Genomic DNA, 51248 nt, shown 5'->3' with positions numbered 1-51248 from the left:
GTCAAGGTTCTACCATGAGTAATGTCCTTTGAAATTGACCACAAAAATGGCAAGTTTTTACCATGAGTAATTTCCTGTGAAATTAACCACAAAATAGCAACATTCTACCATGAGTAATGTCCTGTAAAATTGACAACGACCTATCAAGATTCTACCATGAGTAATGGCCAGTGAAAATGAAATTGACCACAAAAATGTCAAGGTTCTACCATGAGTAATGTCCTTTGAAATTGGCCACAAAAATGGCAAGTTTTTACCATGAGTAATGTCCTGTGAAATTAACCACAAAATAGCAACGTTCTACCATGGGTAATATCCTGTAAAATTTACCACAAAAATGGCAAGGTTCTACCACGAGTAATGTCCTGTGAAATTGACCACAAAACGGCAAGGTTCTACCATGAGTAATGTCCTATGAAATTGACCACCGAAATGGCAAGGTTCTACCATGGTTAATGTCCTGTGAAATTGACCAAAAAAGGGCAACGTTCTACCATGAGTTATGTCCTGTGAAATTGACCACAAAACGGCAAGGTTTTACCATGAGTAATATCCTGTGAAATTAACAATAAAATAGCAACGTTCTACCATGAGTAATGTCCTGTAAAATAGGCCACAAAACGGCAAGGTTCTACCATGAGTAATGTCCTGTGAAATTTACCACAAAATGGCGAGGTTCTACCACGAGTAATGTCCTGTAACATAGGCCACAAAACGGCAAGGTTCTACCATGAGTTATGTCCTGTAAAATTGACCACAAAACGGCAAGGTTCTACCATGGATAATGTCCTGTGAAATTGACCACAAAATGGCAAGGTTCTACCACGAGTAATGTCCTGTAAGATAGGCCACAAAACGGCAAGGTTCTACCATGAGTTATGTCCTGTAAAATTGACCACAAAACAGCAAGGTTCTACCATGGATAATGTCCTGTGAAATTGACCACAAAATGGCAAGGTTCTACCATGGGTAATGTCCTGTGAAATTGACCACAAAATGGCAAGGTTCTACCATGGGTAATATCCTGTGAATTTGACCACAAAACGGCAAGGTTCTACCATGGGTTATGTCCTGTGAAATTGACCACAAAATGACAAGGTTCTACCATGAGTAATGTCTTGTAAAACAGGCCACAAAATGGCAAGTTTCTACCATGAGTAATGTCCTGTGAAATTGACAACAAAACGGCAAGGCTCTACCATGAGTAATGTCCTGTGAAATTGACCAAAACGGCAAGGTTCTACCATGAGTAATGTCCCGTGAAATTGACCATAAAATGGCAAGGTTCTACCTTGAGTAATGTCCTGTGAAATTGACCATAAAATGGCAAGGTTCTACCTTGTGTAATGTCCTGTGAAATTGATCACAAAGAGCACATTTTTACAATGATTTGTCTGGTGAAATTAACCTGAACATAACAAGGTTTTACCATGAGTAATGTCTTGTGAAATTGATCGCAAAAGAGCAACGTTTTACAATGAGTTATGTCTGGTGAAATTAACCTGGCCACAACAAGGTTTTACCATGAGTGATGTCCAACGAAATTGAGCGCGACCTGACAAGGTTCTACCATGAGTTAGGCCTGTAAATTTGACCACGACGTGGCAAGGTTCTACCATGAGTCATTTTTCGTGAAAATAACCAAGACTTGGCAAGGTCCTACTATGAGTTATGTCCCGTGAAATTGACCACAAAATGACAAGGTTCTACCATGAGTAATGTTTCCTGAAATTAACCAAGACCGGACAAGGGTCTATCATGATTTCAGTCCGGTGTAACTTACCTGGACATGGAAAGTTTCTACACTGAGATAGTCCCAGGAAATTGACCACGACCTATCAAGGTTCTACCATTAGTGATGTCCTGTGAAAATGACCACAAAATGGCAAGGTTCTACCACGAGTAATATCCTGTGAAATTGACCACAAAATGACAAGGTTCTACTATGACTAATGTCCTGTGAAAATGACCACAAAATTGCAAGATTCTACTATGAGTTATGTTCGGTGAACGACCTTGACATTGTTATTCCTACCATGAATTATGTCCGGTGTAATTGACTACGACATGGCAAGGTTCTGCCATGAAATATGCCCGCTGAACCTGATAATGTTCTACCATGAATTCCGTCCGGTATAATTGATCTGGACATTACAAGGTTCTACCATGAGTAACGTCCAGTAAAATTGACCGCCAAGAGTTTTGCACGTCACTTAGAGAGACAATAACTTCATCTTTCAGGTGTGTTACATGTTGATGACCGTCAGTGAGTCCAGGCTTTCAAGCGGGTCTACTATTCCTACTATACAAACTGTTCCTATCTTTTTTGCAAGGTGCCTAATTTCTCCTCCTTTTTACTTGGAAAAACCTTATATCACTTCTATTTTGAAATAATAGTGTGTTCTTAAATGCTTTTATAATAGCCAAGAATGCAATCAAAATAAGTGTTCAAGTTAAATATTTTCCCACTTGGAGGGAGGGGAGGGGGGAGGGGAGCTGCTTGCACCCGAATCCAACTAGCTGATCTTGATGGTGTCTTTTCCTAAAACGGGATTGGATAACATGCTAGACATCTGTTGGGACTATTCTAGACGGTGGCGGTATTTTTACAACCCAATTAAATGCTCAGTCGTTGTGTGTAATTTCTCAAGCAGCATTACCAGACCACAGCAAACATGTTCACTTGGTCAGATTTTAGTTTCTGCCGTTAGTAAATACATGCACCTGTGTGTTGTATGTGATGAACATCTATCTGCCACACAATCAATGCACGAAGCGTGTATTAAGCTAAGAGGGACTTACTTCAGCATTTGTAGTAGTGGCATTTGTCCTGAAAAGTTCAGAACTATAACATTGAGGACAATATACCAGTGTCAAAACCTTCCAAAAGCGCTATATGGATGTGAAATGTGGAATTAGCACTCGGCAAATGACATGAGAAAGTTAGAACTTGTCCATCGTCATTGTATTAAGCACGTGCAAGGCTTCCGCAAAAGTATGTCATCAAACTTTTCACTGTGTATATGGTTTCTTGTTATATGCAACTGTGGCCCGAAGAGGTTTAAAACATTTTTCTTTGGTTTACCCAAGTGATTTACTATTTGACCGCACATAAACCAAGATCAAATTTGAACTGGAAAAACATACCAAGTCCAAATGGATTGATTTGGGACCAACTGTGGCACCAAGACCGTTAACATGTTTGAGTTGACCTACATATAGTGATCTAAATTTGAACCCCGAATGACCCATAACTCGACAATAACTGTTACAATAGAACTCTTGTTTCTTACCTTTGATGATATTTGATCATTGTAACAAGCATCTTGTTCACATTTCACAATTATAATTATTTCGATGCCTGACCCTAGTAAAAGTATCTTAAATGGAAAAAAGCGTATTTACAATAGCTTTTTAGACTGTTAAATTATGTTTTGTTTATTTGAGCTAGATCTTAGAAGACAATATTCTGATCCAGTTTCTTTCACTTTGGGCAAAAACTGTGGCACCGAGTGTTATCGAGTTTTTTTTATATTTGATTTGACTCCGTGACCTTCTATATGACCCCACACTTTCCAATTTCGAACTAGACTTATTTTTAGAGCGAAACACTCTTACCAAGTTCAGTTGATTTTGAACCAAAGCTATGGCATCTAGAGTTATCAAACCAATTTTGTTGACATCGGGCATTCAACGACCCTAGTACCCAACATCGTTGGGGTATACCTTGTTTCAAACGACAAGTTATATGATTCGACATCAATACCAACCTCAATGTGATATTTCTTTTACACGAGCACATGATTACCTTTTGTAACAGTGTACAGGAAAAAGAATAAAACACGAACTTATTCTTTTAAAGCTACTTTATTACATTCTTAACAAACGTTGATACAATGCAGAAAAGTTTCACTAAGACACAAATCAGCGGAAATTCGTTTATTCATAATTCAGTTGTTTATTCATAGTTCAAAATCAAAGACAACAAAATGCAAAACACAAACAAAAGCAGAGACGCATCGTAATTCATGAACAAACAAGATTAAAAGCAAACAAAAAGAGCAAACAATATTATAGGCGAACAACCAAGCCGGCTCTTATCTTTCATAATATTATTCTTAACAAATGTTTTAATAGGATTTGTCTAGAACACAGTAAGGCTTGAACGATGTTCTTTAATGTGGCCTTTCGCAGTAAACATCAACATATTTCGAAGAAAATGTAAGCCTATTTCGGAGTAGATGTAAATATATTTCGCTTTAAATGTCAACATAGTTGACATAGTACCTATGTATACTTAAAACATTATAGAAATTATATCAAAGCATAATTCATGTAAGCGTTATATGCTGAAACACTACCTTTTAATGAATAAATGCATATTTACAATCAATTGCGCAACAACGACAAGAATTTCAAAATTATAGTTTTCAAAAACAACAACATTTATGTATTTCAAACACAAAGAAGGATAAGAAACACAGGCATATTTTTTAATATTTTTTTCATACATGTTTAATATAGGAAGAGTCTACATATTTACAACACAACTATGCAATAAATTTTATTCAAATTGTTTTCAATCGCTTTAATACACAATACTAAAGCATACATGGTATATAAAATATATAAACAATACAAACCTGTTAACCTTTTCATGAATAGTGTTAACATTATAAATGTTCGACATACATAACAACTCATGCATTCGTCATCAAATAATTTCAGATGATATTTATACAAAAATACCGTTCGAGATAAAATCATTAAAAACCGCAAATGCACAATTCTTCCAATTTTATTTACAATAATACAATGAAAAATACTGGGACAAGCCCAGTAGTTGACAATTCAAAAATAAACCCTCTTTAGAGACACAAGGCAAGGGCCAAATGCCATTACCCTACTATCATATTAGATCTACAACAAGCAATCAAAATAATGATCACATCAAGCTATTATGATCGAAGCTTAACATACCATCATAGTTTAATTATATGATTTATAATGTTTGATATCCTTTAAAATAATTTTAAAAGTCTTTTTCTTGTTTTTTTTTCTCAAAAATTTCAACCAAGAAATAATATACAGCTGATATTTTGATTATTTTATTTATTTTGTTACGATTTCTTTAACAAAAATGATATTATCACAGTTCGTTAACATGATTTTTTTTAAAAATGAAAATCCATTTTTTTCTTAAAAATATTTCATTGTCTGCTATGTCCATATCTGGTCCAGCTTCAACAATAAACCCAGACAACACAGGAATATAATTCAGCCCTTATGCAACCAATGAAATCTACAGTAGCCCACTTTGCCCCGCCCCTCACATTCCATACGATATGTTTAGTAATTGCCATTTCCATTTTTCATCCAAGATAACTAGGCAAACTAAACTTTCCTAGTCAGTTCATCTGTAGTAAGGGTCTCTCTCACCTACCCCATAGTGTTGACTGTACCCAGGATCCCCTCTTCTAGGTGGAGGGGGATAGGGGTCACCCCTGAGGGGAAGAGGTCGAGATGGGGCATATGGGTCATCCCTTAGCGGAAGTGGTCGGGTCGGGGGTGGGGGATTACCTGGACCAAAGGGCGGGGCGATTGGGTTGTATCTGTCAGGGACTGCAGATTCGGGAGGATATCTATCTGCATAATACGGATCGCTTTCAGGATATCTTGAATTATGGTCACGTAATCTTGGTTCTGGACCGAATGTGTCATACTCTCTACTTTGGCCATACGACCTCGGTTCCCCATAGGGCTGAGGTCTATCATACTCTTCAGGACGCCTTGATCTTTCATAAGGGTCTGGCGGATAGTGGGGCCTGTCCCTTCTAATTCCTTCAAAGCGCTCAATTTCTGGTCCATGGTGATATTCTCTCCCAAAATAAGGCTCCCTTCGATCGTATGCCCTATCCTCATAATGAGGATCTCTTTGGTCATACGGCCTGTCGCCATAAGTCTGACTTCTTGGAGTATGCGATTCTCCCTGCTTTACATTTTCTATGAGCTTTTGTACGCTCTGCAACTGATTTATCAACTGCGGCAACGATTCGGTAAGTCCTGAAACATTGATAGCACCTGCAACTGTATGCGCCTCAGTCACTACTGGTGAAACTAGCGGCCCGGTGAAAAGTGTAGACGTTTTTGTGATGTAATTAGACTCCTTCATGTCTTCTACCATGCCTTCCTGACCAGCCTCTAAGGGTCTGAATGAACATTTAAATTTGTTGAATATATTAGTTTTCGCGGCTGGATTGACTTTCTCTGCCTTATTTAATCCCCATGTCTCTTTAGTAAATTTTTCAGAAGTTGCGATTGGTACTGCTGATGCCGCACTTGCTGAACTTGATGCTAATCCAGTTAATGAAAGAATTGTTGCTTTAAGTTTGGAAATGTCAAAATTTGCAGGGGCAGTAATGTTTGAAGATGCGGGGAAAGGACGGTTTTGTTGTTCCGAATACATTCCTTGAGAAACGCTTTCATGATTCGGAAGAGGATTGCCAGAAGGTGGTGGATGCTGCATATAGTATTGAATAGACAATGGACTTTCATTTTGTTGGATATTGTCTTGAGGCGTGGGTCCAAATTGGTGTTGGTTGTAAGTAGACTCGGATGGCCGCTGTGCTCGGTTTTGTTTTGGGGGAAATCTATTCAACCCAGGAGCTGTGTTTGTTTGGTTTTTATTCGTGTTTTGATATTCATAGTCTGATTGAAAAGTTTTACTATATTTTCCATATCTTTGTAAACTTTTATGTTTAGAATTAATCTTATTGATATATAATTTCCGTTTCTTACAGAAATGTCCTCTATATATGCTTGACCAGTTCGGCTTGTCTGAAATATCAGTGCTTGTTCTCTGATATCTTTCTTCGTTTCCACTTCTTGATTGCTTGTTGTATTCTCCTGATTTCGTTTGTTCCCTTCTGCTTCTTCTTGTTCTTGATATTCCCATTTCTGAACTACTTTCAGAGCCCGAACGATCTCTATATCTGTTTCTACTTCTACTTCTAGAGTATCTCCTTCTATACTTTCCTCTACTTCTAGACCTGCTCCGACTATAGCTAGATCTACTTTTAGATCTACTTCTATTTATCTTCTTTTTCCGACTTCTTTCACTTTCGTTTCCTATATCCAAGTCCATTTCAACTACAATCACATCATCATCTTCATCAACATTTCTTTCCCATTGTTCTGCATCTTTTGCTTCCTTGTTACCATTATCATCATCAACAGGGTTATTTTCTTGTGCTGCCATCGCAGCATTTTTCTTCTCGATCTTTTTAAAGTTAAAGAAACTGTCATGAAACTGTTCAATTGCATTACTTTTTTGTGCATTCTTAGAAACCAATGGAGGTAGCTCCTCCATACCAGGTGGGAGTGGCTGTGACGGATCAAAACAAGATTGATCTTCTAAAATCTTGTCAATGCTTGAACATTCCTTTTCAATTATATTTTGCTTTTCTATTTGTTTGACCATCTGTAGACTTGACCATTTCTTTCCAGTTTTACTTTGTTTTTCTTGTTGTTTATCATCACATGCATCCACTTCAACGACGTCTGAGGATTCACGAGCTTCATTGATCTTTGAAACCAAAGGTGATGTTTCTTTTTTATTCTCAATTGTTTCTAATACTGTTTCCTTATCAGTTATATTTTCATCATCTATAACAGCGGCTACATTTTGGTTGTCTTCCTCTGTTACCTTTTCATCAGTTTTGGCCTTATCAATATTAGGAATAAGATTTACTTCGTCACCATGTACTACAGCGTTTTGTGTGTTTTCACTTTCAGACAAGGCATCTTTCCCATTTCTACTTATTTCACCTGTATGTTGAACCAGACTTTCACACAATGAATTATCTTCTACCATGTTCTCAATCTCAATGTTTTCTTGCACAATGTCAGATTCTGGTATATCACCAAATCCTGGTATTGAAACCGTGTTAATTTCTTCAAATTCAGAATGTGCACTTGTGCTTATTTCTTCATTGACATTTTCATCATGAGACTGTTTAAAATCATTCAAAGGAGAAGCAATGGTTTCGTTTTGTATGGTTTCTGCATTATCATTGACAACATTAGTGTCTTCTGGTTGCTTATTTATGTTTTCTTTAAATTGTGTTTTTTCATTAATAGTGCTTTCCATCACACTACTAGCATCATAGCAAGGTTCAATCAAGCCTGCCATCAAAGCAACATCAGTGTCTTGCAAACCCTCATCTACATTTTCTGAAGTATTAGGACTGACTTCTGATACATGAACATTTTCAACATAATTCTCAGAATTTCTTGTCTGATTTCCACCACATCTCTTTGTATTCAACCATCCTCCATCTCCTGAGTTTGTCCCATTGTTTGATCCATGGTCACCTGAGGTACCACTTCTATCTAACCCTGATCTTCCATTTCTTGAATTACTGTTTCCACCAACACCCCCATCTTTTTCACTATCATCCCCACTACTTAGCTCCACATAATCATCATAGAGAGCTTGACTTGGTGGACTTTCTGGATCAGATGATTCTATATCAGATTCACTGTCTGTTTCTAACATAAATCCAACAGCTTGCCTCTCAATCTCTTTCAATTCTTCAATTTCCTTCTGCTTTCTCACCTCTTCTTCAGTTAAAACCTTTGCTGTTTCTTCCATTTGTTCAGATTTCTTGGAGTGTTGTTTCTCTTTGTAATAATGTTTATCCTTTCTTCTTGTTCTTTTTAAACTGGGCTTCTTTGCATCAGTTTCTTTTCCTCTAGAACAAGACAACCATTCAGTATCCGAATCTGAGCTTTCAATGACTTCTTCAACAACGATCTTCTTGTTTGTCTCTTTAGCTTGTTTTGCTTTCATTATTTGATCTTTGCTTTTACCAAATGAAATTTTGATAGGTTTCTTTCCTGAAAGTGGAGTATTAATAGCATGTCTATCAACTCCAAAATCATCACCAGTTAAATCTACGATTTCAATTACAGCATCATCATCTTGTTTTTCTTCCTTAATTTCTTTTTCCTTCAAGTTTTCTTTTATTTCTTTTTCATTTGCAACATCATCTACTTTATGTTTTAAATCATCACTGGTACTTTCTTGTAAACTGACTTCTAATGGAACAGTACTTTCATCTTTTTCCAAATTTACTAATTCAACACCATTGTCTTTACTATTTTCCAAATCAACATTAAGAGCATTTCCTCCATCTTGGTCTGGACGTACGTCTATTGTGACAGTTAATGATTCAGCAGCTTCTTTCACTTCAACAATACCTGTAGGAACATCATTTGATTCAATTTTCTTAGAAATTCTAGCAACTTCTTTCTTGTTTGATGCATCATCTTTCTCTCTACTCTCTGCCTCTGTTACTACATTAACAACAGTGACTTCTTTATTAATATTGTCAGACTCATTTTTGTCAATACCATCTACAGAATCTTGTGAATCACTTTCAATGTTAATAATAATAGCATTATCATCCTCCAACTGACCAGGAGAGTTAATTTTCTGTGACAAAGTGGATACACCGCTAGATATTGTTATAGCACTAGTTTCTGAACAATGTAATGTTAAGTTCGGAGTTAATTCCTGTGTGCTACTTTCTGAACTATTTTGAATTTCAATTTTTCCACTGTTGTTACCCTCATTGGGTTTCATATTACCATTATCATAATCAGAAACTGCAGTTATTACAAGTGTGTCTTTCACCTTATGTTCACTGTTATTTGCAATGGAATGGTTCTCATCTGTAAATAAGTCACAGCTGTATTCATTCATCTGTTCGAGAGTTTCTGCTTTCTTATCTGATAACACATCGTTTGTTTTTGACTTCCCAGAAGCACCCGTCGCGTTAACTTCACTTGGTTTGTCAAGCCCATGCTCAGTAGTCTCTCTATTTTCATAACCATCTTCATTTTTTCCATCACATTTTTTTTTCTGTTTTTGTGTCCTTTCAGTTATTTCTTCATTACTGCTACTAGCAACATGTTCTTTAATATTTTGTTCTATTTCAAGAATTTGATCGTCCTTTACAGTTTCTTCAATCTTTTGCCCTGTAGCATCACTATCAGGTTCTGCTTTGCCTAAATTTACCTTTATAGAATCATCAGTTTCTATTCTTTCAACTGCGATGTTTGGTGATGCCCCATTTGCAGAATCAGAAGATTGTGTCTCAGTAGTCTTTTCAGCTATAGCTTCAGACATGGTATTCTGAAAAACAGTCCAATATTCAAAAGATAAAAAAAAATCCAATACTTAAGTTTAAGCAGATATACTTTTTTAAAGAAAGATCAGTTTTTAACAAGGTATGAATAAATTTAAGCATAAGTCATACCAAGTGATATGCAAAAGTACATGTTATGACATGAAAGGCCATACCTACCGAGTAAACATGATCATAAGTCAGAGCATGTCCTTAGGTATTATTAAATATATAATAAACCTTGAAACCATTCAAACAAATCCCAAACGTATACAGTAACATCCATCACAGGATGATTTAATAAAGGCTCCAAATGATAGAATGTTTAAAACAGAGAACAATTTACAGGATTGATAAAAATCAAGTGGGGTGGCAGTGATTTTTATGACCAATTTGTGGCTTTGTTTTGGCTTGTCCCAGAAAACAATTACCATTTTTAACTTTGATACCTAAATTGCAGAAAAAAAACATAGGAGTATAAAAAAACAAACTGGTTTTAGTGGGGAGCAGACCTATTCCAGTATAGTCACGAAACTAGAAGTGCTGCAATGCGACGGAATCTGCTTTTTAATAAGGGCAATCAGAAATTATAGCCAGTTAATTTCTTGCAAGAGTAGGGAAAAAGAAGCAGCCTTTATCTTCATTTTTATCAAAAAGAGATGAAACTTTAACTTACTGAAGTTAAGTATCTCATATGTTAGTTTCCTTCAATTCTAACTAAAGTTGATGGGCGGAAACCATTTTTCTACTTATAGTAACAGTAACCTTGACATTGACCCTGACCCCCACAAAAGCAACCCCAAGCTCACTTTTTACATAAGCTACCTACAAACCAACTTTCATCACTATCCATCAATGCAAGCTTAAATTATTGGGCAGAAAACATTTTCTTTTTTAAGTAATAGTGACTTTGACCTTGACCCTGACCCCCTCAAAAGCAATCCAAAGCTACCTTTTCACATAAGTTTCCTACACCAACTATAACTGTCCATTAATGATAGCTTAAGTTATTGGGCAGAAAACATTTTTCTGTTTTCAGTAATTGTGACCTTGACCCTGACCCCTGAAAATCAATCCCAAGCTCCCTTTTCACATAAGCTACCTACACACCAACTTCATTACTGATCATCAACAATAGATTAAGTTATTGAGCAGAAACCATTTTGTTTTAACCTGCTCAGTAAAGGTAAGATTATCCAAGCCTAGCCAAAGATCATTTATATAAGCAATGTGGCTACAAATCATCCAATTACCCAAATCTCACAAATCAGATGTATCACTCATGATTTTTCTACTAAAGATCATCACCATTGTGACCTTTGACCTATTAACCTCAAAATAAATACTTACAATAGCCTCCAAGTCCAACTCTTCTTCATCGTCCTCGACCAAACCATCCACCTGGCTGACATCTTCAAAGTCTTCATCCCCTTGTTCATCATCATCAAGCACACACACTCGGTGGGCGGTGGTGTCATCTTCGCTGCTGGAACTCACAGCAGCCAGGAAACTGCCTACAGACCAGCTGGGAACCTCACTGAAACATTGATGTTAAAAATTAGAATTGTTTTAAACCATCATCATCAATTCCAATTTCGAAATACAAATACTCTCTGAAAAACGTACCTAGTCTGTTGTAAGCTTTTTTGACTGGACAGCAGGTCAAGCTCGCTATCACTCCTAAAACTTCCATCATATGAGGAATGCGGTTCACTTATTTCACTGTGTTCACTCTTCATGGGGGTAGGGAACAGGTCAGGGGTCGGTGATCGGTCCACAGTTTTTCCTTTCTTCTTTGGGGTGGTCTACAATAGAAGATATAATGGATAGGTATTGTTGCCAAAAAAATGTAATGCCATATCATGATACTTTGTCAGCCCCTCATGGTATATCAATAGAAATAAAAATAGGTACTAATATATGGTAATTCATTTGCATTATGTGATGTTTATATCATCATTATTGATAAAAATCATATAGCTAAAACAAATTTCACACCAATTTTTTAACCCATTTCCTGTTAATGATATCGGTCCGGCTTGGTCAAAATCGTTCCAGACCGACAACTTGTCAATATTTTTTGAAGCCCTGGCTATAAGATATTAATTATGTTGCTGCATTTGAGTCATGGTAATGTTGTAATAATGACAACCATTACAATGTCAAGCTAGTGCAATAACTCAATAACTATAAATAGAATCATTTATTGATTTCTTGCATTTAGGTGACAATATTATTTAATACTCGTAAAAGGTTTTAGTGTAAGGCCACAATTAAGAAATAACTTGCATAGCTCTACCGACCCACATTTGAGTGGTGGCTAACTAATTTAGTAGGGTGCTATTATTTATTTTTTCTTCCATACCCTTTTATTTCATAATGTACAGAAGAGCAAACTGTCACAAAAAACGCCCTTCCCTAATTTAAGCGTACCTAGTTTGGTGATAATTGGTTGGACGTTTAGACATGTATAGAGCAGACACTGTAAATACAGCTTTTGCCAATTCAAGGGTCATAACTCTTGAGTGAATGAGGCCACATGGATGGTAATCAAACCTGCCACACAAACACATACTGATAAAAATTGATAATGAGTAGACTATAAGTATCTTCCATGGCCGAGAGTGTAAGATAGGTTCATTCCGACCCGAGCATAGGGTGTTTTGCGGAAACGAGGTTTACCGAGTTTCCGCAAAACACCCTGTGCAAGGGTCGGGATGAAACTATCTTACACGAGCGGCTATGGTAGATGCTTTTTCTCCCACCTCAGTTAAACAAAATTAAGTAAAAATGTATTTATTGCTGGAACTCTTTTGTGCTTAGTGAAAATAATTGCGTATGGATATGCGATAGCACGTGGTTGTCATGGATATGCGTGCAGTGATTCGGTTATGTAAACAGTCAATTCGATCTTAAAATAGTTCGGAGGAGAGTGGCGCATAATTTCTTGAAATGTGCGTAAAAACTGTTTCATAGTGACATTTGAAGCGAGAAATAATTAATTAGCGTTCTAAATATTGCCACAACACAAGGTTTCCATGATGCTTCAGACGACAGTCTTCAACAAGGGAGGTAATTATAATGTGATGACCGTTAAAAAGGAGTTCCATACGGGCATTTTATCTTCGCCCGTGGGCAAGATAAGAATATCTAGCATGGTTAAATTATTGGATCTACTTATCTGGGAGAAAAAAGCTTCTAAAGCAACTGATCCAACAAGACCTATTCAATGTATTTTCTATAATTAAAGGGCGATCTCTCTCAAGTGGCTCGAGTAAAATGACTGGGTAACGTCTTTGCCCAAGATAACTAGTTTTCCTTAAAGATTGATTATTTCTGACCAAGGATAAGGTTTTTGCATAATAATGTTATCAACATCACCAAAACTTTGACAATAACTTTACTTTTTTCATCACCAAAATACTAGAAAGGGTTAGTAGGATTTTTGGGGGCAAATATACTATATGTCCAGATTGTGGGACTGTGAATGCTAGCATTTTAAGCCACAAGCCCTTTAAAGCAAATAAATATTAAAACCCTCTGAGATCTTAGAACAAATTTCTAAATTTGAAGAGGAGTATGTTGCATTACAAATCTAGACACTATTGAGGGGAAGATTTGGTCCAGGGTTTGAATGCCAGTCTGGCTAAGTAATCAGAAATAATATCCGAGAACGCTCCGCATTTGATAAATACGAGACAGACTGATAGACAGACGTGGCGACATGCAAGATTCCTATATAGCCCCCACTTCGCTAGCGGGAGTATGAAAAACAAACTAGCCTAAACAAACACGTGTTTTGTTAGGCTCAGGTTCAAATGGGAATTCAAATGAATCATTACCTCAGAAGGGGGGCTAACTTCTTCTGACTCTAACGAAGCTGCAGCTACCGCTGACCTCCTCGTGCTTCTCCTTGTTGCCACTGTACCCTGAGACTCAGCTTTGCCACGACCTCTGCCCCGCCCCTTCCCTCGTCTAGCTGTCACGGAGGGGGAGGGACTTTCTGGCTGACTGAGGGACTGTCTAGTTTGCTTTACCGGAGTACCAAAGTCAAGGCTCTCTGATTCACTGGTTGAAACTGCAAGGAAATAGAAAATTCTCTGTAAATTACCATCCAATAATGCTTCATATGATAAAAGCACAGACTGTTGTACAAATGCTGTTACTTAAAAAGCATAATTTGACAACTATTTGAGCTGAACAGAACAGAAAAGAACATAGTTTTATTTGACGTATACCCACCCACAAGGTACACATACATGTAGTCATAGAATATAAATACATTTATATTACATGAATTCAAAACATATGATGTACAAAATCATTTATTAAATGTGTGGGGTCAATGTCAGAAGATACTTGATGACATTAGAATGTTGAAGATTTGGGTACCTTCTGGAATTAAAGGGACTAGACACCAGATGATACAATTGCAAGAAAAAAAAATTGTCAAAAACTTAAAGCTGCACTCTCACAGATTGACCATTTTAACAACTTTTTTTATTTTTTGTCTTCGAAAGAGCAAATTTTTACCTAAATATTTGCAAACCAATGATATAATATTGCTGACAAAAGATCAGATTGCAGATTTTCATATTTCCGTTCGAAAATTAATGTTTTATGGCTTACACCGTTACTAACGGTTAATGAATTATTACCTCAGATGGGGGGGCTAACTTATTCTGACTCCACTCAAGTAACCAAGTAACCAATTATCCATTCTACAATCGGTTTTTGACAATACCTTAATAACATGGGTGAAAATTGGAAATTTTCCAAAAACTGAAAATGATGCTGGGGGCCAGAGGCCCCCGGAAGCTCCCGGAATTAAGCATTTTAAAACACATTTCAAAACCTTTCCTGACCTTTATTCAATCAAATCTATGTTGTATATTTTTGATATTTCTGGCAGCTTTTGTCACCTCCATTTGTTTTTCGCAGGCTGTTTAAGCTCTTTAGTATTAAACCCTGAGGGTAGAAACTTCATTGTTCAATTTTGACAGCAGTATTTCAATTTATTTCTTTGTTTATTTTTGCCTCCAATTTGCGGTATGTTGTAAAACTCGTACAGGATACTAAATATTCGGCGAAAACCATCTTTTTCCGCCATCCAAGTTTTTGTTGGCGCGGAAACTGCCGAGGTTTTCGGAGAACATCGGAATGATAATGCTTTTTTATGAAAAGAAACGACTATTTTCGGAAACGTTCGGCTCATATCCCGACAGAAATTTATCATTATGGCAACGCGATTTTGAGTAGACCGTGATGTTGATGATGGGGTATGGGGTACATCCCCCCCACCCCTATGGAAAACTTTCACCCATGTAATTATAGTTTTATTCTTGTACAATAACTTGTAATCCGTAATAATGCTTATATAAGATGTTGGAAATTGATAAATGTTGTTAACGCAAATAATAAGATGAAAGAAAAAACTTGCTGATTGGATACAATTTTCAATTATAATCAATCAATGCAAGCAACATTCTTTTTACAACATTGACACCAAGTAAAAAAAATAGCGCCAAAGTTACAACAACCCAACATTTTTTCTTTTCCTTAATAGAGAAAACTTAAAATGGACTAAAGAAGCAATAAAAGAAATAAAAGAACCTCTCGTTTTCCTCTTTTGAGCAGCCTTGCGACCAACGGTCTTTAAGGTCCCTAGTTCTTTAGTTTCCATGGCAACATCAACATCAGCAGATTCTGAGTTCTTACAATCTGACAGCATTTCTGTGAGTCTTTGCTGGGTCTAAAAGTGAAAAGTCAAATTCTATTATTAGAAAGGGTGAGACTGGTATAGCAGTCTAGCAGTATAGCTGTCTGCCTCTCAGCCAAGAAGTTGTAGGTTCAAGCCCCACCAGGGTGAGACTGATATAGCTGTCTAATGGTATAGCTGTCTGCCTCTCAGCCAAGAAGTTGTAGGTTCAAGCCCCACCAGGGTGAGACTGGTATAGCAGTCTAGCGGTATAGCTGTCTGTCTCTCAGCCAAGAAGTTGTAGGTTCAAGCCCCACCAGGGTGAGACTGGTATAGCAGTCTAGCAGTATAGCTGTCTGCCTCTCAGCCAAGAAGTTGTAGGTTCAAGCCCCACCAGGGTGAGACTGGTATAGCAGTCTAGCGGTATAGCTGTCTGCCTCTCAGCCAAGAAGTTGTAGGTTCAAGCCCCACCAGGGTGAGACTTATCAAATGGTAAGGCTAACTGCCTCTCAACCAAAAGGTTGTGGGTTTGAGCCCCACCAGGTGTAGTGGTGTAGCTGTCTGCCTCTGACCTAAGAGTTTGTAAGTTTGAGCCTGGATACAGTTAGACTTGGTTTAATAGTGGTATAAATGGCTGCCTCTCACCCAAGAAGTTGTGGGTTCATGTAAGACTAATCTAATGGCATAGCTGTCTGCCTCTCACCAAAAAGGTTGTGGGTTTGATCCCTACCTGAGAGTACTTTCTCATGGACTCTAAAAAAGGACACTAGTACATGTTTTTAATCAGGAAACAGACTTGATAGGGATTGCTTGTCTAAGCTATCAGCTTTCGTCACAATCGAGCTAAGGTAAAAAAAAAGTTCTACAAATGGATTCAAAAATCAAGATATAGTGCTGGATATTGCTATGCATTTTGATAAACAAAGTGAATACCTGTTTATACAACCAAGAAATGCTTATGACAGAATAGGAACTTAAATTTAGTCAAACAAAATAAATTCAAATAAAATATACATCTTGCTCAAACTATAAAACTACGCTGTTGAAATTTATGAACATCAAGGCTTACCACAAATTAATATTAAAATGAAATCATGATGAAATTAATACCAAGCAAGTTACCACAAACCTCAGCTAAAGTTGCATCAGCCGGTGTTTTAACATTGGAAAAAACTGCATCCGGTTTTAAGTAAGACAATAAATCCTTCACTTCAGTATAAGAGGAATGGAACGAGTAGCAGGCTCTGTAGAAGTTGTCTCCCATTTTCTGAAAAAGATAAATTTTCACTCTAATCGTATCAACAAAAGCAAATCATAAATTCATTTATCAATACTAGATAGTTGTTTTTAGAAACTTATGTCTCCCCCTCATGCTTGTCTCATTCTGTCGATGACATTTGACGTTAGGAGATATGGAGCAGATTGAGGGTGTGATGTCTCTGAGGTGAACATTGGACATCTGCTTCAAGAAAATCTTTCATGGGTTTATGAGATATGGACCCGAAATGAAATCTATTTCTCTAAACTTTGACCTTGACATTGAGCTGGCACACCTGGATAGTAGGTTCTGCATGTCGTCTCGATAAGGTGAACATTTTACCCAAGTTTCATGAAAATCCTTGAATGGATTTTGAAGATACGGAGCAGACAAGAAATCTATGGCTCGAACCTTTGACCTTTGACCTTCACCTTGAGATCAATTATATCTTCATGGAGTAATGGAAGAGCCTGAGTTATAAAGGAATTATTATTCACTTTATTCCTATTTTAATGAATATGTAATTAAAATTATATTACCTTGATCATCTTGTCAAGCGTTATGTGCTGGTACTGAGTGAAATACATCGTCGTGGGAAGAATAACAAGGACCTTGTCCGGGTCATGCTGGTCCTTACAACTGATGATCGAGCCATCAACTTCTACTGTGCACTGTAAACATAAAGGAAATAATTGGTTTTTTGAAAGAAGATTCTAGCATCATAGCAAAATAAGTATGCACTGGTAACGTCAAGAACACATAAAATTATTTCAATTCTTATGTAAATAGGTAGGGTTGATTTTTAACTTTGTAAAAAGGTGTGGCTCAATCCTTTCCTATACATTATGCTACGTTTTATGTATTACACAAAAATCATAGCATAATATTTACAAAAGGAATGTGTTTAAAACATATTAAAAGTATACTTATTTATATGCAGTAAATTCAGGGATTCCAATGCAAAATTGTTAAAGAGGAAACTAGTATGAAATAGAAGTATCTCCGTCACACTATATACATGTATAGATGAGACAAAAGGCAACAATTTTAGTTTTGAAGTTTTGTGGCCAAAAAAGAGGAAATCAGCTGAAAAGAGGAAAATTGGCTTCCCTGTAAAATATGATTAAAATAATTTTTATGCATTTTCCTTTCATTAAGACAAGTATTATCATAAAGCAAACGGTGCATTGTCAAAAAAACTCTTTATTGAATGAAGTTCCTGTTTACAACAGAGAATTGACAAAAGCCTTCAACAATAATGTCTTCATTAGTTTACTTCCTTTTTAAAATAGTTTAGCATCTCACATTTTTGTCACATGCATGGATTTGAGTTCCACGCCCTTTGTTGGTGAAGTTCCCAACAAACTCGATAATATTCTCATACACTTCAAATTTATGGCCACTGACATGAACCTGAAAGCAAAAAGAAAAGGTTAAAACTTATATTCATATCGAAGAAATATTTGCCAAATCCCTTGACAAAGTTTCCCACCATTTTTTTAATTGGCGGACAAGATTCCCCCCAATCAATTTCAATTATGATATTGTACGTATCTTGCAGTATTTTAAGGAATGAATAACATGATTAATGTCATTATCAGGGTATGAATGCAGTTGGGCTGGTTAAAGTGTGTTGAGTCCAAAAGACTCCATGTGCATTTTAACCAGCCCAACTGCATTCATATCCCCTGATACGGTAATGATATCAGTCACACAATTCATTACTAATTTTTATACTAATAACTGATTATTTCATTCAAACAAGAATTGTTAAAAAATACTTCATCTCATTTAATCAAACCTTAAAGTAATTCTTTCTCACTCATTCTGTAAAAAGTATGACCCAGTCAGGAAACAGTCTACCATATTATGTCACAATAACGCGGAAAAAAGGAATCACTTCAAATCACTTTTAAACATAAAATTGAAACACTAATGACAACCATACATTAAACATATCATTAATGAACACTTTCTTACATGTTGACTTCAGTTTTTTGGGGCCTGCTGACACAATACAAACAATAGCAAGATGAACAATTTTCAAATTATATGTATATTGTTGTGACAATTGCAATCCGAACATATCCGAAGAAGTTGCATTTATCAGAAAATATATATGCCAAAATGCTATTAACTATATTTATAGTTTAATCTGTGTATTCTTAAAGCAGATCACCGCTTCATACATGCCATATTTCTGAGAGGCTTCCCAGGGGATTTTGGTCTGAATTCCAGGGGATTTTGATATTACACCAGGGGATTTTTACGCAGCGAAAACTTGCGCAATATCTGCATTTATAATATAAGAATTAATACAGAAATACACTCAAATTACAATAATTTTTGGACTTAGTCATCATGGTCCTTCATGGAATTTCACACTCATAATATTATTGATGCTTTCCACTGTCAACCTTAAGCAAGTTTTGGAAAAAAAAAAAAAAACAAGAGCTGTCACAGTATGTGACGAATGCCCCCGAATGTGACATTGACCTACGAACAAGGTCAGTACATGAAAAGTTGATCTTGCCTTTATGTGTCAAATACATATGGCAAGTTATTTTAAATTTCCTCTGAACATAAAAAATACCACCCATACTTGACAACCTACACTGTTATGTCCTTATATTCAGAATTCCCTTGTGAATAAACACTTAGTGTATCTTACACCTTAGAGGTAGGGACATGGGTCTTGCACAGGACACGTCGTCTTCGTATGTGGAACACATGTAACAAGTTATTTTAAAATCTGTCCTTACAAGGGAAAATTACAGCCCGGACACGACAACCTATACTCTATTTTCTTGTATGCAGCACTCAATTGTGAATAAACACTAAGTGTGACCTTGACCTTTGAGGTAGGGACACGGGTCTTGCACGCGACACGTCGTCTTGGTATGTGGAACACATGTGGCAACTTATTTTAAAATCTGTCCATACAAGAGAAAGTTACAGCCCGGACACGACAACCTATACTCTATGTCCTTATATGCAGCACTCAATTGTGAATAAACACCTTAGTGTGACCTTGACCTTTGAGGAAGGGACACGGGTCTTGCACGCGACACGTCGTCTTGGTATGTGGAACACATGTGGCAAGTTATTTTAAAATCTGTCCATACAAGGGAAAGTTACAGCACGGACACAACAACCTATACTCTATGTCCTTATATGCAGCACTCAATTGTGAATAAACACTATGTGTGACCTTGACCTTTGAGGAAGGGACACGGGTCTTGCACGCGACACGTCGTCTTGGTATGTGGAACACATGTGGCAAGTTATTTTAAAATCTGTCCATACAAGAGAAAGTTACAGCCCGGACACGACAACCTATACTCTATGTCCTTATATGCAGCACTCCATTGTGAATAAACACTAAGTGTGACCTTGACCTTTGAGGTAGGGACACGGGTCTTGCACGCGACACGTCGTCTTGGTATGTGGTACACATGTGGCAAATTATTTTAAAATCTATCCATACAAGGGAAAGTTACAGCCCGGACACGACAACCTATACTCTATGCTTATATGCAGCACTCTATGGTGAATAAACACTAAGTGTGACCTTGACCTTTGAGGTAGGGACACGGGTCTTGCACGCGACACGTCGTCTTGGTATGTGGTACACATGTGGCAAGTTATTTTAAAATCTGTCCATACAAGGGAAAGTTACAGCCCGGACACGACAACCTATACTCTATGTCCTTATATGCAGCACTCCATTGTGAATAAACACTAAGTGTGACCTTGACCTTTGAGGTAGGGACACGAGTCTTGCACGCCACACGTTGTCTTGGTATGTGGAACACATGTGGCAAGTTATTTTAAAATCTGTCCATACAAGGGAAAGTTACAGAGCCGGACGGACAGACGGACGGACGGTGCGATTTTAATATGCCCACCTTCGGGGGCATAAAAATTAATTCCAGGGGATTTGGACCAGGGGATAGGTTGGAATTCCGGGGGATTTTTCCCCCCGCCGGGGGATATGGCATGTATGCCGCTTTACAACGGTGCCAGAATATGAAAACCATACTTTAAAAGCTGCACTCTCACAGATTGTAAGTTTTGACACTTTTAATTTTTCGGTCTCAGATTAAAGATGCACTCTTACTTCCAAATAAGATGTACCACATTAATACAATTGTTTAATTTACAGAAAAGGATGAATAAATATTGAAAAAATGTGTTTTTTTAAGGAAACCGTGTTTAATTTATAAGAAAGGTGCAGAAAACATGGTATTTCTACCTTATGAGATGACAGTTGGTCACTGTAAACCTTTAAGGACCCACCCACCAGTCAATTAATGTTTGTGCATTTTTAGCTATTAAATACAAGGTTACAATCTTGTTATCAGTAATTAATATTTTCCATAAATGCATTATATAGTAAGTAGTTAAATGTTTATCACTCAAAATTTATGTTTGTTATACATATGTATTGATTTTAGATACAAATGTCAATTTAAGTAAATTGCAATTCTCATTATAATGCAACTTGGATCCCGATTTATTCAAAAAGAAAGAATTTTCTTCAAGACTGTTGAGTGCTCCATTGATATTGGTTGCATTACAATACCTTCTTATTCAACCTGGCAGCCACGGCATTCAGCAATGGTTCGTGACCATACTGTGCCCTCAGGTAGATGTACACGACGTGTTGCGGACTCAGTAGCGTCCATTCTCGCACCAGCTCGTACACCGCGTCAATGCAATGATGTCGACTAGGAATGTGTAAAGTATCTGGCGTACAGAATGTTGTGTCTATGTACAAGCTTTTGATTTTCTTCACCCTGGAAAGAAAAGCAATCAAATATTGGTATTATGAAGTTTTACAATAACAGCCATCAAAATTAGACAATTGGATGAACAAGCCTGAATTCTTATACTATTGCTCGGCATTGAGTTTTTGAACAAACCCTGCTGTATAAAATTCAGAATTTAAGCAAGCCCGGACAACAGTTTACCAGTGCAGGGCTTGTGGGCTTGTGTTAATTTCAACCACTGCAATAAACAATGGGCAAAGTATAACACTTATATTTTGTGTTGGATATTTTTTACATGAAGCAAGGTTCTTTGCCAAAGGTAATTTTATCATGAACTAAGTCAGCTTAGTTTAAACATACTTCATTCAACGTATAAATATATTAAACATCAGATTGCAACAATATTTTATATATTATTATATACATGTACATGATACATGTATATTGAAACAGATTAAAACAGAAAGCAGAGCTTTTTAATAAAGTTTTTTACTTGAGTTTTAGTTACACTAATAAACAGTGGAATACAACCTACATATAAAACCAATGAAATTGCAGATAGGCAATCATTAGTACTAAGCTTAATCATTAAAAATTTCAACTTTCTCTTTGTGTTTAAAGGTCCACCCACTGCCACTCATCTGATATACAATGCCTTCATCAGATTTTGCGTTGACAATGTGTCAGCCAATGAGGTTGTAATCTAAGTCAGTTAGATGACCTGAATTAAATCTTAATCATTAAGAAGGGCTTGATCGCTATGCTCACTCTACCCATTCTTAATCATTAAGATTTTAATTTAAGTCATCTAAATATTGGGCAAAATGCTCTCTTTAAAATATTATTATATCTTATATAAAAGTTGTGTTGGCCAAGATTGCTAACTCGGATCATGTATTAAACCATAGGAGATAAATATCCGCCCCTCCCCCACCCCGAAACACTGCGATGAGCAAAAAGGCCCTAATACTAAATGAGTTTTTAATATAACCATTAAAGATAATATTTTTTTAAGGGTTTTAACTTCTAAACCTACAGTAGTAACCCTATACAAACTGGGAATTAACCAACAATTTTAACCTAAATATTTCAGAAAAACTTTAAATAATTGCAGTCTATGACAAAAACAGATAAATTAGTCATTATTTGGACTTGGACAAAATTGCCCCGCCCCACCCCACCCCACCCAACCAACCCAACCCAACCCAACCCAAAATCATTGCATAATTATGTACTACAAATGTTTGCAGTAAAAAGGTGGACTAATGATTAGTGCTGGGGGGTATTGATTTCATAGGTAACCAGCAGCTGTTCGGACCACCCAATAATGATTATCATGTCTTCATACATATACACACAAGTTTCAATAAACATCATGATATGGTTTTAAACATTTGCATTATTTATCAACTTCCGTCAATAGCTTTCTGTACTAAAGAAGACATGTTAACCCAATCAATACACTGTTTATAAAACAAAGTCTCTCAAATTAAAGTCAAATATACACTAATGTTCTGATTTATTTGAACATGACAGAACTTCTGCAATGCAGTTATGTTTTAAGTTCTACTTTATCCAAAGGAAACCGTCAAGAAGCATATAAATAGATACCATTTATGGAATTTACAAAAGTTTTCTATTTTAAGATTTTGGGATTCCAAAAGAAACAGTCTTACAAATAGCATGTTTATGGCCAGCTTGAATAATGTTGATAACAAAGTATGGTTATAGCATTTTTCTGATAAAATGGTCTATAAATCAACTGGTTTTAATCTTTTTTATCAATGTTACATAATGTTTTAACCTTTTAGGCAAAACCATATAAGAAAAAGGCATTCATTTTTACAAATAAAACCAAATTTCATTTACCAATTTTTTTTATTTAACTATAAATGAATATAAACTGCAATATTGTACAATTATTGACAAGTGAACCATTTAATATAATCTGATATTCACCAAGGCGCAGCCAAGGTCAATATGAATGACTTCCTGCCATAAAAAAAAGACTTCCTGCTAGTGAATATAAAAATTATCAAATCATATTCAATAGCCCAGTTTAAAGTCAACAAGTATTATATTGCATTACAATTCATTTTAAAGATGCAAACACTGAACAGCCTTGTGTTTTACCTCTTTATTTAAAATATGTTAAATGCTAATTATTATCTTAATATCATTACATGGTTCTATAATTCACCTTATACCATTCATATACTAAATCTAATCAATAAGCATTAATGAAGAGAAAACTTAAGATAAACCGAATATGATATCAACTTTGCTTCATCGTTGGCTGTCTGAACCGATCAAAGACTATCTGTTCATAGGTCATATAATAAGACATCATAAGTCCACCAATTTACTATTAAAATCATTATTTTTTTTAATCATTTTTTTTTGGAGATGGGGGGGGGGGCATTTCTATCAAGACTCCTAGGAGCAAGTTAAAATCTTAACAGAAGAAATGCAGTATTTGCACTGTGAAAAATATCTCACTGATACGAAACTGCTCTTAGTTTTCTTCATGTAATTGTCCCCCCCCCCACAAAAAAAATGGAGCAAGACAAAATTAAATGATTTTGCAAGAAAAAAAGGTGGAAAAATGATAAGTGCAGTATTTTATAGGTAACAAACTTGATTCAAGGTGACCCCTTTGTGAGGCCTGAACCAACAACCTTTTGGGTGAGAGGCCGACACTTTATATATATATGAATTAACTTAAGGTCATGATTTATGTTTGAAAAACAGAGAAGAAAAGCATATGACAAAATTTGAGTAAAGAGTATTCTCCATATTTTGATGACAAAAGGTGGACTAATGAGTAGTGGTGGGGGGTATAGATTTCATAGGTAACCAGCAGCTGTTCGGACCACACAATAATGCTAATCATACCTTCATACATATACACACATGTTTCAATAAACATCATAGTTTGGTTCTAAACATTTGCATAATTTATCAACTTCCTTCAGTAGCTGTCTGTGCTAAAGTAGAAATGTTAACCCAATCAATACACTGTTTAAAAAACAAAGTTCCTCAAATTAAAGTCAAATATACACTTATGTGATGATTAATTTGAATATGACAGAACTTCTACAATGCAGTTATGTTTTAAGTTCTACTTTATCCAAAGGAAACCATCAAGTAGCATATAAATAGATACCATTTATGGAATTTACATAGGTATTTTATTTTAAGATTTTGGGATTCCATCAGATAAATGTACTACAAATTGTACTTTTATGGCCAGCTTGAATAACGTTGATAACAAAATATGATTATAGCATTTTTTCTGATAAATTGGTCTATAAATCAACTGGTTTTAATCTTTTTTATCAATGTTACATAATGTTTTAACCTTTTAGGCAAAACCATATAAGAAAAAGGCATTCATTTTTACAAATAAAACCAAATTTCATTTACCATTTCTTTTATTTAACTATAAATGAATATAAACTGCAATATTGTACAATTATTGACAAGTGAACCATTTAATATAATCTGATATTCACCAAGGCGCAGCCAAGGTCAGTATGACTTACTGCCATAAAAAAAGACTTCCTGCTATATAAATATTATCAAATCATATTCAATAGCCCAGTTTAAAGTCAACAAGTGTTATATTGCATTACAATTCATTTTAAAGATGCAAACACTGAACAGCCTTGTGTTTTACCTCGTTTATCTAAAATATGTTAAATGCTAATTATTATCTTAATATCATTACACCAGGTTCTATAATTCACCTTAAATCATTCATATACTAAATCTAATTAATAAGCATTAATGAAGAGAAAACTTAAGATAAACCGAATATGATATCAACTTTGCTTCGTCGTCGTTGGCTGTCTGAACCGAATAAAGACTATCTGTTCATAGGTCATAAGTCCACCAATTTACTATTAAAATCATTAATTTTTTTTAATCATTTTTTCTTTTGGAGATGGGGGGCATTTCTATCAAGACTCCTAGGAGCAAGTTAAAATCTTAACAGAAGAAATGCAGTATTTGCACTGGGAAAAATATCTCACCAATAAGAAACTGCTCTTAGTTTTCTTCATGTAATTGTCCCCCCCCCCAAAAAAAAAAAATGGAGCAAGATAAAATTTAATGATTTTGCAAGAAAAAAAGGTGGAAAAACGATAAGTGCAGTATTTTATAGGTAACAAACTTGATTCAAGGTGACCCCTTTGTGAGGCCAGAACCAACAACCTTTTGGGTGAGAGGCCGACACTTTATATATATATGAATTAACTTAAGGTCATGATTTATGTTTGAAAAACAGAGAAGAAAAGCATATGACAAAATTTGAGTAAAGAGTATTCTCCATATTTTGATGACAAAAGGTGGACTAATGAGTAGTGCTGGGGGGTATAGATTTCATAGGTAACCAGCAGCTGTTCGGACCACACAATAATGCTAATCATACCTTCATAAATATACACAAATGTTTCAATAAACATCATAGTTTGGTTCTAAACATTTGCATTATTTATCAACTTCCGTCAATAGCTGTCTGTGCTAAAGAAGACATGTTAAGCCAATCAATACACTGTTTATAAAACAAAGTCCCTCAAATAAAAGTCAAATATACACTAATGTGATGATTAATTTGAATATGACAGAACTTCTACAATGGAGTTATGTTTTAAGTTCTGTTTTATCCATATAAAACCATCAAGAAGCATATAAATAGATACCATTTATGGAATTTACAAAAACGTTCTATTTTAAGATTTTGGGATTCCATAAGAAAAATGTACTACAAATTGTACTTTTATGGCCAGCTTTATTAACATTATGAGCGAAGTATGATTATAGCATTTTTTCTGATAAATTGGTCTATAAATCAACTGGTTTTAATCTTTTTTATCAATGTTACATAATGTTTTAACCTTTTAGGCAAAACCATATAAGAAAAAGGCATTCATTTTTACAAATAATACCAAATTTCATTTACCAATTTTTTTATTTAACTATAACTGAATATAAACTGCAATATTGTACAATTATTGACAAGTGAACAATTTCATATAATCTGATATTAATTCACCAAGGCGCAGCCAAGGTTAATATGACTTCCTGCCATAAAAAAAAGACTTCCTGCTAGTGAATATAAAAATCATCAAATCATATTCAATAGCCCAGTTTAAAGTCAACAAGTGTTATATTGCATTACAATTCATTTTAAAGATGCAAACACTGAACAGCCTTGTGTTTTACCTCTTTATTTAAAATATGTTAAATGCTAATTATTATCTTAATACCATTACATGGTTCTATAATTCACCTTAAATCATCCATATACTAAATCTAATCAATAAGCATTAATGAAGAGAAAACTTAAGATAAACCGAATATGATATCAACTTTGCTTCATCGTTGGCTGTCTGAACCGATCAAAGACTATCTGTTCATAGGTCATATAATAAGACATCATAAGTCCACCAATTTACTATTAAAATCATTATTGTTTTTAATCATTTTTTTTTTTGGAGATGGGGGGGGGGGGATTTCTATCAAGACTCCTAAGAGCAAGTTAAAATCTTAACAGAAGAAATGCAGTATTTGCTCTGTGAAAAATATCTCACTGATACGAAACTGCTCTTAGTTTTCTTCATGTAATTGTCCCCCCCCCCCCACAAAAAAATGGAGCAAGACAAAATTAAATGATTTTGCAAGAAAAAAAGTGGAAAAATGATAAGTGCAGTATTTTATAGGTAGCAAACTTGATTCAAGGTGACCCCTTTGTGAGGCCTGAACCAACAACCTTTTGCCTGAACCAACAACCTTTTGGGTGAGAGGCCAACACTTTATATATATATGGATTAACTTAAGGTCATGATTTATGTTTGAAAAACAGAGAAGAAAAGCATATGACAAAATTTGAGTAGAGAGGAGTATTCTCCATATTTTGATGACAAAAGGTGGACTAATGAGTAGTGCTGGGGGGTATTGAAATAGGTAACCAGCAGCTGTTCGGACCACACAATAATGCTAATCATACCTTCATACATATACACACATGTTTCAATAAACATCATAGTTTGGTTCTAAACATTTGCATTATCTATAAATTTCCGACAATAGCTGTCTGTGCTAAAGAAGACATGTTAACCCAATCAATACACTGTTTATAAAACAAAGTTCCTCAAATTAAAGTCAAATATACACTAATGTGATGATTAATTTGAATATGACAGAAATTCTGCAATGCAGTTATGTTTTAAGTTCTACTTTATCCAAAGGAAACCATCAAGAAGCATATAAATAGATACCATTTATGGAATTTACAAAAGTTTTCTATTTTAAGATTTTGGGATTTCAAAAGAAACAGTCTTACAAATAGCATGTTTATGGCCAGCTTGAATAATGTTGATAACAAATTATGGTTATAGCATTTTTCTGATAAATTGGTCTATAAATCAACTAGTTATAATCATTTTTATCAATATTACATAATGTTTTAGCCTTTTAGGCAAAACCATATAAGAAAAAGGCATTCATTTTTACAAATAATACCAAATTTCAATTACCAATTTTTTTATTTAACTATAAATAATATAAACTGCAATATTGTACAATTATTGACAAGTGAACCATTTAATTTAATCTGATATTCACCTAGGCGCAGCCAAGGTCAATATGAATGACTTCCTGCCATAAAAAAAAGACTTCCTGCTAGTGAATATAAAAATTATCAAATCATATTCAATAGCCCAGTTTAAAGTCAACAAGTGTTAAATTGCATTACAATTCATTTTAAAGATGCAAACACTGAACAGCCTTGTGTTTTACCTCATATATTTAAAATATGTTAAATGCTAATTATTATCTTAATATCATTACATGGTTCTATAATTCACCTTCAATCATTCATATGCAAAATCTAATCAATAAGTATTAATTTAGAGAAAACTTAAGATAAACCGAATATGATATCAACTTTGCTTCGTCGTTGGCTGTCTGAACCGATCAAAGACTATCTGTTCATAGGTCATATAATAAGACATCAAAAAGTCCACCAATTTACTATTAAAATCATTATTTTTTTTAATCATTTTTTTTGGGGGGGATAGGGGGGGGGGGGGGCATTTCTATCAAGACTCCTAGGAGCAAGTTAAAATCTTAACAGAAGAAATGCAGTATTTGCACTGTGAAAAATATCTCACTGATACGAAACTGCTCTTAGTTTTCTTCATGTGATTGTCCCCCCCCCCCCACAAAAAAATGGAGCAAGACAAAATTAAATGATTTTGCAAGAAAAAAAGGTGAATAAATGATAAGTGCAGTATTTTATAGGTAACAAACTTGATTCAACGTGACCCCTTTGTGAGGCCTGAACCAACAACCTTTTGGGTGAGAGGCCGACACTTTATATATATATGAATTAACTTAAGGTCATGATTTATGTTTGAAAAACAGAGAAGAAAAGCATATGACAAAATTTGAGTAAAGAGTATTCTCCATATTTTGATGACAAAAGGTGGACTAATGAATAGTGCTGGGGGGTATAGATTTCATAGGTAACCAGCAGCTGTTCGGACCACACAATAATGCTAATCATATCTTCATACATATACACACATATTTCAATAAACATCGTAGTTTGGTTCTAAACATTTGCATTATCTATAAATTTCCGACAATAGCTGTCTGTGCTAAAGAAGACATGTTAACCCAATCAATACACTGTTTATAAAACAAAGTCCCTCAAATTAAAGTCAAATATACACTAATGTGATGATTAATTTGAATATGACCGAACTTCTACAATGCAGTTATGTTTTAAGTTCTGTTTTATCCATATACAACCATCAAGAAGCATATAAATAGATACCATTTATGGAATTTACAAAAGTGTTCTATTTTAAGATTTTGGGATTCCGTAAGAAAAATGTACTATACAAATTGTACTTTTATGTCCAGCTTTATTAACATTATGAACGAAGTATGATTATAGCATTTTTTTCTGATAAATTAGGCCATAAATCAACTGGTTTTAATCATTTTAATCAATATTACATAATTTTTTAACCTTCTGGCAAAACCATATTAGAAAAGGCATTCATTTTTACAAATAAAACCAAATTTCATTTATCATTTCTTTTATTTAACTATAAATGAATATAAACTGCAATATTGTACAGTTCTTGACAAGTGAGCCATTTAATAGAATTAGTTATTCCCTAGCTAGATGCAGCAAAGGTCAATATGACTTCCTGCTAGTGAATATATCAAATCATATTCAATAGCCCAGCTAGTATTCAACAAGTGTTATATTGCATTACATTTTTTTTAAAGATGCAAACTTCTAACGGCCTTGTGTTTTATCTCATTTATTTAAAATATGTTGAATGCTAATTATTATCTTATATCATTACATGCATCTATAATTCACTATAAATCATCCATATAATTAATCTAACCAATCAGAATATAAAGAGAAAAGTAAGAACAAAACTGAATATGATATGTCCATGGCTGGGGTGGGGGGGGATTTCTATAAAGACTTCTAGGAGCAATTGAATACCTAGGAGATTTTTAACAGAAGAAATGCAGTATCTGCACTGTGAGAAATGTCTCATTGGTATTAAACTCCAAGTTTTCTCCATGTAATTGTCTGCCCCCCCCCTCCCACACCCCAAAAAATAATATAAAAAGAAGTAAGTTTAAACTAAATAATTAAATGATTTCGCAAGTAAGAAGGTGGACTAATGATTAGTGATGGGTGTACAGTATTTCATAGGTAACAAACTTGATTCAAGGTGACCCCTTTGTGAGGCTTGAACTCACAACCTTTTAGGTGAGAGGCCAACTGACTTTATATTATTATATATATCACTAAACCACTCTCATCCTCACAAGTATTGCGACCCTTACCAGGTCAAATTTAGGAATTAACCAAAGGTCATGATTTATGTTTGAAAAACTGAAAAGAAAAGCATATGACAAAATTTGAGAAAAGAGTATTCTCCATATTTTGATAACAAAAAGGTGGACTAATGAATAGTGCTGGGGGGTATTGAAATAGGTAACCAGCAGCTGTTCGGACCACCCATTAATGATTATCATGTCTTCATACATATACACACAAGTTTCAATAAACATCATGATATGGTTTTAAACATTTGCATAATTTATCAACTTCCGTCAATAGCTGTCAGTGCTAAAGTAGAAATGTTAACCCAATCAATACACTGTTTAAAAAACAAAGTCCCTCAAATTAAAGTCAAATATACACTTATGTGATGATTAATTTGAATATGACAGAACTTCTACAATGCAGTTATGTTTTAATTTCTTTTTCAATATAATCAAGGGAAAACATAAAAGTTTATCTATAAATAGATAGATATTGGATTTAGTAAAGTACAAAATTGTGGGATTCCAAGCTAAATCTGACATATATATTGCGTATTGCAATATAACACAATAATGATTTGCCTGATGCTCTTCCTGTTTACCATTTTCTTAATTTTGAGTGAAGGTTTTTAATATCATGACAGAGCAATTGTTCTCAAGTTGGATAAACTTGTTTATTTTTGCTTAATGTAAGATAGTTGTACAATGATATAAATCACTAAAGTCTTTTTCAAAAGGGAAAACCAGCAAACAGTAAAACTGTAGTATAAAATGGGTTAAATATTTGGTTTGGTCAATGTAAACCAAAATGTTTATTGCCAAAAAAATTCTAATAGTAATTATAAAATATAATATCATTTAAAAGTGCACATCAGACTAAATATATTTTATCCAAGTTTAAATTAAACTGGCAGCAGTACAGCTCATGCCCTGATTTGTCCAGTTTTTTTTTACTTAACAGACTAAAGTAGGTTATTTCATTTAGCAAAATTCCTTACTTTATCCTTTTTTTTTTTAAATGAAAACTTATTTTTCGTGATCATCAGACAAATAACTTCAATAAACAGTGAAAATTTCCAAAATTGTCACTATTTCAAAAACTTTAGAAGAACAAAAATAGGAAGCTTAGCCTAATTGTGTGGTAATACTCGTAGATTTAAGAAGTTTCCAGAAATCGACCCCTGGGTTCAGTACAGAATAACTTTAGGTGTTTGAGGCTAAATTTTGTGCATATGTTATCTGCTTGCAGGAATACAAAACAAAACAGTAAGCTAAAATGAGCAACGCTGTTAGCTTTAACTGAACTCCGGGCAACAGCCATGTTAAAAAGGCTAACAGAACATTAATGCTGGTCGAGGTTCAAACCAACAACCTGAGAAACGTATATCACTAAACCACTCTCACAGTAACCCTAACCATAACCCGCTCAAATTTAAAAATCATCAAAAGCTTATGATTTATGTTTCAAAAAAACAAAACAGAAAAAAGCCAGTGACAATTGTTTTGATAAAAAGTACTTCAATATGTTGACAAGTATTTTAACCTTAATCCCATAACTTAAGGAATTTACCACAGCATATGATTTAAAAAAGCAGTAAAAAAAGAGCCTACGCCACTTTTTTTAATAAAAAGTATTTTCCATATTTTGCAGACAAAAGAGTGGACTAATGAGTAGTGCTGGGGGGTATTGAAATAGGTAACCAGCAGCTGTTCGGACCACCCAATAATGATTATCATGACTTTATACATATACACACAAGTTTCAATAAACATCATAGTTTGGTTCTAAACATTTGCATTATCTATAAATTTCCGTCAATGTGCTAAAGTGCTTTCAGTGCTAAAGTAGAAATGTTAACCCAATCAATACACTGTTTATAAAACAAAGTCCCTCAAATTAAAGTCAAATATACACTAATGTGATGATTAATTTGAATATGACAGAACTTCTACAATGCAGTTATGTTTTAAGTTCTATTTCATGATATTAATGGGAAAAACAAAAAGTAGAATATAAATAGATTTATATAAATAGATCAATATTGGATTTTACAATAGTACAAAAAATTGTGGGATTCCAAACAATGTTATGATTTTATAGTGGGAAAAGCAGTTAACCATTTTTTTGCATTGGCATTTGGGATTAATTCCTGCAAATTTAACTCATTAAATGGAATAAATCTTCTCCCCTCTTTCACTTCAAATTTCTTAAAAGTCAGCAAAAGATTTTAATATGGCTACAGGGGAATTGTTCTCTAGGGTTATTTACGGTTGTAAGCTGATATGAATTGCTCTAGTCTGGTTTATGGATTGAAAGCGAGTGATCTACAGCCCTAGATTCAGCAAATGCTAACCATTGTGACCCCCCCCCCCCACACACACACACCCACCCCCTTGCAGTATATGCCCTGCGATGTAACAGGGAAACAAATCAAATAGTTAGCTTATCTGACCAACTGTTAAGTCACTATTCAATTGTAACCACGGCCCTACCAGGTCAGGGGGTATACCGTGGATAGCCGGGGAAATGGGCCGTGTCTTTACCTTCCAGGTGGCCCCACAGTGCCGGGTGAATGCAGTGGTATTTTCTCTTTGCGCATAATAGAGCGGGGAATGTGCCTTACCTAGGGTCCCTGGGATGTGGGGGCATTTGGCAGGTATTTAACCATAAGTTAGTCTCCACAGGTTGGGGATTTGACCTCGGGTTGGCTGGACCGAAAGTCAAAGTCCCCACTATTGCCCGTACCTGGGGGGCCGTGGTTACAATTGACTGTTGCATTAACTAAACTCAGGGCAGGGGTAATTTTAAAGAGGCTATGACAACTGGTGATGCTGGATTCAGCATCCAGCAATGTAAGACACCTTAAATATATCACTAGACTACTCCCACTGTATCAAGGATTTTAAACCTAACCCCATCAGCTTAAGGAATTGATCAAAGCATATGATTAATGCTTAAGAACAAAAAAGAAAAAGAAAAGGGTACATCAATTCTTTTAATAAAAAGAACTCCATATTTTGAAAAAACAAAAAGGTGGACTAATGAATAGTGCTGGGGGGTATTATCATAGGTAACCAGCAGCTGTTCGGACCACCCAACTATGATTATTATATTTTCGTACATATATACAGCAGTTGCGATGAATGTCGTAGACTGCTTTCGAACATTTGCATACCCTAAACCAAAAAGTTAGTCACTATTTTTCGGTAATGTTAAGGAAAAGTTAATCAATCAAAACCATGTATATAAGATAAATTTCATGAAATTCTAGTAAAATAATCACTGATGTGGTGATTTAATCAAATATCACTGAAATTCTACAATGCATTTATGTTTTAAGTTCTATTTTATAATATTGATGGGAAAACGTAAATGAGTATTTAATAGATACTTGTTGGATTTCCGAAAGTTTTCTATTTTGGTACAAGTTCTTGGGATTCCAAATGGTTTTCAATATCACGATTTTACTACAATTAGTATTCATGGCAAGCATCGATTTCCACTGATGAATGAAGGATATGATTATAGCATTTTTTTGATAAATTGTTCTATAGATCAAATGGTTATAATTCTTTTAATCAATATTATCTAATGTTTAAGTCCTTTAAGCATTATGTTTGATAAGGCATTTATTTTTAAAAATAATATCAAAAGTTCATACCATCACTATAATTGATGAAAATAACAACCCATATATAAACTCTAATAAAATATAGATCCACTGTTTTACTGGCCAAATCTATAATTAATTAATTAATTAGTTAATTAATCAATTAATCAATCAATTAATTAATTATATTATTAATTAATAATAGCCAGCCAGCCAGCCAGCCAGTCAGTCCATCCATGCATTTATTTGTTTATTTATTTTTATTATTTTTTTTGGGAGGGAGGGGGGGGGGGGGCATTTCCATCAAGTCACTTCTCTGACAGAGCAATATTAATACCAGGAGATTTTAAACAGTAGTACTGCAGTAATTGCACTGTTATTAATGACACCTAGGTAGGATACTGGTCCTAGAAATCTTAAAGAAAAGAGCCCACACCCAGCACCTCACCCCTGCCCCACCCCTCCACACAAACTTCAATCAAAATAATAATTGAAAAAGAAAATGATTTTGCACGCAAAAAGGTGGACTAATGAATAGTGCTGGGTGGTATTGAAATAGGTAACCAGCAGCTGTTCGGACCACCCAACTATGATTATTATATTTTCATACATATACACCCAAGTTGCAACGAACATCATAGACTGCTTTCGAACATTTGCATACCCGATAAACTAAAAAGTTAGTCACTATTTTTCAGTAATGTTAAGGAAAAGTTAACCAATCAAAACATTGTTTATATGATAAATTTCATGAAATTATAGTCAAATAATCACTGATGTGCTGATCTAATTAAACATCAATTAAATTCTACAATGCATTTATGTTTTAAGTTCTATTTAATAATATTCAAGGGAAAAACATCAGGTAATATATAAATAGATATGTATTGGATTTCACAACTGTGTTCTATTTTAATAGTACAAATATTGTGGGATTCCATAAGATAAAAATATTGGTAGTCACGAAATGATTTTACGACAACCTGTTTTCATTGCTGCCCTGGACTGGTATTCAATATTGTTCTTCATTGGATCTAAGAACGATATAGCTAATCTGATTACTTGTTATTAATAACTGACCAATAGAATGAAAAAAGTCAATGATGTATGCCCATAAGATTGACTTAAGTTGAATATTGAAAACCACCCTGCCAAGACCAACACTGATGAATTTGAATCAATATTTGTATTTTTAACACAATTTATTCTACAAAAGAGAGATTTGCATCCTACAATAGTATAAATGTTTAATATATTTATAAAAAATACGATTACTAAAAAACTTTTTAAGCATTTTCCTCTGAACATTTTAGATGTGTGTAGGTTTTTTTTTTTACATCCTAGCCCCTTTATTTCCATTGTCGTTCACCAGTGTGATGATGCTTATATGCATAAATTTATCATGATCGAACCTCTGATGAATGAGAATGCTTTATTCCATACATGCCATATTTCTGGAGATCATTTCCGGGGATTTAGACATTTTTGTTAAATATTTCAGGGGATTTTGACATTTTTGTTTAAAATTTCAGGGGATTTTAACATTTTTGTTCAAAATTTTAGGGGATTTAGACATTTTTGTGCAACTTTCAGGGGATTTGACATTGTTGTTAAGAAATTCAGGGAATTTTGATGCTTTTATTAAAATTTTCAGGGGAATTTGACATTCTTGTTCAAAATTCCAGGGGATTTTGACATTAGACCAGGAGATATTGATTAATGACCATAGAATCTTTTATACCTTTTTCTTCGTCCAGAAGTATTTTATTTAGACTTCTATTTAAATCACTTCATTTTTTATGAGACAAACAGTGATGAGTATATGTCATATGCAATTATTTTACACTAGCATTAAAAAAATATTTCTTAGAAGAAATATATTAGACAAATCAATGGCCTTAACTGCCTCTAAAGTCATTAAAAAAAGGTTTCTCTCAATTGAGAGTTGTGGTGTGGTGTGGTATATTAACAACCAGCTTTATTTGTAAAAATGAGAGGGGGAGGGTGCCAAAGAGAGATGGAGGGACAGAGAAGGGGGTAGGGATGTTGAGGGGGGGGGGGGGCAAAAAGGTGGACAAATGGTGAGAGCTGGGGGTATGTGTGACATAGGTAACCAGCACTCTTCGGACCACCGATAGTATGAACGACATCTTGATATATATATGCTGTTCTTCATTGTTTTTGCAAACCTTGGAACCTTATATTTGCATATCGATAAACAGGAAACCTTACAGGACACTTGTTTTCTTCATTGTGACAATCAAAAAAGACAAATTGTAATAAAACTCTGCCAGCTTAGAAGCAAATTCTCCATGAAGTCATTTTCTGAATAAGAATCTATGTTGTGATTCATAGCAATAATGCTACAAAAAAATCTTGGTAAAAAGTTGCCGATACTTCATACGAAGACATATTTGAATACTTAAAGTGATAAAAATAGCAACTGGCTGGAAAATCCACAGTCTGTTCTGGGATTCCAATGAATGTTGATTTTATAATGCTCTGTTCAGTCATTTTCTCTAAGAAATAAGATTTAATAGTGAAAAGTAGTATAAACTTACATTTGATGTTTTGATATTTGATATTTTGTTTTGACTTTAGAACATGTACTATTAAGTTAATTTGGTATTTACTTCACTTTATTTGTTAATATGTTTTATTTTACAACTCTTATGCTTATAACCAAGCCATGAGTTTTAATAAACCTTGAAACCTAAACCTTAAGTATGAATTTATTCCCTTAAAAAATGAGTATTATAAGTATAAAATAAATGAAATTCTAAGAGGGGCTACAATACTTACATTTGAAATACTCATTTTTAAAGGCTAGGTACAATTTACCAACCAAAGGAAAGGTGATACTATTTATTTATTAATTTAGTGACAAAATGTCAACAATCATGCCCCAAAATAAACTAAACAAAGTCAATTTGCATACTCATTAGTTTGTCTGATAATCAATCCATGCAAATTTTACTGAAATATGTCCATATGATATTGAATTCTAAATATAGCACTTGAATGGGTTAACCTAGCTTATACTAAAAATACAATGATACAATACTGGGAATCCATATATTGCATGTCTGAATAACTTATCTGGCCTTGTACTTTATTATAAAACCTTAATGCACTTTGTAATCTCAGTATGATGAACAATGCAGATGCTCAAAAAGTACATATATATATATATATATATATATATATATATATCAACAGAGCAACACAGAGTGAACCAATGCTTGTATGTTGTTGTTTTTCAGTCAAAAAAGGGGCGTAACTCTACAACTATTAAAGCCGGAGTTGTGGGCTTTACTTAACTGGTGCCAATTGTCGACATCAAAATTTGTACCATTAGTTGTATTTAAATATCTTTTTAACGTTTGTTTTAATTAAAAGCGAAGTAGCTACGGAGTTCTACAAAGCTGTCTAAATTTATTCCATGTCTATGTTTACAACAAAGAATACAAAACATATTTAAGATTATAAATTAACTTTAGATTTTTATATTTGCCAGAAAAAAACACAGTCTGGGCTACCAACGAAGAAACATTATAACACATTTACAGTTGGAAGATTGTTGCATATCTGAAGTTAATTCTACAACAAATATTGTTATATGAACTGTACCGTGCAGGCTAAATTTGTCTGACATGATGGAGAGGGTAGCAATGCCAATAAAAGAAACTGGACAATGTTTCAAGACACCTCATTTTGAGTTTTGATACAAAGCTGAAAAAATCCAGTATACACTATACATGCCTGTAAAATTTAAAAATAACTTTGGCTCAATAAGTTTATAAAAATAATGATAATAATAATAATAATAACAATAATAATAATAATAATAATAATCATCATCATGATCATCATAATAGTCAAAATAATAATAATTACTAAATAATAATTATAATTAAAAAATGATAATTTTAATAATAATAATAATAATATTAATTATAAAAATAATAATAATAACAATATTAATAAAATAATAATAATAATAATAATAATAAAAATAATAATCAATAATAACAATAAAAATAATAATTAATAAATAAAACACCAAAACAGATGGTCGAATGGTGAGGACTGGGGGGCATAGTCGTTCTTAGATAACCAGTGTCTCTCCGGACCATCCAATAGTGTGTATCCCGTCCCTCATATATATAGTCTGAACTCGCCAGTTTTGTTTAAGCATGGTATTTGGGAAATGAATAAACCTAGCAGTCACTCATTTTACATTTGCTAATGGTTTTTCGTAGTTTTAGTTTTAAGAAATACATGAAAAATATATCATCATATAGGATAATATTGGCATATCTTTTCATATTCAAGAGGTTGGAAAAGCAGAACATTATTTAATTAAGTACACACAAAAACAACACCTACAGTTGAAATAAGTGGTTTATATTCAGCCAAGCATCGCTAAAAATCCACGCAACATAAGTATTCATGTCAGACAATATTGTATCTGGGATTCCATATATTGGCCATAATTTTTTTTCAAATCTAGGTCTTAGCCATAAAAAGCTAATACATGTAACTTCAATACAATATAAACAATGCATTATCAGACCAAAAACTCTACTGGAATTAAATAAAAAAAAAAGATTGCATTAAGTAAAAAAATAAAATAAAAAAATATAGATTTTTCTTTTCATTCCAAGTGACTTCTGCACAGTTTCCCTGAAAAAACCTTCATACACTTATTTCCAAATCATTACAGGATTATAACCAACAAGGCCGGAGATTGAAAGTTATTAACACATTTGAATAATAATAATAATAATAATAATAATAATAATAATAATAATAAAACTTATGATTAATGAATAAACACCAAAACAGATGGTCGAATGGTGAGGACTGGGGGGCATAGTCGTTCTTAGATAACCAGTGTCTCTCCGGACCATCCAATAGTGAATATCCCGTCCCTCATATATATAGTCTGAACTCGCCAGTTTTGTTGAAGCATGGTAATGGGGAAATGAATAAACCTAGCAGTCACTCATTTTTCATTTGCTAATGGTTTTTCGTAGTTTTACTATAAGTTATAGCATGAAAAATATATCATTATATAGGATAATTTTGGTGTATTTTTAATATTCTAGAGGCAGAAAAAGCTGAACTTTTTTTAATTCACTACACACAAAAAACAACATCAACAGTTGAAATAAGCAGTTTACAATCAGCCAAGCATCGCTAAATATCCACGCAATGTCAGACAATATTATATCTGTGGGTTTCCATATTCGTCTGTACAATTTTTTCAAATATAAGTCTCAGCCATTTAAATCTTATGTATGCAACTTGAACACAATGTTAACAATTTGTTATAGAATGATCTACTGGAAGTAGATGAAAACCGGTTGGAATTTCATCCATCTTCATAAAAACAACAATAATTTAGGAAAATATACAAAAACTGAAATGCATCCAAGTGACTTCTGAAAGGATTTTAAAAGGTTAATAAAAAATGAAATTGTTATAGAGTTATAACTGACAAGCCGGGAGCTTGCAGGAATCACTGCTTTTGCTCGTTTTATATTTAATATAGTCATAAATAAACAAAATAAACAAATTGGAGCTACAATCAAAAATTATTTACTCCGATAACATGACGCACTTAAAAATAATAATAACAAAATAAACACTTCAGAATAATAATAACAAATATAATTATTAAAAAAAAATAGAGTAGTTATAATAATAATAATAATAATAATAATAATAATAATAATAATAATGATAACATTAAAAATAATAATAAAAGAATAAAAAAAAATCAATATAGAGATTTAAAGCAATAGATTATTATATTAAAAACTTTCAAATTAACAAAATCAAAACAGATGGTCGAATGGTGAGAACTGGGGGGCATTGTCTTTCATAGATAACCAGTTCTCTCCGGACCATCCAATAGTGAGTATCCAGTCATTCATATATATACCGTGAACTGGCCAGCCTTCTTTTTCCTTGGCATTTTGAAAATGAATAAATCAAGCAGTCGCACAAGTTACATAAACTGACAGTTTGTGTTTGACTAACTGTAAATTGAGAAATAAAAATTACATCAAAATTAAAAATAATTTTTGCTGATTTTTTAACTAAATGAACTTGAAACAACCTTGCTTCTGAGAATTAAGAGACAAGAAAAACTTATGGGTAGAAAATATTCGAAAAAGATTGTATCAAACGAAGTCGCAATAAATATCGACATTGCATGTATATTCAGTAGGGCAATTTTGCTGGATTTCCATTCAACATAGAGGTATTAAAGGCCCACAACATGCTGGGATTTTTATGTATTCAAATCTGAAAATTTCTACAAAAAAATCAAGGTATTAAGTTTAGACATGAACTTAATTTAATAAATTATAAATATAATGATAAAATAATGATAAAAGAGGCAAATAAGAAAATAAAATAGAAAGTTAAAACTCCAGCCGTGAGTAGGATTTAAACCTAGGTACTGATTTCATCACACCACTGTACACAGTAACTTTCAGAGTGTTGTTTGTAAGAAAAATAATAGCAGTTAAAAATTGAATCAAAAGCAATCAACATTTAAATGTTTATTGTTGTTGTTGGTAAAACTGTTGTGGGTAGTCAGAAGACAAAAAAAAATAATATATTTTTCATTTCAGCACTTTTTGCTATTACTAGTATTAGGTAGTTAGACAATGAGAAGGATTCAAGAGCTGTTATTATTTTTCTATTCCTTAATATAAATGCCAAAGCAGCAATGCCCCTTTAAGCAAGAACAGCTGACAAAAATAGGAAAACTGTGGGAAACCCAAGACAGGCATTGGGTTTTTCCACCTATATGCTATCTTTATCCATATAAATTTGTATTTATTTTATTTTACTGTCATTGGATATGGAGATACCAAAGTGAATAGACTGATAAATGTAATGATATCTTTATTAACACAGATAGTTTAACACACTTAAACTAGAATGACCAATGTCAAAATTTTAACTTTATTTTTTAATAATTTAATTTATAATTAGTTCTCTATAAATGCATTCTAAAACTGTTTAAAAGTTGTCAGGATTTTTTTTTTAAATATGAACAGATATGAAGAAAAAATGTAATAATAATTTAAAGTGCTATTGAAGAATGTTTATCTCCGCGCAAAAAATTGGGATAGTCATGTGACAGGAATCTATTTTTACCACATGCTATAAACTAGCTGAGCGCAGGGTGTTATGGTAATCTTTGCTATGGATATAATTCTCAATTCTCTATGGATATATTTCTCAATTCACTATGGATATAATTCTCACTTCAAGTACTTTTGCTTAAGAAAATTATCTGAAAATCGAAAATGAACACGGTCAGTGATTCTAACTGCTATCAGACATATAGAGGATAATCATTTTTTATTCAGTGTAAGATCATAATATATTTCACCAAGTGAGCACCAAAAGATATATCTCACGAGTGGCCTAGCACTGAAACTTTTTTCTTTTTATTATATGACTAAAATTGGAGTCAAAAGTCATTTAATTACACTCTTTTAGGAAAACATGCCTGGCAATATGTATGCGCTTGTTACATCATTTTAGTAATGACATCATTGAAATTGTTTTTCAGCCCTGTGCGCAATGACATTTGATTCTGAACTGAGAGCGGGATAAAATTTCAAAACAGTGAAAAATACTAATTTTATTTTTTCATCATATTACATATTTTACAACTGAATTTAACATTTTGCAACCATAAACAGGCCATTTACTTTTCAAGCCATAATGAATTCAAATATTTTTTAGTTTAACACAAAGTAATCTTACCCCTCGCAGGATCAGAGATGACGCATATGTTCAATATTAAAGTGTTCCTATCGAAATCTCCCTATTTCTATTACCCAATATGCTATCTATAGTACAACATACCTTACCTTTCTCAAGAGCCGTGATGGAGATCATGAAGTGCATAGTTATGTTCAATGTTTAAGCTGCACTCTCAGATTGACAGTTTTGGACATATTTTTGTAGTTTTTGTCTCAGAATCAGCTGATTTTAGCACCAATGCCTTCAATTCAGTCAAAAAGTTAACTCACAACAGAACAGATCTTAATGGTTTGGGGTAACTGTCGAAAAATTCCATTTTTCTTAAAGCCTTTGTAACACTTTTAGCCATAAGATATCAATTTTCCAACATGAATATGATAAAACTGTGATCAGATCTTTTGTCAGCAATCTTTTATTACTGGTTTCCAGACACTTATGCAAACATTGGCTCATTCCAAGATTTTTTTTTTAAGAAAGTTGTCAAACTGGTCAATCTGTGAGAGTGCAACTTTAAGTGTTCCTATTGGAAGTCCCTGTATGCCTATTACTGGCACTGAATACTAAGCTATTTTTAATTCAAGGTAACCCTTACCCCTCTCCAGATCTGAGATGATGCATGTGCTCCATGTGAAAGTGTTCCCATCGGAAGTCGCCTGTGTAGAGAACCGTTCCTTCATCCCCCTCCAACAAAAACCTGCAATACGATGATTCTTTTGAGGTAAGTAGGAGAGAAAATTAACAATGCTCATGTAATATTTCAATTTAGGCCACAAGTTAAGCAATCGTTTGTCAAATTTGCCAAACTTAAAAATATATATATATATATAAAAATTGCGCCAGCACATATTTATTGGAAGCGCAGAATTTATTTTGTTTACATCCAAATTTTCCTTATTTTGTGATATACTTTTACTTAGAATTTAAATCTGCAAACTCGTATTGGCATTTTTATTGGAGGTTTTTCAATGCCAAACAGTTTTTGCGAGCAAACTTTAGAATAGCTGTCCTCGTGTCCGGACATTATCCTGTCGGATGTGGTCACGTAACCGCAAAATAGCAAAAAAGTACTCTCCTTCAAAGACATAGCTGGGGCCATATTGAATATTGTTCTTATCCTTACCCATAGACAAGTGATTTAAGTCCAATCAACACCCTTTTTTTTAAAGATCTAGTTTTTTGGTATGTTGACATTTATAACACATATACCTCACTATGTTTTTTCATAGTCTAGAAAAAATGATCAATGGTGACCAATCTAGGTTTAATTTATGACCATTCAATAAACCTAAAATCATTTGCACAATTGTCATAAAATAAATTATTGAGGGGCATTACTTGACAATTATTGACTTATGGGCCTTGCTAAACATATGCATATTGTCTTTGGCAACATGTATTCAAAGCTCCATTTGAATTTCATTAAACAGTTTTTATGTTACAGCAAGTAAGTGCATGACTCTGTCAGCAAAGCCTGTGACACCAAGACTGTAACAATACATGTACTTAAACTTAATTTCATAAAAAAAAACCGCATAAGCTAATATTTTGTTTCCACCAGGCCTAAAAGAAGTTTGTTCCTGGTTAAATGGGCAAACAGCAAGGGCGTAGCTAGGCCTTAAAAAAATATAGGCCCGATGGATCTATGTGAGTTTGGGGACTTTTATATGTGCATTACACACACTTAATTATATTTGCAATGATTACCATAAAATCAAGCAATAAACCCTGTACGCAGTTTCTATAAACACCAACCTTTAGTTGAAATAATACAAACTTTTGAGTTGTTCAAAGTGTCCGAGCAGCTATTAGTTTTATTGCATCTTTTGGTTATTTAAATTTTGTCATTTTTCAAAGAAGTTGTAGGCCCAGGCCTACAAGGACTATGTGTAGCCTGGGTTACCTGCCCTTTTGTTGTGCAGAGTATGCTGGGAACCAGATTAGGACTTTGTGTAGCTACGCCACTGAACAGGTATGGGTTGGTAGATAGATATTCTTTTATTAATATTAAAGGCATTTTAATAATTGTTAAAGGGCTTTTTTTGTTGTCAAATGGCTCAAAGAACATATATTCACCCTTTGGTGCTGAAAAAAATATAGTTGTGAAATAAGCAAATGCCATTTTTTTACTCAAAATTTTGGATACCAAATTTTTTGCTGCAAGAGATTTTCTGTTTCATTCAAAGCAGTTTTTTTTTAGTTGGTGAAAAATAAATACAGTTAGTTTGGTAACCAGAAACAAATCTATTTTTTGGCCTTATTATGCATAAACACTTACATGACACTGCCAGGGCAGTGGAAGGCTGGAAGTAGCGTGACTGTAATCGTTGTATTCTGAAAATTTAGTCCATACATTTGATTATACAAATGGAGTTTGACTTGCATCTGACAGACTCACAGTCAAGTCATAGGTCACTTACTTTATCGGTGGGCAATGGCAAAGTTGTTTTCGTACCAGACTTTGAATCAGAGGGTTTCGAGTTTGATCCCCACTTTAAGCTTTATCGATAAAAGGAACTGGTTATCACCAAGGAATGGTAAAATGGTTCTTTATCACATGTACATTGCACATTAAAAAAACAACTGTACAAATGAAAATTTGTTCCATTTTCAATATCCGAAAAAAAAGAGTACTTTTAAAGTACCTTTCCTCTATTTTCTCCAAAGTCTCATTATTACTTAACTTGAAAAGGATGTCTTTTAGATTACATTTAATGCATAATTAAAAGCAGAATCACAAGTTAAATGTCAAATTCAAGTTTTAAAATTACCTAGTTTACAATTATTGTAAAAAAAAACAAATAGTAGTCCTGAAAAAGACCTGTTTGTTGCTAACAAGTTCTATAGAGCTTAAAATAAATGTTAATCATCTCTCATTGCGACATGAAATAAATCTTACATAACTATGGGTTAAGTCCCAGTCACACAGACGTCCAGGACTGTCCCAGACTGAAATTTGGCCGATCCATGTTGGGTCCTGGCTTATCCAGGACAACCCTAGACAGTCCTGGATGGTCATGGTCGACACAACTCGGCAATTTTAAACTCTAAGAGGCAAAGCTACTTACATGTTCATATAAAGGATCTGGAATTTCTATCATTGTTGGGGTGTTGATGGGCAAACTTTTCTGAAAGATAAAAAATCACCTATTGTGTGTAGATGTTTTGATTGTACAATGAAAACTACAGGGATAAGCCTTTTTCAAACATGTTTGGGTAATTGGACAAATGGATTAAAGTGTTCAGTAAAATTTATCAGAAAATTGAAAGAAAAGTAAGTTATCATATGTGGGGATTTTGTCTGCCCCTGTAAAATTTGAGGGGGGATTTTGTCTGATGGGGATTTTGTCAGATGATTTTTTTTTTAATCTCCCGAAGAAAAAGAATCACAGATTATGTTTCTTATAATTAAGATTTTTGGAAAGCGAATAGTGAAATAAAAGTTTAAGAGTCTCAAACATTGATTGACTTACAATGTATGGCTTGAGATGTCTGTACTTCTGGCTGGCCAGCAGCAGAACCTGTGTCACCTCTGAGCAGTATAGGAATATGTCTTTACTGAAAACAAAATAACAAATGCAAAAACACCAATGATAACTGAAATTTTGGCCTATATTGGTAATCCTTTTTTGTAAATCGAGCAAAAATACTGTAGCAAAGGTATTTTTAAAGCAATCTCATGCTGTTAATATTCTTCAAAAGCAGGAGCTTCAAGAGGTTTTTACTTTTACTAAACTAGTTGAATGCCTATGACAAGGAAACAAAGGCTATGACAATACAGTGACTTTAATCTTATTTTGAAAACACAGATGAGCTACTCATACAGTTCTATGAGTATACCAAGAAAAGAACAATGGAATGGGAAGTCAATTGCTCCACTTACTTGGATTTTAATCGTTTAAACAATATTGGCCCACCAAGTCCCTTCGTATGATCTGAAAATACAAAACAAAAACAATTACATACTTGATAAAAAAAATTTCAATGATAGAGTCATTGTGAATACATGACCAAATAACAATACATGTAACACTAACAGTGCTTATGTTGTATCAAGACTTGTTCTTTTATATTCATTTGTATCATTACTTAATTATATGTACATCTGCTACAACATGTATAATAGCATTTTTACAACCAAATAGATATTTTTCTTTGTACCTTCATGTAGGTGTGAGAGAAAGTAGACCGTGGACTGGAGATTCCTGCCATCAAACCTGTCCAGTGACACCCGGTCATACTCCTTCATAAGGCCTCCAAAACAACTCATGGTTTCTGAAAGCAAAGATTTACCTGTTACTAACATCCTTGTAGAACAAGTTCAACAAAAACATACCAAGCGGAATGGTTACTTACATCAGTTTAAACGATCGGTTTTTCGATTTAAAAATATGAATACAAAAATCTCAGCAGATTCATCAATGTAAAAACAAACATTTCTTTCGGTAAACAGCTTCAGAATTGGCAATTTCAAGCCCATACAGATATTAAATGCACAGGGGCCAGAGTCATTGGATATCATCAAATAGAAAAATAAATCAAAGTGTAAGGATATATATATATATACATATATATATATATATATATATATATATATATATATATATATATATAAAGTCTCACTTCTAAGGTTTCTATGGTTTTATGAAAAAAAAGGGTTTTAAACCTTTGCTTTAATAGTAAATTTGAATGGCTGCTTAACAAGCTAATGTGTAATCAGTGTTACCTGATTTTGTCAGTGAAATTGCGGGCAGGGTTCGAATTTAACTTTGAGGAGCACTCGCAAAATTTTGCGAGTGCTTTTTGAGGCAACTCGCAAAATGAAAAATCAACTTGCAATTTTATTATAAATTTGCTTTATTTCCTTATAATATTGTCTAATTAAAGTAGATATAAGACATAATTAAATATTAAAAATTATTAATCTTGAGTGTTTGACATTTTCCACTTTGAGGGGGGGGGGGGGGGGGGCGGGTATATTTTCCCACGCCATCAGGGAATACTCATTCGGCGAGCACGCTACAGATTTTATTGACTTTAAGTATTAAAAACAATAACAATATAAATTTAAAATAAATAAAAGCAACAGTAAATGTAGTGTGGATACTTTGGACTTTAAAATATATCGAAGTCTATTCACTTTGACAGTTAGGCGGATATATTCAAAGGTTGATGGGGTTTACATATATTGCACAAACCCGCTAAATTTAGCCAATGATTGAGCTAGGTGATTACATCATTTGTATTCACTTTGTATTATGCACACCTCGGAGCATCCCGGAAAGATTCGAGTTAAAACTCGGCCTTTTCCGTATTTGTTCTATTTTTGAAAACTCACGCGTGACTCCGTACTGTCTTCTTTATACTGGTAGTGTAAACATGCCACTTATAGGCTGTTTGAACTTGACTACATAGCGGAGTTAAGTTCATGTTTATTCTACTTTCCTTTTTAAAATTGTATGGTCTAGAAAAAGCCACTCACAGAATTTTGTGAGCTTGAATAAAAGTCACTCGCAATTTGCAAATGTCACTTGCATTTTGCAATATGCGAGTCTAAATTCGAACCCTGGCAGGGTGAGTAAATTTTGTACAGGACAACTAGGAGTAGGCTTAAATTTGTTTATTTATTTGTACCCGATTTTCAAAAACCCTAAAAACTTTTCGAAGCCTGGAGCCTAGTTTAATCAACACCAAACACTCAAAATTTATTTGTGTAGTCTGTTACATTTATTCATATCGACTTCTGTCAGCAATTGCTATTTCAAACTATCTAGCAGGTGCGCATTATCTTGCTGCACGATATACTCAGCGCTGGGATCTGTCATTCTTGGCTAGAAAAACAACAAGTGAAATAAGGATGATTAGAGTCGCCAAAACAAAAATCATCAAATACTCGGAAGCAGCTAATTATATGGATGGCAAAATGTTAGTCTAAAATAATAGATGTGTTATACGGGATTCTTCCAATCCCTAACGTCCAAACGGGTTTGTGCAAAAAACGGGGTATTTTGAAAAATATTGAAATTGTATTAAGCTAAGTTAATTTTGGTTTTAAGGTTTATATTCATATTTTACCATGTAAGTGAGAAGTATTTTGCACAAAACAAGCATTTAATGCATTAAAACGCATTATTTACCTTTCCAATAAAACGAAAGTTGACTGACACAGACAACAATTATGCCAAGCGGAACAACTCGACCTAATCGTAATAACTCAGCCACCTCCGACAAGCTTCGAGATAGACCTCGTTAATACAAACGTAACAACTAGGCCATGGCCAAAATGTTCTGATTGTTTTAAAACTGTGCCCTGCAGCCTTGCAGGTGCCCTTTATGTATATATCGATATGTTTGGACAGCAAGAAATGAAAAAATCGCGTCAAACTCATAATTATTCGTAGGATATGACATTTTTATGTATGGAACTGATATAAAATAACGTAATCTGGTAATATTTCTTGTTTTTTTATGATATTTTTTAGATGCTAAATGCGTTAACCCGGAATCCCGATCAGAATAACTACCCACTTTTGATACTAAACAATTTGTAAGTGAACGATTTGCCATATCAAAAAGCGTAAAAAAAATCTGTAAATGTACAATTGTTTGGACTAACAAAATGTGTGCCAAGTTGCATATGAAAGTTTTAATATTTATACGTTTTTTGTTATATCAAAGGTAAAAACACTTCGACTTGCGCGGACGATGCTAAAGGCTATAACAAAATCTTTCTCGTCGAAAAACAGACGAGCAGTGTTGTATCAAATACAAACTAACAAGGGTGTTTATCCGAAAATGTTATATCCGAAATCTATTATGTCTGTGTATAGTCAATTTCCAGGAAAAATGTTAAAAAGATGCAATGTAAACATACTAAAATTAAAGATAAAACGTTCTTCATGTGTTTCTTTGTAACAAATATCTTACCATCTCTTCCTTTTTTGCGTAAAATGATGTTAATTTGTTACGTTTTCTTTTTTCATCATTTACACAGCAGAGCACACACAACAGTTTTCAAGTTGACGTAATTGATCTCGTTACCTGAAACTTCAACAGTTATTTCCCATGTCTGTTAATAATCAGAACAAGAAGCAAGATAAACGAATCTTTCGACACGGAAAGGGACGGAAAAAATATGGAACTGACCAGGAATGGGACATCATCTGATACGGAAAGGACCTAAACCGGAACACAGAAAGGAACGGAACAAAGAACAAGCTACTGTACTGTATGGGACAAAAAAATGCACAAGATATTTTAACAACAAATGGAACATAAGGCATACATTGGAATAATTAAAGTAAGTTTAAATGTAGTCTTGATGTTTTCCAATGATAACAGTGTTGTCGACACCCTTACACTTTGCAATTTGGACAAATGCTCACAAGCCTGAGCTGTTTTGTTCCATTTCGGCAACACTTTCCTGATCAGCCGCTTGGCCCTCACTACCCGACTTTTGGTCGGATGTTCATTTTCTTTGTGATCTTAAAAATGGGGGGACTGAATTCTTTATTTGAATAGAATTTGCAGTCTTTGGGATGGCAAACCAGTGTCAGAATCTGCTTTCAAATGAGTGTACTTTGGATTCAGACAATAATCACCCAACTTAACCACTCCACGTCGACATTTTTTGTATGGAATCCTAATCTGGAACCGAGGGCGTACTCTGCACAGCAAAAGTATGCTGAATAAAATAATAATGAATTGGAAAGGGCAGGTTATCCAGGTTTATGGAAACCCCGCATGAATTTCAAAAACACCAGTATGCAGCCAAGTGGAACTTCCTTCCAGTGTTTCAACAAAAAGGTAAATCCATCAAATTGGTAATTACCCCATTCACTGTATCAAATACATGTTCCCGCAATTGACCAAAGACAAAGACCCGCCCCCCCCCCCACCCCATTGATATTAAATTATTAAATACACGTAGTTCGTAGATAGAATCACTGCTGAGCATCGTAAATCAACACGCAATACATATCGCAAAATACGGTAGTCCGTATTCCACTCCAGTGCAATGCGACCATATTCCACTATACTGACGTCACGACATAATAAGTATCGTTGTGCGATGTTAAGATGACGTCATAAAACAAAATAGTCCGTCATTAAAAATACATTTGATATGGAAACATGTATCTTAACTAGTAATGTATACAATAAAAGGGGTTTTAGTAATGTGTTTTGATCCGGAGTGTCGTAATAGACTCTCGTGGGATGTTGCAGATTTTTTTTATTTTACTCGGCTTACGCCTCGTGAAATCCGAATCTGCAAAAAATCCTGTCGAATCAAATACAATCGACCGGGTCAAAATGCATAACTAACAATCCTTTTTATTTTATGTAATAAAAGTCGGCGGTCGGAAATTGTAGTTTACTAAAGAAACAACAACTCCTATTTTCGTGCATGCATTATCATTTTCACACAATGTCCGGACATCTTGTCAGTGGAGTGCCGATCCATTTATTCTCAGACTTGCACAAGTCGTCTACCGTTGTTGTCAAATGCCAAGTACTGAAGTGTGTCTTAGCCAATAAGAAGAAGTCAACAGTTTTCGCTGTACTCGTGCCTTTAGGATACGCCAGAAATACCAGACTAAGTATTCCACTATCAAACCCGTATTCTATGTTGAATTTGTAGAACAGATTACGTCAAGAATATATCATACAGGGGATCCAACGTGATTTGTGTTTGCCGGATTTTAAGTGAGGGAAATTGTGTGAAGCCGAATCAAATGGCGGCGTTTGAAGGAATTTCGATGTTTCAGGTAGATATTTTCACCTTGTAAGTAAGTTACCTCACCATTCTCGCAATATAATTTTATATGCCTACCCGGAGACCACACGTGTAAGCGTCTCTCGTTTTTTAACTTTTGTTTCTAGAGGCCTTAACAAAAAAGTTATTGAATGTATAAGATAAGCGATTGATTGTTTACAAAGTGAAAATACAAAAATGCGTGACTTGAAACTGTGTTTTCAGTCCAAATTTACCATTCTTGTAACTATTTTAGCTACATGTAATTGAATATTTGCATTATTTATCTTTTCGACGGCTAA

General features: G+C 34.1%; 1 protein-coding gene across 1 annotated transcript; it reads right to left on the bottom strand.

Moving 5' to 3' along the window:
* Positions 1-3857: 3857 nt before the first annotated feature.
* On the bottom strand, positions 3858-49254 carry LOC128217353 (uncharacterized). Its single transcript, XM_052924460.1, has 16 exons — positions 49119-49254; positions 46353-46466; positions 46075-46126; positions 45665-45749; positions 45260-45319; positions 44470-44525; positions 42787-42888; positions 21732-21945; positions 18452-18559; positions 17686-17817; positions 17018-17155; positions 15804-15942; positions 14033-14268; positions 11817-11995; positions 11541-11727; positions 3858-10198 (listed from the first exon to the last, which is right to left on the bottom strand). The coding sequence occupies exons 2-16, from the start codon at positions 46459-46461 to the stop codon at positions 5414-5416; spliced, it is 6582 nt and encodes a 2193-aa protein (XP_052780420.1). The 5' UTR covers positions 46462-46466; positions 49119-49254; the 3' UTR covers positions 3858-5413.
* Between the last annotated feature and the right edge of the window lie 1994 nt (positions 49255-51248).

This window comes from Mya arenaria, chromosome 14, assembly GCF_026914265.1.
Source record: "Mya arenaria isolate MELC-2E11 chromosome 14, ASM2691426v1".
NCBI classification, from domain to species: Eukaryota; Metazoa; Mollusca; class Bivalvia; order Myida; family Myidae; genus Mya; species Mya arenaria.
This window is presented reverse-complemented; position numbering and strand designations above follow the sequence as displayed.

Coding starts and splice junctions, on each gene's coding strand:
- LOC128217353 (XM_052924460.1), bottom strand. CDS start 46,461: ATGAGTTGTTTTGGAGGCCTTATGAAGGAGTATGACCGGGTGTCACTG. Junction 18,560..21,731: donor CTGCCAGGTTGAATAAGAAG/GTATTGTAATGC, acceptor TTTTGCTTTCAG/GTTCATGTCAGTGGCCATAA. Junction 14,269..15,803: donor TCAAAAGAGGAAAACGAGAG/GTTCTTTTATTT, acceptor ATTTCCTTGCAG/TTTCAACCAGTGAATCAGAG.